At 43.1% G+C, this 71,503-nt stretch overlaps 2 protein-coding genes and 1 long non-coding RNA gene across 4 annotated transcripts; all 3 read left to right on the forward strand.

Annotated features, from left to right (window-relative positions):
- The first annotated feature begins 4,472 nt into the window (after positions 1-4,472).
- On the forward strand, positions 4,473-10,288 carry LOC103093910 (zinc finger protein 260-like). Of its 2 annotated transcripts, XM_007490592.3 has the most exons (4): positions 4,473-4,736; positions 5,818-5,944; positions 6,451-6,549; positions 7,754-10,288. In XM_007490592.3, exons 1-4 carry the CDS (start codon positions 4,677-4,679, stop codon positions 9,745-9,747), a joined length of 2,280 nt encoding a protein of 759 aa, XP_007490654.1. In that variant the 5' UTR covers positions 4,473-4,676; the 3' UTR covers positions 9,748-10,288. The 2 variants fall into 2 exon arrangements, with proteins under 2 accessions (XP_007490654.1, XP_056676358.1); XM_056820380.1 differs by lacking the exon at positions 7,754-10,288 and having other exon boundaries at positions 4,516-4,736; positions 6,451-6,692.
- Positions 10,289-31,385: 21,097 nt separating this feature from the next.
- Positions 31,386-53,654, forward strand: LOC100618945 (zinc finger protein 90 homolog). The gene is made up of 4 exons (XM_056820864.1): positions 31,386-31,560; positions 33,053-33,179; positions 33,685-33,783; positions 53,587-53,654. The coding sequence occupies exons 1-4, from the start codon at positions 31,501-31,503 to the stop codon at positions 53,652-53,654; spliced, it is 354 nt and encodes a 117-aa protein (XP_056676842.1). The 5' UTR covers positions 31,386-31,500.
- A 1,006-nt stretch (positions 53,655-54,660) lies between these two features.
- Positions 54,661-60,603, forward strand: LOC130457884 (uncharacterized). The gene is made up of 2 exons (XR_008917135.1): positions 54,661-55,201; positions 58,365-60,603. It is a non-coding gene; the product is annotated as an uncharacterized LOC130457884 (long non-coding RNA).
- Positions 60,604-71,503: the final 10,900 nt, after the last annotated feature.

Below are 71,503 nucleotides of genomic sequence, written 5' to 3' on the forward strand. Positions count from 1 at the left end.
TTTAATATAATCAAAATTATTCATTTTATATCTTATAATGTTCTCTGCCTTTTGCTTAGTCTTAAATTCTTCCCTTCTCCATAACTCTGACAAGACAAACTATTCTATTTTTACCTAATTTGCTAATAATATCACTTTATGTTTAAGTCATATACCCATTTTGTACTTATCTTGGTATAGGGTGTGAGATGTTGATCTAAACCTAATTTTTTCTATACCATTTTCTAATTTTTCCTAGCAGTTTTTGTCAAATACTGAGTTCTTATCCACAAATCTGGGATCTTAGGGTTTATCAAAAGCCAGATTTCTTAGGTTATTTATCCCTAAACTATTCCAGTGATCCATCCTTCTATCTCTTAGCAAGTACCACATAATTTTGATGATCACTGCTTTATAATACAGTTTGGGATCTGGTACTACTAGGCCCTCATCTTTTACATTTTTTTCCTTAGTATTGATCTTTTATTCTTCTGGATGATCCTTGATATTATTTTTTCTAGTTCTATAAAACAGTTTTTTGGTGGTTTCATAGGTATGGCACTGAATACATGAATTAATTTTGGTAGTGTGTAATTAGAATCTGTTACTCTAAAAACTATGATTCCCAGTGCTCTACTCACTTCTTGTCATTACATGCTGAGGTAGACAGGATATAAATTGGGTGTAGTTCTGCCTCTCAGACTCTCTTTCCTTCCTATTGTACTAGTGGGGAAATCAAGAAGGAACCAAAGTTTTGACAGATACTTGAGAGAGTGGGAAGAGATAAAAGATAACACCAATTTTCCCTTCCTCCAGGCAATGGAGGAAGACAATGACAATGTCTTGACAATGGAGTGAGATCTAACTAGAAAGGAAGGGTAAGAGGAAATCCCCTTCAGTCTCTTTCTTCTTTGATTGATGCATTTTGTAATTCTCCTTCTAGTACATTTAAGATGATTGAGTCTTCATTAAAGCAAAAATAACTATTTATTGGATAATGAGTTAGGATATAAACAAAGATAGAGGAAACAGGAAGTTCCTGACTATTTCCCTCCTATAGCTGGTTTCAGGAGGGTTTGAAGCACACTGGCTTAATGTCTTTGTGGGCTCAAGATCTTGGTACTTCTTGTCTCTAAGATATGGTTTGAATCTTCTGTAGGATAGGCTCTTTTCTTCCCCTAAGTGAAAAAGTCTCTATCCCACTAATATAACAGATGAATGGCCTGAATCTTCTATTGCTCAGCAAAGGATTTAGTGGATATTGTTTGTCTGTTCAGTAAGGATTTTTTTCCTTCCCTCTTCAAGCCAAGAAGAGAAGAACTCAGCAGTTTCCCAACTGCTCCTTCTTCAACTTAGCTAGAATGTTCCATTCCCATCCCCCAGTGGCAGCAGAGTTCCATCTCACCTTTTCCTGAGATAGCTCTTCCAAATCCAGTCTTTTTCATTCATTTTAACATTTCTTTCTACCACACTGTCCTAGCTTTGGTGGAACAGGGATTTTTAATCAGGGAGAAAAACTTCATCACATGGTTCTGTTTTATCAGATAATAAACTTTATAAAAACAATATTTGAAGTATTGGACATTAATTTAAATCATACAGTAGTTTTGTCATCTTTATTATAGTAGCTCCTCCTACTTGTGAGCAATTACTTTTTCCAATTTTTAGATCTAGTTTTATATGGGTGAAAAATGTTTTGGAATTATTTTAATATAATTCCTGTTTGTCTTGTCAGATACATTCTCAATATTTTATATGATCTAGAGTGATTTTAAATGGAGTTTCTCTTTCTAACTCTTGCTGCTGAGTTTTTTTGAAATATATAGAAATATTGATGATTTGTGTGAGTTTATTCTGTATACTGAAACTTTGTAAAAGTTATTATTTCCACTAGATTTCAGTTGATTCTCTAGGATTCTCTAAGTATATCTTCTGTAAAGAGAGATAGTTTAGTTGCCTACTTTAATTCCTTCAATTTGTTTTTCTTCTCTAATTGCTACCACTAGCATTCTAGTACAATATTAAATAATAGTGATGATAATGGGCATCCTTGATTCACTCCTGATCTTATTGGGAAGGCTTCTAATTTATCCCCATTGCAGATAATACTTGCTGATGTTTTTAAATAAGTACTACTTATTTTGAGGTAAGGCCCTTTTATTCCTATGCTTTTTAGTGTTTTTCGATAGGGATGAGTGTTAATTTTTCAAAGACTTTTTCTGCATCTATTGAGATAATCATATGATTTCTGTTGGTTTGGTTATTGATGTTGTCAATTATGTGGATGGTTTTCCTAATATTAAACCATCTTTGCATTCCTGGGATATAAATCCCACCTGTTCCCGGTGAATAATCCTTGTGTTAAATCTTATTTTGTACTGAATATTTTAATTTGGTGGTCGCCAGGGATTTAATTTCTAAATCCCAAAATGAATTACTAAAGTAAATGGAATTTATGGTATTTTATTTACAATAGAGGGACATTTCTTTACAACTTTTTGAGGAATTCCTGAAAAGTTTTCCACTCTTAGACATAGTTGAGGGAGAAGGAGAAACGTGTACAATTTATCCAATTCCAGACTCTATTCCAAATGGGTTATGAACGTCATCTTCTACAGATGTAGGCTTTCTTAAATTAGCAACACCAGTTAAAGTAAAGACTAAAGGGCGTCCTCTACCTTATATTCCCCAATACTCTCTAAGTTAAGAAGCAGTAGAGGGTATAAGACCAATTATATAATCATTGTTAGAGCAATGCATTATAGTCCCATGTATTTCAGAATTTAATACCTCTATGCTACCAATTAAAAAACCAAAAGTCGATGAAGTGGAAAACCATGTCACAGATTTGTCCAAGGTTTAAGGGCTCTAAATGATTATGTTATAAAATCTAACCCAATAGTACGATCCCCAGCTACAATTATCTCCTCCATACCCAGTCATGCACGCTATTTCACGGTGGTAGAGTTATGTTCTGTTTTCCTTTTTATCCTCATACATAAGGACTCCCAAAAGATTTTTGCTTTCCCTGACAGGGAAGAAGTTTTTGTTGGAGCCGTTTGCCCCACAGGCACTGGGAAAGTCCATTTCTCTTTTGACAAATCCTAAATAATGATCTAGAAAGTATCTGTTTTAAAGACTGTGAATTAGTACATTTCATAGTTGACATTCTTTTAGCTTCTCCAAATTAAAGAATTTGTTTTAGAGAGAGCAAATGTCTTTACTGTGAATTGTATAAGCGAGGGCTTGAGATCTCCGAAACCAAGCTGCAATGGTGTCTACCAAGAGTTGAAGACCTACGATTCATTCTATCTAGAGGTTCTAAGAGTATTTCCCCAAAACTTAGAGCAGACTTCCAAAAACTTAGTGCCCCAAGAGCCAAAAGCCAGGTAAGAGCCATACTTTGGACAATGGGTTTCTGTAGACAATGGATGACAGTCACAGAGGAGGCCCACAGGGCTGGTCTTGTGCCCCCACCAGAGTTGGGTGGTCTCTGGCTGTACCCGGGTTCTTTCTATTCCTTCTCAGAGGAGAAAACTTCTGCAGGACCTTCTCCAAGTGTGTGAAGTGTTTGTTTTCATGAGCTGGAAATCATTTGCCTTTGAGGGAAGATTAAAGTTGTTCATTTGATAAAGTTGCCTCAAAAGAAGTCTGTACATTTCATGTTATTCTTAACTAGCTATTCCAAAGGATTCGCCTTTCTTAAGTAGAAAATTCAATTAAAGATGAGACTCTGTCAAGGCATCCTGGTCTGATGGCTCCCAGCACTAAAGGCCCTGGAAGGGCTTCTCTCCCTGGAGGATTCTTCCTTTGCTGGCTTCAGGCCCTGGGGCTGCTGCTCTGAATTCCTCTCTGCTGTCTCTGGGTCTCAGGAGGGGAGAACACACAGGCCTGGGCAGGGCACGGCCTGCCCTCCCCTGTGATGGGGGTGTTGGGGGCCCCCCAAGGCCCTTCCCTGGACTCCAGCCTCTTCTTCCAGGCTTTGGGCCCGACCAGGCTGAGCTGAGAGGGAGCCTGAAAGGGAGGCCCAAAGGGGGAGGCAGCAGGGGGGGTCCAGCACCCTCTGGGGGCCCTCCGAGGCCTGCCAGCCCCCAGGAGCCCAGGAGGAGCTCTTTCCTGCAGGCATCCCCCAGGCCCAGCCCCCAGAAGCCTGGCTCTGCCCTCCCCCAGCAGGGGCTCCAGGAGAGAGCATTCTGCTCCAGCTCTGAGGCCAGGAGACAGCTGGGAGGAGGCGGGAATTCCCTGAGGGGTGGATGACAAGCAGGGAGGGGCAGCCCCAAAGCCAGGGTCCCTCCTAACAAAGGCTTCTGGGAAGGGACGGGGTGGGGAAGGAAGGGGTGGGGCCTGGGCGTACGGGAGAGACGTCGCGGGCGGAGCCTAACAGAGAGGCGGGGCTCAGGCAAGGAGGCGGTATCTGGGAGGGCCTTTGCAGGAGCGGAATGGAGGCGGGGCAAAGCGGGAATGGGTGGGGCCTAAAGCCAGGTGAGGTTGAGCTACTGTCTGGGGCTGAGAGGAGGTGCACGCAGTGGGCGGGCTCCAGGTCTGATCAGGGGCGGGGCCTAGGCTGGGGCGGGCTTTCAGGGTTTTAAACTTGGCTTCCTCCATCCCGCCCTCTCCTGCTCCTGGGTTCCTGCGCATACTGTACCGTCCCGGAGGAGGTGAGGCGTCTGTCCTTCAGGGATCCCCCCAGACCTGGCATGGAGAGTTTGGAGGAGTGCGGAGAGGACGCCGCGCTGGAGCCCTTCAGGACCCCCCAGGTAAGCAGCAGCGGCTTCTCCTGATGGGGAGGCTCAGGCAGCGGGTGTAGACACTCCTCTCCTGACATGGAGCCTCAGGCCCAGGTGTAGACACTCCCCTCTCTCCAGGGCTCCAAAGTCACTTGTTTCCCTTCTTGAATTCAAACCCTTCCCAGAAACCCCGTCCTGGGGCTCCTGCTGGGCCTCTTCTGCAGGAAAACCTGCTGCTCCTTCCTGGTTGGCCGCTTCTCCCCCCTGTGGATGGCAGGTTCCGGCTCCGGCCCGGCTCCCTCCCGTCGTCCTGGGCCGAGAAGTCGGGTCTGTTTTGGGCCCAGCATGTGCCCAGGCCCAGTTGGGAGGCTTCAGGCCAGGCTGGGGAAGCCAGAATGACGAGGCCCAGAGGGAGGAGGACGTCCAGGAAGCAGGAGCAGCTGATCTCGAGGCCGGGTTCTGGGTTCTGGGGTCTGGGCTCCACTGCGGGCCCGGCTGGGATGGCCCACCGTCAGCAGGCATCGAGGCCTTGAAGGTCAGAATCAGGCCCGAGTGCAGGACACAGACAAAAAGGGCTCCTGAGCAGATGCAGAGGACACACTTCCAGGCAGGATGGGGATGCCCCATGGCAGCTCCAGCCCAGTCTGGCTCCAGCCAATGTCCTAAAATGGCGCCTGACCCCGTGTCCCCCACAGCCTGTCTGTGGACGGGCCTGGAGTGAGGGAGGGGACCAGCTCTGACCCTGTCTGTGTGACCATGAACAATCCCCCCCCCACCTTTCTGAGCTTCAGTTTGCTCCTCTGTATGTAAATGGGGAGATGCATGGCATCTCCCCATTAGACTGGGGGCTCCTTGAGGCCAGGCTCTGTGTTGGCCCTTCTTTGTATGCCCACGGCTTGGCCCAGAGCCTGGCACAGGACGGACTTTCCCTCAGTGCTGGCTGACTGGTCAGTGGCTGTTATGTGTCCTGACTCAGAATCCAGGACAGCCTGAGGGTGGGAGCCCAGGCTGGGGTCCGAATCAGCCCTTGTCCTTCCTGCCCACTTCCCTTCCCCTCCCAGGGCCCTCTGGGCTGTAGTCCCGGGCTGAGCCCATTTATATATTCCTTCAGGCCTCTGTGACGTTCAAGGATGTGGCCGTGGACTTCACCTGGGAGGAGTGGAGGCTCCTGGACCCTCCCCAGAAGGAGCTGTTCTGGGAGGTGATGCTGGAGAACTACAGGAACCTGGTCTGCCTGGGTGAGGAGGGCTCCTCTGGGCCTTGGGATCTGCCCATGGAAGGGGATCTACTTCCTTCTTCTAGGCCCTGTCTAGGGTGCAGCTGGAATTCTCTGGCTTGTAATGGCCTGAGCACTTCTTATGCTAACCAGTCCAAAAGCCAGGCTGCCCCGGCTGTGAAAGGCTCTTGTTTTGTTTGTGGAGCAATGAAGGGCTTTACTATGTGGTCCCAGCCCAGCTCTGCTCCCTCAGGCCATGGGGGCCTTCTCAAAGCTCAGGGGAAGTACTTGAAGTCAACCAAACTCCCAATAACTCAGTATTGAATGGATCAAATGAACCCTTTGTCTTTCAGAACCCCTCTCCATTCCTTGTTCCAGTCCTGTGTCTTCCCAGGAAAACAAACCAGAGCAGCCTTGAGATGTTTTCTCTAAGCATCTCCATGACACCCAGGCTCCTTTACTAGCTTGTTCCTAAGGGCATGAGAGATCATCCTCCCTCTTCATCTCTTTGCCCTTTCCCATGACTAGGCCTTGCTGATTCAAACAAGGATGTGAGGATCTCTGAGCTGGAGTCAGGGGAACCACATTGGATTCCAACTGGTGGTGTCCTAAGAAGCTGCTGGCCAGGTGAGTGAGGGAGTGGATGAGTGCCTGACCCTGGTGAGGACACAACAACCCATACACAGCTCTGCTGGTCATTCATCTCTCAGCCCCGAGAAAATGGGCTCCTGGGTGATCCCCTCAGTGACCTTCTGGGCCAAGAACTCCTCTCCCTGCCACAGATCTCACATAGAATTCCTTCCTGCCCCCTCCACTTTGAATGATTTTGCCTCAAAAGGTATGGATACAAATGACCAGGTTCTGCTGGTACCTTCATAGTAAGGAAAAGAAATTCCACTATGGGTGGAGATCTTGGTTGTCTTAATCTTTTTTGGAAAGCAAAATGGAATTCTTCAGTGTCAGAGCTACACATGAATTCTTTTCCTTAGACCCCCTAATCATATTCTCATGACTCCTTCCTGTGGTCTAATTCAGGTGAAGATTTTGCCAGGTGTGTGTGTTCTTTTACAGCCCTTCCTTGTTGGCTTTGAGAGTTTTTCCTGACTCGGCCCTTCCTTGGGCTCTTCTTTTTATATCTTTACCTTGTGTCTTAAATTGTTGCTAAGTACTGCTTCTGAGACACTCTTGTGTGCCTATGTCTTTGTCTATGATGAATATCAATACTAGATGTATACATAAACATGTATAGACATATATATTCCAGAGAATATATATTCCAGGTTATGTTGTTCATATATAGTATAGGGCAGCCAGCAATCATCCCCACGTACAATGATTCTGAGGTCCCTGTATCAGCTTTCCCCCCTTCAGCTAATTTAATATTATTGACTTATTTCAAAGGATAAGCTTGGTGAATTCAAAGAAATTGTTTCTAAGTATTGCTTCTGAGACACCCTTGTGTGCCTATGTCTTTGTTTATAATGGATAGCAATAGTATATATATATACACATAAACATGTGCAGACACATATATTACAGGTTATGTGGTTCATATATAGTGTAGGACAGCCAACAGTCATCCCCACCTGCAATGATTCTGAGGTCCCTGCATCAGTTTTCCCACCTTCAGCTAATTTAATATTATTGACCCATATCAAAGAATAAGCTTGGTGAATTCAAAGAAATTTTAGAAGACACATGAACTGATTTCCATTCATATGACAACAACAACAAGGACAGTGTTTATAGCAGCCTGATTATTGGGGAAAGTGAAGCCTAGACAAAAGCTGATTCATCCAAGGAAAAGCTCTGTTCATATTCTTTCTTTCAGGTTGGGAATTGAGGCCTCAGACCAAGGAGTCAGCTCCCAAGATGAGTATTTCTGTGAAAGTATTAACCCAGGAAAAGTCCTTGGAGGATGATCCAAGAATCTGCAAGATGGAGAAAGCCTGGGATTGTGATGGCAGGTTGAAGAAAAAGCAGAGAATGGAGGGGAAACCTTCTAGAGGAATAAAAATAATCCAAGCAGAATCTCCCAGTGAGGCTGGAAGCTCTGAATATGGTAAATACAGTCAGATCCCTAGCCCAGAGCCAGGCCTTTTTCCACAACAGGGAGCATCTGTAGTTATGCAGGGCCAGAAAGGAGATAACCAGAGAGGGAGTTCCACCATGTATTTGAACCAAGGACAATGTGATCAAATCCATTCCAGGAAGAAATGTCCTAATAAGGTTACAAAATGTCAGAAAGTGCTGGGTCCTGATTTGGGCTGCATTAAAAAATGTGGAATTCTTTCTGAAGAGAAAGTTCATGAAAGGGAGAATTCATTCCCTCGTATTAATGAATGTGGTCCACACCAGACAACCGATAGGGGAAAAAAGTGTAATGAATTAACTAAACATAGGAAGACAGGTCGTGCTAAACAATACTCTCTTCATCAGAGTAGAGAGAGATGGTACAAATGCAATGAATGTGGAAAGACCTTCCAGCAAAAGGGGCAACTTAAAGCACATTACAGAACTCATACTGGAGAGAAACCTTTTAAATGCAGTCAATGTAGTAGGGCTTTCTGGCAAAAGACAGATCTTATCCGACATGTTAGGATTCATACTGGAGAGAAACCTTTTAAATGCAGTGAATGTGGTAGGGCTTTCTGCCTAAAGACAGATCTTATCCGACATTTTAGGATTCATACTGGAGAGAAACCTTTTAAATGCAGTGACTGTGGGAAAGCCTTTTCTAGAAGCACAAGCCTAACTTTACATCAGAGATCTCATACTGGAGAGAAACCATATGCATGCAATGAATGTGGGAAGACTTTCCTGTCAAGCTCTCACCTTTCAGAACACAGGAGGAGAACTCATGAAGGATTAAGACTTCATGAATGCAACGTGTGTGGGAAAACATTCTCTCGGAAGTATAATCTTACTAATCACAGTAGAATTCATACTGGAGAGAAACCCTATGAATGCAGTGAATGTGGAAAGGCCTTCCAGCAAAAGTGGGCTCTTAAAGCACATTATAGAATTCATACTGGAGAGAAACCCTATGAATGCAGTGAATGTGGAAAGACCTTCCTCCTAAAACCAAGTCTTACGTTCCACTTCAGAATTCATACTGGAGAGAAACCTTTCAAATGCAGTGAATGTGGAAAGGCCTTTTACAGTAAGTCAGACCTTGCCAGGCATAGCAGGATTCATGCTGGAGAGAAACCCTATGAATGCAGTGAATGTGGAAAGGCCTTTTCCAGTAAGTCATATGTTACCCACCATAGCAGGATTCATACTGGAGAGAAACCCTATGAATGCAGTGAATGTGGAAAGGCCTTTTCCAGTAAGTCATATGTTACCCACCATAGCAGGATTCATACTGGAGAGAAACCCTATGAATGCAGTGAATGTGGAAAGGCTTTTTCCATGGCTGGAAAACTAAAACGACATCAGAGTACTCATACTGGAGAGAAACCCTTTGAATGCAATGAATGTAGGAAGACATTCCGAAGAAATTCTCACCTTTTAAGTCATCAGAGGAGAATTCATGGAGGAATTAAACTTCATGAATGCAATGTATGTGGGAAAGCATTCTATGGGAAGTTTGAACTTACTATTCACAGTAGAATACATACTGGAGAGAAACCCTATGAATGCAGAGAATGTGGAAAGGCCTTTTCCACTAAGTCAGGTCTTACCAACCATAGCAGGATTCATACTGGAGAGAAACCTTTTCAAAGCAATGTTTGTGGGGAAAGTTTTCTCTGGAGAAGCTTACTGACCCTACACCAGACAATTCACAGTGGAGAGATGAGAGAGACTAGCTCTACCAAATAATTGAAAGGACCCCAGGACAGGTTGGGGGAGATGAGAAAATAGGTTTGGGGTTCAGGATGGCCAGAGATAAGCTGGTAGCTAATCAAGGCAAAGTTTATTGATTATGCTTTCCATTATATAGAGAGTCTGAAACAGGCTAAGGTCTTGGGTGAGCTTTTTACATTCTCAGTGGAAGGTAATGGTTTACAAGTTTGGTACAAAGGGTTTGGTTAACTTCATTGAATGTAGACAGTTTTCTATAGGCTGATAAATCAATGTCAATATGTAACTACCTAACTGAGATGGCCAGAGAATGCTTGCATCAGTAGTTTTTGGAAGAAAATGCTGTTACAGCAGGAGGTGTGGAAAAGGAGGGGTTTGAAGCCTCAGTCTACATGTCTAACTTTAGCTGAGCTATGGTTTCAGTTTTACTGAGGGTCTGCTTCGTCCAGAGCTTGCTCTTAGGGTCTCAGACTTTTTCTCTTTTTACCTAAATTAGATAGGAGGATAAACTGAATAAATGCTTGATTTCATTTTTGCTTTCTGAGGTGGAAGCAGGGTATTTGTCATTTGTCTTTATTGCTTTCTTTCTCTCTGTCTGTCTCTCACTTTATATATTTTATACTCTTCTATTTCATTCCTTCCTGACCCAGTCCCTTTTTTTCAGCCTGGAATGCCTCTAGGACATCAAGGGGAACAATAATCAAAGGAAAGATTGAGAGTATCCAAGCAAAGGAAGATACGATTCCCCAGATCCTCAATACAATCCAGAAACCTGAAACTTTATCAGGGCCATTCCACTGTCCTCTACACCCATCCAGGGGTTATTCCACTTCATATAATGACTCTGTCCATTCCCATGGTGACACTATATGGAATATCCTTCAATTGACACCATCATGTCTTAGGAGATACGTTTCTGAGCTACAGTTCTTTGGGCCAGAACCAGCATTCCCTCTCATACAACAAAGCTCACTCTCCCACAACAGTTGCAGGGGCAGAAAGCAGCCTCTGGAACGAGGTCTTGCAGAGAGAATTGCTCTTGATATATCTAAAGGACAATCAAAGAGTTCAGACAGGAAAGATGAGGCCCAGTGGAAAGGGCAGCCACCACCACTAGCAGGGACAGCAAAAGGCCCTCATTCAGAAATACGTAGAATCAGAAGACAAAGATTTCTGGTCCAAAGGAAAGCAGAGAAATCTGAGCTCAAAGGGAAGAAGAATGCTGAGACCTCAGGGCCAAGGAGAGCAGACAGCTTCTTTGTTTGGAACTTACCTACACTGGGTGGTTCCTGGTAGTCCCCACTGCCCTCTACCTGTGTTGTCTCTGAACTCCTGAAATCACAGATATCCTCAAGTAGGACCCAAGGCCAGGACCTCAGGACTGTGATATTGAAATCACTTTAAAAGACTGATATATGTTAATTTTAGGTCGCCAAGGAATTCACTTATGTAATTCCTAAATGAAACACTCAAGTCAGCTGCCAAATGTAATGGTGTTTTAATTACAAACAGGAGGAATTAAGTTATTTTTTGGGGGAGGGGTGGAGAGAGAGAAAATGGGAGAGAAGGAAATTAGTTTAAGTCAGACCTACTCTGGCTCAGGCTGAGCTAAAGCAGGCTTTAAGGCCTTGGGTTAGCCAAGGCAGGGAAAGGGATCAGATCTGATCACTCACATGACCAATCTGAAGGAAATCAGTCTGCAGGTTCCTCCAACTCCAAGCACCAGCCTCCAACTGAACTCTAGCCCTCCTCCCAGGAAGTCCCAAGAATTCCAGAGGCTGTTTTCTACCTCACTTCCTGTGTCTCACATGTGCCAATTGTGGCTCTAGCTTGACCTAGGACTGCCCAGAGGTTTGTCCTTTTTTTGCACATGTCTGTTAAGGGCCATATTCTCAAATAGTAAATCTTGAGTCAATCTTGAGTTTGCTGCAGTCTTCCTAACCTTGTTACACTGAGTAGGATGGAGAATGCCGTTTCCAAGACCTGATTCTGTTATTCCAAGTATCTCTATTGTTATTGATCAGGAAATAGCTAAATTTAATCTTCTAAAGAATGGTCTGAATAGGGTGGAGTAGTTTTGAAATTCCCAGGACCCTGCCTGCCTCTCCAAGCCCTGCCCTCTATTATCTGGAATGCCACTGCCAGTAGAATGAGCCCTCTTCAGCCTAGACTCTTCCCAGGCATCTAAACCACCCCAACACTTGATATTGTACTTGGGCAGTCACCTACAAGGCTGATCACTCTGAGAACTTCCCCCTCACTCTCCTTCCTTCTTCCCTTAGTCCCTCCCATACTCTTTAAGTATCCGGGCAACACTAGGCTCTTTCTAGTTCCTCACAGGAGACTCTCCATCTCCTGACCTTATTCTGGGATTCCTCTCCCTCCTCCCCAGCTTTCATTACTTTCCACACTAGTCTCTGCCTCCTCAGTGCTGGATTCCTTCAGGTCTGAACGAAAAATTCATCTTCTTCAAGAAACCTTTATTGACCCACCTTTTGTTTGACTTCCTACAATTTATCTTGTACATATTGAAAGGAAAATTGTTTTATGGTCTTTATATTACTGATCATGAAACAAGGGATCACCCAGAATTCTTCAGAGAAGTAACTGCAGGGACAAATTGTAAGTTAGACTCGGTTATTCCATTAATCGTGTACAAGATATCAAGTATAATACAATGCCGGCCACAGTATCGAGAGGGATGCAGTTTGGTGGTTTGTGGGGTTTTCCTTAATGGACTTCCCTGACCAGCAGGGTCCCACAAGGTGTAATGGTAGAAATTTTAGGCTTCTGGGATAGGTTATGAGCACTGTAATGGTTAAAAATGTGGCTACAGGATTTGTGTAATATTAAACAATGGCCGCCAAGGAATTTACTTATGAAATTCCTAAAATGAAACACTCAAGTCAGAATGAAGTTTATGGAGGTTTAATCACACTGGGAGTAGGGAAAGGAGGGGGAGAGAAGGAGAGAAGAGAAAAGGGAAAGGGGCTACTCAACCTCTGACCAAGGCAGAGGGAGTTTTAGGCCCAAAGGGCCAAGGTGGAAAGAATCAGTCCTTAACTCACGTGAGTGATCTGAAGGAAAGCTGTCTGCGGGCGTCCTCCCTGTCCAAGCTCCTAACACCAACTCCCCGTCTTGCTCTCTCCACAGGAAGTGAGCGAATTCCAGAGGCTGTTCCCTACCTCACTTCCTGTGTCTCACAAATGCCAATGGTTGGCTCTAGCTTGGCTTAGGACAGCCCAGGTGGGCAGTTAGTTATTTCTGATTTGTCATTGACTAGCACATGCCCGTGTAGTGTGGGTGTGCACAATTTTTGGGTGCTAGACCAAGATGGAGACTTTTAAAATTCACAATCCCCCCTGATGATGATTGGGAGACTAGTCTCCCCAATTGATCACTAAACATAAGCATACTGCACCCCAAAAATTTCTAACTATAAGTATACAAAAATTTTTTCCACTAAGAGGAAAATTATAATAGTTGTAAATATGGGGAAATAGAGGAGAGAGAAAGACAGCAAACCAATGTTTTGCTGGGAGCATTGACAAAAGCCAATTAGGGGGCAGTCCCCTTTGGCATAAGCGTGTACATTCAAAAAATGTTCAATCAACCACACCCCAAGGTTCATTCTGGATCTTCCTGTAGTGAAAAGGTTTAGATATCTTTCTGCAAACAGTTCATTCTCTGGATTCAGTTAGTTAGCAAGCTTCTTCTCTGAAGATTTCTCTCTCGAACAAAATTTAAATCTTGGATTTGATGAAATACAATCCCCCCTGAAGAAAGTGTTGAAAAAACACTGAGTCCAGCTGAGGATTCAAGTTTTAGTTGTGGGGGTGTGTGAGTTAATCCAAAAGAAAAACAAAACAAAATGAAAATAACTCAAAATCAAAAGAAAAAAAGGGAAAAAATTAAGGGAAAAATATAGACCCTATATATATATATATATATATATATATATATATATATATATACATATATTTATATTAAAGAAGAATTCAAAATCAGTATCAAAAATCAAAAAATCTATGTATACAAAATTTGAGAAAGCAAGAATAAAAAAAAATTTTTTTTTTCCTCCACAGGCCCCTGTATTAGGGTCCAGTTAAGTAATTTCTAATCCCACAAGTCTGTAGGACAGAATGCAGCATATTTTACTTCCCCATTTGCAGCCAAGGCTACAGGAAGTTGCCATACTATAGGAGAGAAAAAAGAGGACCAGATTCTTATTTTATATCTAGGGAAGTGTCATCCCCTCGTCTGATTTTACCTTCGTTCTCAGGAATGGATGGAGCCAGGATGGTAGCCAACCTTTGGTACTTGTCTATAGGTACTTTCACGAAGAGTGTGGATACAGGGAAGGCCTACATGTTAACCTCTGTCAAGTGTCGCAACCCCGAGTCTCACACTAGGTTCAAGTCCTTAGTATTGGCTTAGAAATGCATTAATTCTACCTGGATTGGTCTTTGATTTTTAGACCTGTGAGCTCTTTTGGCATTATCCAGGTTATCTCTGTGCTCCTTTTTTGATCTCATGCCTAGAATCAGACACAAACATTAATCATAGTCCCACAACAATTATCAATAAATGGCAGGTTCCCATAGTCTAAAGCTGTTTGGGTGTGTATTAATAATAACAGCAAGTATATATATTTAAACTAATATTGTAGAATAAAAATTAATATTGATCATATGTACCTTAAGTACATAGAAATGAGAAAAAGGGAAAAAATAAAATGATGTAAAAATAATAATAATAATAAAATAAGGAAAAGAGAAAAAAGGAAAAAAGGAAAAATTAAATTTAGGAATTCAATGTGTCAAAAGCAGAATAAAACAGTTCCACTTGTCAATGGGTAGTTATCTCCAATGCATGTATAGGATACAGTCAATCAGTCTCAACAGAAGATGCTCTCTTTACATGAGAACAGTGAATCCAAGAGTCCTTTTCTCCAACCTTTATAGATGTTGGAGTAGTTAACAATATTTGGAATGGTCCTTCCCAGGAAGGCTGGGTTGCTCCTGTACGCTGGAAGTTCTTTATATACACGTTGTCTCCTGGGTTCAGGTCGTGAAGTGAAAAGTCTAGTGGTCCAGCTTGTACTGCAGCTCTGGATTCATGTAGCTGATGCAGTTTGTGCTGTAATTCCTGTATATAGGAAGCAATAGTAGTATCTCCCCCTAATAGATATGTATAAGCCAGGGAGAAAGGCTTAGCCTGTATAGGCGGATGTCCAAAAAGCATCTCAAATGGTGAAATATGTAAGTCTCCTCTAGGCCTACTTCTAAGATGAAATAGGGCCAAAGGGAGAATTTCAGGCCATTTTAAATGGGTCTCAGTGCATAATTTGCCAATCATAGTTTTAAGTTCTTTGTTCATCCTCTCAACTTGGCCTGAACTCTGGGGATGATATGGAACATGGAATTTTGGAGTTATCCCCAAGCAAGAATATATCTGGTTTAGAACAGAATCAGTAAAATGACTCCCCCTATCGGAATCAATACGTGCTGGTAGGCCAAAGCGAGGAATAATTTCTTTTAAAAGCACCTTAGCAACAAAAGCTGCTGTGGCTCGGGCTGTAGGAAATGCTTCCGGCCATCTGGTCAGTTGGTCTACTATGACCAAACAAAATTTATATTGTCCAGCCTTTGGCATCGTTATAAAATCTATCTGCAGGTGCTCAAAAGGTGTGTAAGCCAGAGGACTTCCACCAAAGGCTTTGCCACAAAAGGCATGTTGGTTATATGCCTGGCAGGTACAGCAGGATGAACACACTTTAGAGGCTATGGTAGTTATACCAGGGGCTATCCATACTCTCTTAACAGAGTCCACGATGCCCTGGGTACCAAAGTGGCCATTATTATGAACAGATTGGCAAATTTGGTGATAGAAACTTCTAGGGAGCAGGGGTTTTCCTTCAGATGACACCCAGACTCCATTGATCTGTTTTGCTTTGAATTTCTGTTTCCATTTTTCCACTTCCTTCTCATCATAGGAAAGTGATAAATTTGAGTCATCAGTAGTTGTTAATATTAAAAGTAATTCAGGCCCTTCTATGGCTGCTAGCTTTGCAGCAGCATCTGCTCGGTCATTTCCCCTAGAGACAGGGTCGGTGCCACCTGTATGGGCTGAGCAATGAACTACATCTAGGGCTTCAGGCAGCTGAAGAGCAGAAAGGACTTCATTAATAATTTCAGCATTAGCTATGGATTTTCCAGCTGAGGTTAAAAATCCTCTCTGGAGCCATAGCATCCCGACTGAGTGACAAATGCCAAAAGCATATCTAGAATCCGTATAAATTGTTGCCTTTTTATCCTTGGCAATTATACAGGCATGTTTCAGAGCTATGAGTTCTGCTCCTTGAGCGCTAATGTTAGAGGGCAATGAGGCTGACCACTCAGTGGCAAATTCTGAGACTACGGCAGCTCCACTATAGCGTATACCATCCCTCATGAAAGAAGAACCATCAGTAAATAAGATCAGGTCTGAGTTCTTTAAGGGAGTGTCCAAGAGATCATCTCGAGGCTTTTCTGCCATGGACACTAGTGTTTCACAACTGTGTAATGGTTCTCCTGAAGTTGGTAAGTCTGGAAGCAGGGTGGCAGGATTAAGCGTTGAACAGCGTTTCAAAGTAATGTTTTCATTATTTAGCAAGGTTATTTCATATCTTGTAATTCGCTGATCAGAAAATGCCTGTGTTCTCTGTCTTAGCAATAATGCTTCTACCTCATGTGGACACATAATTGTCAATGGGCATCCTAATACTAGATCAACGTTTTTTGTCACTAGTAAAGCAGTAGCAGCCACTCCTCTAAGGCATGGTGGTGCTCCTGAAGCTATTGGGTCCAGCTGGGCTGAATAATAAGCAACTGGACGCTGAGAAGGCCCCAGAGTCTGAGTTAAAACGCCTGAGGCTACTCCTCTTTGCTCATGTACATACAAAGTAAATGGCTTGTTGTAATTTGGGATGCCTAGAGCAGGAGCAGATAGGATAGCCTTTTTTAGCTCTGATAGAGCTGACATGTGTTCAGGCTCTAATTTGAGGGGTTCAGGGACTACATCCCTTGTTAGTGCTATAAGAGGTTTAGTAATTTCCCCATAGCAAGAAATCCATTGTCTGCAAAACCCTGTTGCTCCCAGAATTGCTCTTAACTGTTTTTTAGTAGTAGGAGCACTCAATTTTTGAATATTCTCAATTCGCTTGGGAAAAATACAGCGGGCACCAGCTGTCAGAATGAACCCCAAATATTCTACTTTGGGGAGACACCACTGAACTTTATCCTTCGAGATCTTATGACCTCTTTTGTGCAATTCCAAAAGAAGGTGTTTACTATCTTCCTGACATGCTTCTGTATCCACGGAAGCCAAGAGTAGGTCATCTACATATTTTATTAATTTGCTGTTTTTAAATTTTATATTATCTGTATCTTGTCCCAAAATTTGTGCAAATAAGGTCGGACTTTCTACATAACCCTGGGGCAGACGACTCCAGGAATATTGTATGCCATTCCAAGTGAAAGCAAAAATATGCCTCGAGTTCTCATGTATGGGTATAGAGAAGAAGGCTGAGCACATGTCTACTACTGTAAAGTATGTAGCTGTGCTAAGAATAGAAGAAATAATAGTATTGATATTGGGAACTATGGAGTGTCTCTTTATAACGTGATTGTTCACAGCCCTCAAATCCTGTACGAATCTATAGAGGTGTTTGCCATCGGGCCCCCTTTTTGGTTTTTTAACGGGGAGGATGGGTGTGTTGTATTCAGATTTACAAGGGAAAATTATTCCTTGGTCAATTAAAGAATTTATTATTGGGTAATGCCCTCCATTGCCTCCTTGGAAAGAGGATACTGAGGAATGCAAGGAGGTGGGCTGGATTTAGTTTTTATTTGCACGGGAGTAGCTGATTTAAGTAAGCCTACATCAGTAGAAGATGTGGCCCAAAGAGACTCTGGTATATCTGTAGGTATTTCAAAGGTGGAAGGCTCCTTTGCCTCCTGGCTCTCTGAGAGAAATACAGGGAGTAAATTTAAGGTTTCCTCGGGCACTTCTAAAGAGAGGGAGCCATCTGGGGCGCACATTATTGTGGCTTGTAATTTGCATAGTAAATCTCTCCCCAGCAAATTTGTGGGGGATCCAGGCATTAAAAGAAAAGAGTGTTTAACAGTTAGGGGTCCCACACGTACCATGCGAGGAGAAAGTTTTGGGACCTTTAATGGTTTTCCTGAAACACCTACTACATTTAAAGAGCCAATAGAATCACATTTCTCATCTGGTTTGCTTACTAGAACTGACCTAGATGCTCCAGTGTCTAGAAGACAGTCATAGTATGAATTTCCTACCTTTAAAGTGACATGAGGTTCCTTACTGTTCTGGGGGGAATATATAGGGATTACTGGCATTAAAATATCAGGGTCTGGAAAATCAAAGGTCTCATTCTTTGATTCCAAGGCCCTCACCCCCCCTTCACACCTTCATAAAGATGCTTGGGCAGTTTTTTGGGACCCTCCACGCTGTTGGGGTTGTTCACCCTGAGTGTAGCGTGGTCGAGCTCCATTTCTTATATATTGTTGTTGGGCATTTTTGGGGGTAGTATCATTTTCTGTATTTTGAGCACCGTCATTTTGATTGGCATTGTGGTTCCTATAGTTATTATTCCTAAAGGTGTTATTATTTCTTGTTTCCCGTAGCCTGCTCCTACAGACTATCATTGCATGGCCTCTCTTCCCACAGAAGAGGCATATTAAGGGGTTTGTTAATGATCTATCTGTGGATTCCTGCAAAGGGGCCATGGTCTCTCCCTTACTTTTCAATTGTTCCTTTAAAATTTCAATTTCTTTTTCTAAGTCTGACACTGATTTATTGTGTGTCTCAGGTTTTTTTGTACGATTCTTATAGGCATATGCTGCTACTTTCCTCAGTTCTTCAAGGTTCATAGACTCCCAGTTGGGACAGCTGGTTTCAAAGTAGTCTTTTACTGCTGAACAAGAATTCCTAACGAATTGTCTGCGTATATGTTTAATGTCTTTTTCTCTGGACAAATCAAGGTCCATATATGTACTTCCTACGTCAATAAGTCTGTCCATAAAGTGGGAGGGGGTCTCATCAATTTCCTGTCAGGATTGTTCAAATTTTTCCCATGCATCAGGGCTATCAGAGCAGTCTCTCATGGCTTTTAATAATGCTTCTCTGGCCAGGAACAGTTTTGTGTAATCCTGTATAATATTGGGGTTCCAGTGTGGATCTACAGTTGGCCAGTGATGAGCTCCTCTACCACTTTTCTTATTAGCTAGAGAGATGACATTATTTTTCTCTCTCTTTGTCAGAAATGTATCTAACAAATTCTCCACATCCAACCAAGAAGGGTCAAAGTTTCTGAATATATTTTCTAATTTTTCTATAACCAACATTGGTTCTGACTCAAATGATTGAACATTGTGCTTGAATTTTTCTAAATCATCAGGTTTAAAAGGTGTATAGTGTCTTACAGACACCAAGTTCCCTTCTTTATTAAAGGTGGGTACTTCCCTCAATGGAAATAAACTTCTGTCTAAACTATCTGGTGTTACTGTTTCTAGGCTACTTGCTCCATTTTCAATGTTAGGATTATTGGCTGTTGGAGCATGGGGGTTGGAGATTAGAGCATGAGTGGAGGGAAGGGCAGGGGGAAGGGCTGGGACAGGAACAGGGGGTGGGGCTGGAGCATGAGCATGGGTGGGGGGAAGGGCAGAGAGAGGGGCTGGGGCAGGAACAGGGGGTGGGGCTAGAGCATGAGCATGGGTAGGGGGAAGGGCAGGGGGAGGATCCGGGGCTGAGGAGGCAGGGTAAGAGGCATGAATGGAAGGAGGAACCAGGGTGGGAGGGGCAAGAATGGCAGGGGGAGGGGCTGGGTGGTCAGGATGGGGAGGAGCTGGTTGGTGTGAAGGAGCTTCTATTTGAGCCAAATCGTTTTGGGCAGGGTTGGTCAGGGAATCTGATAATGATGGGGGACGGAGAGTTAAATCACTCCTATTGTGGGATGTTTTTAACTCCCTATCAATGTTTTGCAGGAAGGTTCTTATCTCTCTCCATTTTTCCTCCCTAATTTCTTCCAGGGAAGTTTTTACCTCTCCCCATCTTCCCTCCCTAATTTCAGCCAGGGAAGTTTTTATCTCTCCCCATGTTTTCTCCCTACCTTCATCCCGTTCCACCAATTGTTGATAAATAAGAGTAATTTCTTTTTTAATTTGTTCAATACAAGCATTTTGGTCCCGAATTCTTTGATCAGTGATAGTATTCAATTCTTTATGTTGCTGATCAATAAATGTGTGCAGTTCTGTAATTCTCTGATCAGTTATAATATTCTGTTCCCTAATTCTTTGGGTAATATTATTCTGTTCCCTAATTTGCTCCCCAATAAAAGTGTGGAGTTCCCTAATACGTTGATCAGTGATATTATATTGCTCATTAATTTGTAGATCAATAAAAGTGTGTAATTCCTTAATTTGTTTAGTAATAGAAGGAACAAGGGAGTTTTCTCTCTTAGAGGTTAGGTATATTATTGTAAGTACAACAATTACAATCCCAAGGAAGATGAATGTAAGGGTCACGAAGAGGTTTATAGTTTCTGAAAAATACCATCCTAGAGGAACACCTACTAAAAATCCAATGTACTTGGTCATTAAACTTATAAGCCAATTTCGAAGCAAAGCAGACAGTGGTTGTAGCCACATTTTTCTTCTTTGAGTCAATTACTAGGTTGCCTGTAACTTTTTTTTTTACTTTTTTTTTTTACAGTAGGTGGCTCCCTAGTCTACAACCCTATACAGGCTAAGGACCTATTGTGTTGTAAATTCTCCTTATTAAGCTTCTGGGAGGGGTTACCAAAACCCTCATGCAGGAAGGTAGAAGCTATGAAAGGGCTGATTAGGAGTGAATAGACCATAAACAAAAGGTAGAGCTAAACCTCCTTCTTTTACAAAGTGTGTATATGGGAGGGTCCCAGCATTCTTCCTTAGCCCTCAGGCTAAAACCACTAGGACCATGTGCTATCTTCCTTGAGCAAAGCCCACTTAAATTTTTAAGACTAGAAAGGCCAGGAAACAGAAAAAAATGGGTTTTAAGTTAGCTCCCTAGCTGTATTCAGCTGGTTTTTTTTTTTTTTTGCTTTTTTGCGGGCTAGGAGCTCCTAGGAGCTCCTTCTCCTGAGGTTCCTCATTGCTAATCAGTTGATTAGGTAAGCCTGGCCTGCCTCTCAATCTACTGAGCCACCTCCTTAAAGTAAAAGGAGACGGAAATGAGAGACAAAGAGGAGAAGGAAAAAAAATCCTGTTGACCCCAATTTAACTTAAGGAGAAAAGGGAAGATAGAAAAAAAGGTGTTTTATACTCACCTGTTCTGGCAGCTGTGTCTTTAAGCCAAGGTATTTGGTAAAAGGACTGACGGAGTGAGTAATAAGTGGGGTGAAAAGGCAAGAAAATTCAGGAAATTTATTGAGGTTCTAGAAACCTTCGAAGCACTAAAGCAGGGCCAAGAGCCAGAGGGGGTAGCCGGGGTGGGACTTCTCCCAGGTGATTAGTAAGGAGATCAGAAGCCTGATATAGTTCTTTGTCCCTTCGTGGTCGCCAACTGTAATGGTAGAAATTTTAGGCTTCTGGGATAGGTTATGAGCACTGTAATGGTTAAAAATGTGGCTACAGGATTTATGTAATATTAAACAATGGCCGCCAAGGAATTTACTTATGAAATTCCTAAAATGAAACACTCAAGTCAGAATGAAGTTTATGGAGGTTTAATCACACTGGGAGTAGGGAAAGGAGGGGGAGAGAAGGAGAGAAGAGAAAAGGGAAAGGAGCTACTCAACCTCTGACCAAGGCAGAGGGAGTTTTAGGCCCAAAGGGCCAAGGTGGAAAGAATCAGTCCTTAACTCATGTGAGTGATCTGAAGGAAAGCTGTCTGCGGGCGTCCTCCCTGTCCAAGCTCCTAACACCAACTCCCCGTCTTGCTCTCTCCACAGGAAGTGAGCGAATTCCAGAGGCTGTTCCCTACCTCACTTCCTGTGTCTCACAAATGCCAATGGTTGGCTCTAGCTTGGCTTAGGACAGCCCAGGTGGGCAGTTAGTTATTTCTGATTTGTCATTGACTAGCACATGCCCGTGTAGTGTGGGTGTGCACAATTTTTGGGTGCTAGACCAAGATGGAGACTTTTAAAATTCACAAAGGGAAGGGGCTCACCTTTGTGATGGGACCCGAGGAGAGGTAGGAACCGAGAACCAGGGTGGAGAATGAGAGACAGAGACAAATCAGTGTTTGAATAGGCAGGCAAACCTATGATACTCCCCTTGATAGGAAAGTATGAGTACAAAGGAACATAAGGTGGAGGAGGAGATTAAGGTAGGAAATGCAGGCCAAGATGGGTTACAGCCTCAGGGAAGGAGAAGGTCTAGAGAGGGAGAGAGAGACAGTCATTCCTAGAGGAGATTGAAGATCCAAGAGAGAGAGAGAGATTCAAGGTCTCTGCCTCTGTATTTATTGCCTTCCTCTGATTAGGGAAGTATTCTCAAGCACGTAGTAACCACGTTACAAAGCATGGACAATAAGGATTGGATAGTGGGGTGAGAGTAACACCTTTTTGGGTGTGTAGATTATAAATTCCCAGCAAGTGCTCTGAACATGTTACTGAGCTTGTCTTAGACAACAGGCCGCGTGGTCAGGTCAAGGTTACCTTCACAAACCTTATCAGTAAAACCTTATGCTTGGAGACACAGTCACCATACAGTCATTTATGATTCATAGATGTGAATATGCTTGGCATGCTACATGGTTTATCAGCGTATTACAGCAATGAATGATACTGAAGACTTTCTGTGGGAAGAATAAAAGCTTTAGGTCTGTGCAGTTATCTAGGGAAGCTGAGAGCCAAGCAGAGCAGCTGGGCTCACTGGGACTGGGGAGTCTACAGCTGCCCTGAGGAGATCCCAGGAAAACAAACTGGGCATGTTCAGGTCCTGTTGGATCCTTTGAAGATTGAGTCCAACTAGAAGCTGCCCAAACCATTGTGGCCCAGAAAGGTTCCTGTGACCCAAGTGGTAGGAAAGTTCTGGAGGATTCAGGAAATTCTCTCCTCTGAAGCTGGTCCTGAAGTTGGAACTTTGAGTCAAAGGCTCCAAACCTTTGTTACCAAACACATTGCGTGTTCCTTAACATCCTCTGTACCTTCTGCCTTGCTAATGACCTGCTGCTTATCTGTCAGAAACCCACAGAACACAGTGCTGGACGCCTCTATGGGACCTTTGCTGGGTGGGGTGACATCTCCAGCTGTCATTGACCACAATTAGGTTTGGATCTTCAGGTCAGAATTATGGCCGGGACATTTCTTTATAGTTTGTCAATGTGAGATTGAGGAAAGGATTCAGGATTCTGAGATCCCTCAGGAAGAAGTTCTGGAGATGCTCAACAGCTTTTCTTTTAGGGAGCTCTTTGTTTTCTGACTCCCCATTAAAGACCCACGTTGAGCTGAGCTGTGCCCCATCTCACGAGGGTGATGTTTCTTGTGGGCTATTTTGTGTGGTCTGGTCTTGTCAGGGTGTAGTGTGGTTACTGTCCTTTTCTTTACAATTTCTAGTGAGCCAAGAGCACAGTCACAGAGAGAGGCCCACAGGGCTGATCTTGTGCCCCCACCAGAGTTGGGTGGTCTCTGGCTGTACCCGGGTTCTTTCTATTCCTTCTCAGAGGAGAAAACTTCTGCAGGACCTTCTCCAAGTGTGTCAAGTGTTTGTTTTCATGAGCTGGAAATCATTTGCCTTTGAGGGAAGATTAAAGTTGTTCATTTGATAACGTTGCCTCAAAAGAAGTCTAAATTTCATGTCATTCTTAACTAGCTATTCCAAAGGATTTGCCTTTCTTGAGTAGAAAATTAAATTTGTTTTAACCACAGGCTACATGGATATAAATACTTTCAAATGTTTAGAAACGATAAGCTAGCTTTATGATCCAGTTCTGTTAGAAATCTGTTGTATATACATTTCTAAATAATTTCTGTTAAAGAACAGGAAAGAAACCTTAAGTGAATCTCTGCTACTGAGCTGTGAAACTTGTAATAAATTTGAGACACAAAACAACTGTTTGGATAAAATACCTCACATAAAGTGATTAAATCCGGGGCAGAATGCGTTGAAATGCCCTCCCACAGGGCCTAAAAATCACAAAACTGCATCATCTTTTTCAAGTTCTTCCTTCCACATACCAAAAGGCAGAGCCCACGTTCAGTTCTTCAGTCTAACTTAAAGAAATTGTCCTCAAAATAGTCCCCCTCCCACCCGAAAAAAAGGAGAGAAGATTGCAGCAGATGATCAAGTTCAGTGATTTTGTCCAAAAGAACCGTTTTGGTGAAAAGCTGCTGCTTTTGTTCTGTGTCCTGAAGAGGAGCTTAAGAGACAGGAATAGCAGGAGAAAGGAATCGCAGTGGTGGTGCCGGCTTAACCAATGAGAGGGAATGAAGGGAATGCGCTCATTTACTATAGTTTTTGTGCTTGGTACCAGTGAGGGAGGCCTGAGCAGGAATCTGCCAGGCCTTGGAAGTTAATATGTTAAGGGCCCAGCAGCAGTAGGTCCCAGATAAGAACTTGGGGGCCATAAATGCTGGCAAACATTCCAACAATGGGATGTACCAGATAGGGATTGGGGGGCCATGAATGCTGGAGGGTATATTAATCCCAGCATCCACAAAGCCCATAGGAACTCTCTTGGCGGAGCTCCCCAGTGTGGTGTGCACCAGTTCAATAAACCACCCTCTTGCTAATTGCATTGTCTATTGGTCTTCCGTGGTGGTGGGCGAAAACCCGGACCCTAACACCAGCATGGTTGAGTACATCTCTCTGATTCATTACTCTTGGCATCTTTCTGGTCTGATTAGCCAAAACATTAGAATGAATAAGCACAGAAAGAATACCTGCAGGCCACATTTAGAAAAAGACTAGAAACAAGACAAACATAGCAATATATTAAAATATATTAGAAATGAAAAAACACCCAGAGAACAATTCCGATAGCCAGGGCAGAAATGCTTGATTTCTCCATTTCTAACTGGTGTTTATTTCAAAATTAGAATGTGTGTTTGTCCTTTGGAAGTAACATGTTAGATCCTGTCGGTCACCCCCCCATTCCCCAGCTCCTCCCACTGAGGCCCTCCTGTGGCCAGGGGGGAAGGGCTGTCAGCAGGGCATGTGGGGGAGAAGCTCAGGGCCTGCCCTGGAGCTGCCTTTGCTGTGAGGACAGAACAAGGTGCTGGATGTGCTCAGCAGCACCTGCCCCGCCCCAGGCCCTCCCCCACTTCTCACTGTCTAATAAGGCCCAAAGGCCTGGCAAGGCTGACCCCCTGCCTGACCCAGGAAGCAGCCCATGGCGGGTCCTCAGGCCTGGAGGAGGAGCCTGGCTGGAGCCCTTCTCAGCTGACCTTCCAGCCCTGCCTGCAAGCAGTGAGGGCGCCCCTGGAGGTCTGGCAGGGACCCAGCTCTGAGTTCTGCTGGATTCCGGCCTGGCCCGGGAGGGGCTGCACTCACCTGGGAGGGGGGCCTCGGGGTCCCGGGGGCCATTCCTCTGGCTGCGGGCTCTCTGCAGGGCCACCCTGGGGTCCTTCAGGGGGTGGCAGCCCGAGGGGGAGAGACTTCCTCTGGGTGCACCTGGGGGGCAGGGAGCGGCGCGGGCTCCCGAGGGCTCCCAGGCTCTTCCCTGGCCTCAGGGGGGCACATGGAGCCTTAGGCTGGAGAGGGCTTGGGACTGGCCACGAGGAAGCCCCGCCCCGTCTGCCGCCACTCAGAAGCTGCACCCGGTGGATTGAATGGGAGGGGTGGAGAGGGATCCGGCACCAGGCGGGGGTACGGAAGAGCCTGCTGGCATTTCTTCAGTGCCCGAGATCTGGGCTCCTCCTGGGGTATGTGGGCCCGGGCACCCCCTACCCTGCTGCGCCTTGACCAGGCTCACTCTGGCGGCTTCTCCCCTTGGCCTGTTGTGACCTGTATGGCCCGCTGGGGGAAAGGCCCCGACTAGCTCCTCCCCGCAGCTGCCTCCTAGCTCCGTGCCCTTCTGTCCCATAGCGGAAGGCAAAGCCCATCCATGGCTCCGGGTTCCGTGTTTGAGCCTTTTCTGGGGTGCTTTAGAGTGAGGGACAGACTGGGAGACACATACTGAAAAGCCCCTCCCCCACCATTTTTAAAGGGACCCCGGTCTCTGGGCCCGCCTCTCCTGTTGCACATGCGCACAAGCTCAGAAACCCGGAATTGGCCCACCCGCGTCTCCCTAGGAGCTCCGTACACTCTCCGCTGTCCAGGCGGGGAGGACGCACCTGCGCACTGATGCCGTCACCTCGCCTTCCCCCTTCCACTCCGAAAAGGTTCAAAAGTCACAGCTGTGAGCCTTCCAGGAGCTGAGACTGCCAACGTGAGATTGCCAGAAAGCGTTGATACCATTCTTTGTGGCACGTCAGAACCCCGGCATTCTGGGAAATGGAGGCTGGCCTGGGCTGCTGGGCTTAGAGCGCAGGTGAGGGGGAGGGGGTTGTGTTGCCGCCTTCTCCTCCCCCACCCCTGCCCTGATTCTGCTATAGCCTGGTAGCTGCCTCAGGTGAGAGCCTGGCACACGGCACGCGCGGAACAAGCGTCTACTGATTGGTTCATTGACTGATGGATCGATGGATCTGTGCTCCCCACGGCCTGGGGAGGTGGGGCTGGGATCCCCGCTTAGGGAACACACGCTGCCAGACCCTGCCCTTTACAGTCCAGCACACCGCCCCAGCCGGCCAGATGCTGCTACACATGCGCACAGGCTCTCGCCCACACTCCCAGGGTCCTTCCCAGCCCCAGCACTTCGGGAGCAGAGAGTCTCAGCTGCCAGAGTAAGGAGCCCCGGCCTGACCCCGGCCACCCAAGGTCCAAGAAGCGCAGCAGAGACCCTTCTAGGAGCTGAGACCACTCAAGAGAGATTCCCAGCATGCCCTGAGACTACCAACGGAAGGAAAAGGGAAGGCTGGGGAGGAGTCGGGGAACCGGCATTCTGGGAAATGGAGTCTCCCACTGTAGAGAGCCAAGACTTTCATGATGTCATGACAGGGGCATTCTGGGAAATGGAGTCGTCCTACTTGGGCCCCTTGGTGTAGAGGGCTGGTGGGGGACGTGTATATCGGAATTGTACCCCATCCTGGGGGCTGCAGCCCTTTTCTCCCACCCCCATTTTGTCTTCCTGCCCTGCCGGCTGCTTTCTTCTTAGCCCAGAATCTGCCTCAGGATGCAGCCTGGCACACAGCAGGTGCCTAATAAGTGTCTCTTGACTGGCTGATCAATCCATGGGTCTCTGCTCCCCAAGGCCTGCGGAGGGGGCCTAGGATCCCCCCTGCTGATGGCATGGGCATCGTAGCCCCAAACTCAGGCAAAGTGTAAGCAGGGCAGTCCTGGGCTCCTTTCTGTGAGAGCATCTGACAACTCCTGAGAGGACTCTCCTCCTTGGACCCTCCTTTAGATTTGAGATGGGCAGAGAGAAGCACCTCCAGGCTGCACCTCGCCTCCGTCAGACTGTGTCTCAGATATCCATCTGCCCCCTAAACTATGTAATAATTAAAATAGTGGAAGACAAACTGTGGCCAATAAAAGAGTGGTTGGTTAAAATTGTGACCAAAGAAAAATATGGTTTCAAGACATTGTCTTGTTTTAAATCAAATATAAGGTGGTCGCCAGGGGAAAATTTCCAATTATTCAATATACCCAAGTCAGTTGGGTTTTATAGAGATTTTGATTAATACAAATGAGGAATTAAAGAAAGGGAGAGAGAGAAAGAAAAGGAAATCATGAGAAAAAAGATAGGTTGGCCCAGGCCAGCCCAGGCCCAAGCCCTAAAGAGAGAGATCAGTCAGTCTTTTATCCACTTACCACAAGATTTGTCCAAGCAAGGATTCTAGTGTTCAGAGAGACACCAGTTCAGCTTTGGCCAGCTGCCATTGAAAGGGAACTGGGCCGACTAGGCCCACGAACCCAACATAGATAAGCACCCCCTCTAAACCCACACACCCTGAGTGATGGACACCTTGACCTCCCCACCCCACATGATAACCACCTTGATCCCTCCACCTTGTGTGATAACCACATGGACCCTTGGTAAGCTCCAAGGGTATATAAGCCTGCCTTAAATTTGCTTTGGGGAGGACCTGCCTTGGGCTCCTCCCCACGCGTGTGTAACTGTGTTACAATAAACCACCTCTCTGTGCGGATTGCAGCGTCTGTTCCGTTCCTTTGGCCCCTAAACGGACCCTAACACCATCTCCAGAGAGAGTTCCTCTGAGACTCCCTGGGACTGTCCTGAGACTCAACTTTTCATCTCCTTTTAAAGGGAATTTTCTCCTATGTCACCTCCCCTAAGTTCTCACGTCTACCAATCACAATAGAAGTTTTCCAAAGGACAGACCATTCTTAATTCACACCTGAGTAGACTAAACTTTTGATTAAGTTCACACCAGAAAACCTCTGAGTAAGTTCTCACTTCTTTGCTCCTTGTAAGTGCACAAGTTGCCTGACCTTTATAGGTACTTAGCACCCTTTTGTATTAGATCTAAAAATAGGCACAGCTTAAGAACTTTTGCCTTACTATAAGTATGGGTTTAAGTATTTTTCATTGTTCAGCCAGGAGTTTCTTCCCCTAAAGTATGCTTAAGTAGGGGTGGAGTAGAGGTCTCACATTCCTGATTTAAGTTCCTTCATTTTTTAAAATAGGGAATGGTCTTAATCAAATCTTATGAAGTAGGGTCTGAGAATTTTTAAGATTCACAACTATGAGGATGACCCTGATGTCTCCAGGCAGAGCCCTGAGTGTTTACCTCCCTGGGGTCATCATGACGGCATCCCGTCTACACTGTAGTAGAGTCTCAAATCCCCAGAACTGATGTCCTCCACCGGACAGCTTTTCCATCCATGCTGTCCTCCCCAGGAGCGGCTCCCCCTCTGGATGTCCACCCTGCTACCCTCCTGGCCATTCCCAACATTACTTTCTAAATTAATAAATTTCTCCTTTTGTTTTTAAGCTAAGTTTCGGGTCTTGCATTTTTGGGAAAGATATCCCTCCTAAACCCCAGGGGTTCAACTTTAGTACCCACAACACTGACAGAAAAGGAAACTGAGGCACAGGGCAGCAGCTGACAACCCAGGACCAGAACCAGACCCCCCTCCCACAGATTGCCCTCTTTCAGAAATCTCTCTGAACATCCTTCTGCTCCTTCTGCTTTCGGGGACCACAGAGGCTCCCCAGAGGAAGGGCAAACCCTCTCCCCAGGTGGAAGAATGGGGTGACTCGGGGCTTCCCTCCTGGGCCTGGAACCCCCAAGATCTGTGCCCAATGGTGGCCTCAGAAACTGCCCAGCAGGGGAAGCCTGGCCAAGGCACTTTCCCAGCATTTACCTCAGTTTTACCCATTGTGAAAACCAGAGAATAAGAGCCTAGGGGATGTAGGGAAGGTGGTCCAGAGAGGATCTGGGGGGAAGCAGATGCTTCCTCATGATCTTCTGGGCCTCTGGGATTCCTTTGCCCTTAGGTCCTGGACTCCAAACCCAAAACGTCTGACCTGGAGGATCATCCCTTGATTTTCCCATGGATTTGTCTCCTTCAGCCCCTACCCCAGTCCACAAGGCCCAAAGACACTTCAGAGGCCTGGGGGAAGCCCAGGAACACCCTCCTGCCCTTTGGGAGGCCACAGAAGGCATCAGCCGCCGCTGAGCCCAGGCTCTGAGCCCTGATGGACAGAGGACAGTCTGGGGGTGTCTGTGTGGCTGTCTGCAGGGCTGCTGGACTCAGGTTGTTCAGGCCAGGCTGCCTCTTCCCCCATCTTTGGGACTTTCTGGGTAGAGGCTGGGAGGCTTTGCCCTCTGCTCCTACAGCCCATTGGACAAGGGAGAAAACTGAGGCAAGCAGGCTGAAGTGACTTGTCCAGGGTCCTGCAGGGGGAGATCTCAGGCCTCCCTGACTCCAGGCCCTGAGCTCTAACAGACACTGAGGGGCTAAAGTGCCTCAGGCAAAGTCCACCCTTGTCCACAACTCCAGGGTATCCCCAGGGGTGGCAAATGATCAGTCAACAAAAATAACAAACCGAAGACAGCTTAATCATAACAGCCATGGGATTGCTTTGCATCTTGACAGCTGCTCCCCCATTCCCAGGCTTGATTTTTATTTTTATACCCATTTTCTTGGCATGCAGATTGCATTCCCTAACACACATGCTGAAAGAGAGATAATTGGAAAAGTGATACATGAACCTTTAACAAATCACTTGAGTAACATTCTATATTTTTGTATTGGGATCACGGACAGAACAAGATAAATGATTTCATCTCAGGTGGCTTACTAGGGAGTTTCCCACTGACAAGTTACTGGTTTGTGAAATGGAGTCACTGAGGTAGACTGAAGCTTGATGTACTTGTACTTACTGTATGGGCCTCTGTGATTGATGTGTGCCGGCTTCATGAGAAAGGTTTGGGCTTGGCCTGTAGCTGCGGTTTTGCTGGGAATTATGTACCTGAGTAAAAGTTAACCCATGATAGTCTTCTTGGGATTGGGTTTGAGGCTCTGATCTTTTTGGTGATGTTTTGGGGAGTTGGGGTGCAGGCACTTTGCTCCTGCATTATTTCTTTTGAGACTAGAGGGATAATAATCCTGTCAATGTCATGTAAGGGGCGTTGATGAAAGAGGTCATGTACTGGGTGGGCAATCACATCTGGCCAAGGACCACTCTGTGGCCTCCCCAGCTACCACTCGAGACTCTGTCTGATGGCTCCCAGCACTAAAAGGCCTGGAAGGGCTTCTCTCCCTGGAGGATTCTTCCTTTGCTGGCCTCAGGCCTGGGGCTGCTGCTCTGAATTCCTCTCTGCTGTCTCTGGGGCTCAAGAGGGGAGAACACATAGGTCTGGGCTGGGCATGGCCTGCCCTCCCCTGGGATGGGGGTGTTGGGGGACCCCTAGGGCCTTCCCAGGACTCCAGCCTCTCCTTCCAGGCTTTGGGCCTGTCTAGGCTGAGCTGGGAGGCAGCCCTAAAGGGAGGCCCAGAGGAGGCCTCTAGGGAGGTGGCTGGACCTGCCTTCAGGGGAGGCAGCAGTGGGGGGGTCCAGCACCCTCTGGGGGGCCCTCCGAGGCCTGCCAGCCCACAGGAGCCCAGGAGGAGCTCTTTCCTGCAGGCATCCCCCAGGCCCGGCCCCCAGAAGCCTGGCTCTGCCCTCCCCCAGCAGGGGCTCCAGGATAGAGCATTCTGCTCCAGCTCAGCCCCGGAGACAGCTGGGAGGAGGGCGGGAATTCCCTGAGGGGTGGATGACAAGCAGGGAGGGGCAGCCCCAAAGCCAGGGTTCCTCCTAACAAAGGCTTCCGGGAAGGGACTCATTGGTGCAGGAAGGGGTGGGGCCTGGGCGTAGGGGAGGGACGTCGCGGCCGGAGCCTAACAGAGGGGCGGGACTCGGTCAAGGAGGCGGTGTCTGGGAGGGCCTTTGCAGGAGCAGAATGGAGGCGGGGCAGAGCGGGAATGGGTGGGGCCTAAAGCAAGGTGGGGTTGAGCTTCTGGCTCGGGCTGAGAGGAGGTGCACGCAGTGGGCGGGGCGGGCTCCAGCGAGGGGTGTGGCCTGATCAGGGGCGGGGCTTTCAGGGTTTTAAACTTGGCTTTTCCATTTCCCTTTCCTTCCCCCATTCCTCCCTCTCCTGCTCCTGGGCTCCTGCGCAGCTTGTCCTGTTCTGGAGGAGGTGAGGCGCCTGTTGTTCTGGGACCCCCCAGACCTGGCATGGAGAGCCTGGAGGAGTGCGGAGAGGACGCCGCGCTGGAGCCCTGCAGGACCCCCCAGGTAAGCAGCAGCGGCTTCTCCTGATAGGGAGGCTCAGGCCCAGGTGTAGACACTCCCCTCTCCTGATGGGGAGGCTCAGGCCCAGGTGTAGACACTCCTCTCTCCCCTAACATGGAGGCTCAGGCCCAGGTGTAGACACTCCCCTCTCTCCAAGGCTCCAAAGTCACTTTCGTTTCCCTTTTTGAACTCAAACCCTTCCCTGAAGCCCCGTCCTGGGGCTCCTGCTGGGCCTCCTCTTCAGGACAACCTGCAGCTCCTTCCTGGTTGGCTTCTTCTCCCCTGTGGACGGCAGGTTCCGCCTCCCCCCCCCCCTCTCCCGTCCTCCTGGGCCGAGAAGTCGGGTCACTTTTGGGCCCAGCACGTGCCCAGGCCCAGTTGGGAGGCTTCAGGCCAGGCTGGGGAAGCTGGAATGGCGAGGCCCAGAGGAAGGAGGACGTCCAGGAAGCAGGAGCAGCTGGTCTCGAGGCCGGGTTCTGGGTTCTGGACTCCACCGAGGGCCAGGCTAGGACAGCCCACTGTCAGCTGGCATCGAGGCCTTGAAGGCCAGAATCAGGCCCGAGTGCAGGACACAGACAAGAAGGGCTCCTGAGCAGATGCAGAGGACACACTTCCAGGCAGGACGGGATACCCCATGGCTGCTCCAGCCCAGGCTGGCTCCAGCCATTGTCCTAAAATGGCGCCTGACCCTGTGTCCCCCCCAGCCTGGGTTCTGCTCTCTCGACAGCCCAACAGAGACTCCTTTGGACCTTCACAGGCCTCCACAGCCTGGCTGCCTCCCCATGGCCAGGCCTCCATCACCTCCTCCTCCTGTATTCTTCCAGACAGCCTGAGGCCTTGGTGGAGGCCCTCCATCACCCCCATGTCCCGTCTCTTGGTGTCCCCATCCGGTTCCTCAGTGCCTGGCATGTGCTTGGCCCCTCACAAGTGCCTGTTGCTGATTCTGCTGCCTTTGGGAGATGTCCAAAGGGGAAGCTGAGCTGTTGAGTGGGAGGCAGCATGGCCTGCTGGGAAGGGCTGTGGAGGGGCCTGGAGTCAGGGAGGGGACCAGCTCTGACCCTGTCTGACCCTGACCATGAACAATCCCTCCCCCCTTCTGAGCCTCAGTTTGCTCATCTGTAAATAGGGACAAGAGAGGACTTGCCTTCCCGAGGGGGTGGTGAGAGAAGTGTTGGCCAGACCTTGGCTGTCACCAGTCATGTGCATGGCGTCTCCCCATTAGACTGGGGGCTCCTTGAGGCCAGGCTCTGTGTTGGCCCTTCTTTGTATGCCCACGGCTTGACCCAGAGCCTGGCACAGGACAGACTCTCCCTCAGTGCTGGCTGACTGGTCAGTGGCTGTTATGTGTATCCTGACTCAGAATCTAGGCCAGCCTGAGGGTGGGAGCCCAGGCTGGGGTCAGAATCAGCCCTTGTCCTTCCTGCCCACTTCCCTTCCCCTCCCAGGGCCCTCTGGGCTGTGGTCCCGGGCTGAGCCCATTTATATGTTGTTTCAGGCCTCTGTGACGTTCAAGGATGTGGCCGTGGACTTCACCTGGGAGGAGTGGAGGCTCCTGGACCCTCCCCAGAAGGAGCTGTTCTGGGAGGTGATGCTGGAGAACTACAGGAACCTGGTCTGCCTGGGTGAGGAGGGCTCCTCTGGGCCTTGGGATCTGCCCATGGAAGGGGATGTGCTTCCTTCTCTTGGGCCCTGTCCAGGGTGCAGCTGGGATTCTCTGGCCTGTAATGGCCTAAGCACTTCTTATGCTAACCAGGCCAAAAGCCAGGCTGCCCCTGCTGTGAAAGGCTCTTGTTATGTTTGTCTAGCGATGAAGGGCTTTACTGTGTGGTCCCAGCCCAGCTCTGCTCCCTCAGGCCACAGGGGCCTTCTCAAGGCTCAGGGGAAGTACTTGAAGTCAGCCAAGCTCCCAATACCTCAGTATTGAATGGATCAAATGAACCCTTCGTCTTGCAGAACCCCCCTCCATTCCTTGTTCCAGTCCTGTGTCTTCCCAGGAAAACAAACCAGAGCAGCCTTGAGATGTTTTCTCTATGCACCTCCATGGCACCCTGGCTCTTTACTAGCTTGTTCCTAAGGGCATGAGATATCATCCTCCCTCTTCATCTCTTTGCCCTTTCCCGTGACTAGGCCTTGCTGATTCAAACAAGGATGTGAGGATCTCTGAGCTAGAGTCAGAGGAACCACATTGGATTCCAACTGGTGGTGTCCTAAGAAGCGGCTGGCCAGGTGAGTGAGGGAGTGGCTGAGTGCCTGACCCTGGTGAGGACACAACAACCCATGCACAGCTCTGCTGGTCATTCATCTCTCAGCCCAGAGAGAATAGGCTCCTGGGTGATCCCCTCAGTGACCTTCTGGGCCAGGAACTCCTCTCCCTGCCACAGATCCCAAAGAGAATTCCTTCCTGCCCCCTCCACTTTGAATGATTTTGCCTGAAAAGGTATGGATAGAAATGACCAGGTTCTGCTGGTACCTTCATAGTATCAAATAGAAAAAACGCAGAAGTATTAAATAGTCAAAATCAGTCTTTAATCAAAGGGAAAAAGGGGTTAACACTACTGAGTTACTACAACAAAGCTGTTCCCCGAGACTGCACAGAGTCTGGATGCCCTGGTCACTGAACCCTGGGAGTGCCACCAACTCAGGATGGACTCCAAGGAACAAAACAATTTGAGGAACCTATATACCACACTAGATGACTTGGGGGGTTTAGGATTAGAAGGACAGTAGATTGACTTTACAATGCACACAAAAGAGAAAGACTCAGACCAGGGCTGGGCCACCTTGGTAATGGACCTTAGCCTAGGAGGAGAAACCATAGGGACAAAAGAGATACTTAATATTGGATGGGATTAGGTGTTCCCAGCCAAACTACCAGGAAGTCCATTGTCTGGTGAAGTGAGACCCTCCCTCGGGGGAAACCTCTCCTGTGAGAAGGTCAAAACCTGGGGTTTCTACCTTTAAACTAAGTAAACTGGGAATTCTATATTTCCATGTTGACAATAATATGGGAAAGAAATTCCATTATGGGTGGAGCTCTGGGTTGTCTTAATCTTTTCTGGAAAGCAAAATGGAATTCTTCAGTGTCAGAGCTACACATGAATTTTTTTCCTTAGACCCCCTGATCATATTCTCATGACTCCTTCCAGAGGTCTAATTCAGGTAAAGATTTTGCCAGGATTGTGTGTTCTTTTACAGCCCTTCCTAGTTGGCCTTGAGAGTTTTTCCTGACCTGGCCCTTCCTTGGGCTCTTCTTTTTAAATCTTTACCTTGTGTCTTAAATTGTTGCTAAGTATTGCTTCTGAGGCAGTCTTGTGTGTCCATATCTTTGTCTATAATGGATATCAATAGTATATGTATACATAAACATGTACAGACACATATATTACATGTTATGTTGTTCATATATAGTGTAGGGCAGCCAGCAGTCATCCCCACTTGCAATGATTCTGAGGTCCCTGCATCAGTTTTCCCATCTTCAGCTAATTTAATATTATTGACCCATATCAAAGGATAAGCTTGGTGAATGCAAAGAAATTTTAGAAGACATGTAAACTGATTTCCATTTACATGAAAACAACAAGGACAGTGTTTGTAGCAGCCTGATTATTGGGGAAAGTGACGCCTAGACAAAAGCTGATTCATCCAAGGAAAAGCTGTGTTCATATTCTTTCTTTCAGGTTGGGAATCCAGGCCTCAGACCAAAGAGTCAGCTCCCAAGATGAATATTTCTGTGAAAGTCTTATCCCAGGAAAAGTTCTTGGAGGATGATCCAAGGATCTTCAAGATGGAGAAAGCCTGGGAGTATGATGGCAGATTGAAGAAAAAGCAGAGCATGGAGGGGAAACCTTCTAGAGGAATAAAAATAATCCAAGCAGAATCTCCCAATGAGGCTGGAGGCTCTGAATATGGTAAATACAGTCAGACCTCTAGCCCAGAGCCAGGCCTTTTTCCACAACAGGGAGCATCTGTAGTTATGCAGGGCCAGAAAGAAGATAACCAGAGAGGGAGTTCCACCATGTATTTGAACCAAGGACAATGTTATCAAATCCATTCCAGGAAGAAATGTCCTAATAAGGTTAACAAATGTCAGACAGTGCTGGGTCATGATTTGGGCTGCATAAAAAAACGTGGAATTCTTTCTGAAGAGAAAGTTCCTGAAAGGGGGAATTCTTTCCCCGGAAATGATGAATTTGGTCCACACCAGACAACTGATAGGGGGAAAAAGTGTAATGAATTATCTAAAAGGAGGAAGATAGGTCGTACTAAACTTTACTCTCATCGTCAGAATAGAGAGAGACGGTACAAATGCAATGAATGTGGAAAGGCCTTCCAGGAAAAGGGGGATCTTAAAAAACATTACAGAATTCATACTGGAGAGAAACCTTTTAAATGCAGTGAATGTGGTAGGGCTTTCTGCCAAAAGACAGGTCTTATCCAACATTTTAGGATTCATACTGGAGAGAAACCTTTTAAATGCAGTGACTGTGGGAAAGCCTTTTCTAGAAGCACAAGCCTAACTTTACATCAGAGATCTCATACTGGAGAGAAACCATATGAATGCAATGAATGTGGGAAGGCATACCGGTCAAACTCTCACCTTTCAGAACATAGGAGGAAAACTCATAAAGGAACAGGATTTCAAGAATGTAACGTATGTGGGAAAACATTCTCTGGGAAGTATAATCTTACTACTCACAGTAGAATTCATACTGGAGAGAAACCCTATGAATGCAGTGAATGTGGGAAGACCTTCCGCCTGAAGTCAAGTCTTACATGTCACTTCAGAATTCATACTGGAGAGAAACCTTTTAAATGCAGTGACTGTGGGAAAGCCTTTTCTAGAAGCACAAACCTAACTATACATCAGAGATCTCATACTGGAGAGAAACCGTATGCATGCAATGAATGTGGGAAGACATTCCGGTCAAGCTCTAACCTTTCAGAACACCGGAGAACTCATGAAGGAACAGGACTTCATGAATGCAACGTGTGTGGGAAAACATTCTCTCGGAAGTATGACCTTACTAATCACAGTAGAATTCATACTGGAGAGAAACCCTATGAATGCAGTGAATGTGGAAAGGCCTTTCGCCTGAAGGCAGGTCTTACATTTCACTTCAGAAATCATACTGGAGGGAAACCCTATGAATGCAGTGACTGTGGAAAGACCTTCAGACTGAAGTCAAGTCTTACATCTCACTTCACAAATCATACTGGAGAGAAACCTTTTCAATGCAATGACTGTGGGAAGACATTCCGGTCAAGTTCTCACCTTTCAAGACACAGGAGAACTCATGTAGGAACATGACTTCATGAATGCAATATATGTGAGACAGTATTCTCTAGGAAGTATGATCTTAGTAATCACAGTAGAATTCATACTGGAGAGAAACCCTATGAATGCAGAGAATGTGGAAAGGCCTTTTCCAGTAAATCATATCTTACCAATCATAGCAAGATTCATGCTGGAAGGAAACCTTTTCAATGCAATGTTTGTGGGGAAAGTTTTCTCTGGAGAAGCTGACTGACCCTACACCAGACAATTCATACTGGAGAGATGAGAGAGACTAGCTCTACCAAGTAATTGAAGGGACCCCAGGACAGGGTGGGAGAGATGAGAAAATAGGTTTGGGGTTCAGGATGGCCAGAGATAAGCTGGTAGCTAATCAAGGCAAAGTTTATTGATTATGCTTTCCATTATATAGAGAGTCTGAAACAGGCTAAGGTTTTGAGTGAGCTTTTTACATTCTCTGTGGAAGGTAATGATTTACAAGTTTGGTACAAAGGATTTGGTTAACTTCATTGAATGTAGACAGTTTTCTATAGGCTGATAAATCAATGTCAATATGTAACTACCTAACTGAGACTGCCAGAGAATGCTTGCATCAGCAGTTTTTGAAAGAACATGTAGTTACAGCAGGAGGGGTTTGAAGCCTCAGTCTACATGTGTAACTTTAGCTGAGCTATGGCTTCAGTTTTACTGAGGGTCTGCTTGCTCTAGAACTTTGCTCTTATGGTCTCTGGTTTTTTGCCTCCTACATCTCCTCCCTTTTTACCTAAATTAGGCAGGAGGATGAATTGAATAAATGCTTGATTTCATTTTTGCTTTCTGAGGTAGAAGCAGGGTATCGACATTTGGGTCTGAATACCAGGGACCAGGAGTATGTACTGAAAGAATGACAAGGAATAGGGTTTTGGAGGGGGAATGATATCAGTTACAGATGCAATGGATGGGGATCCTTGGAAGAGTTGGACTGGGGTAAAACAAAGGGTGAGGCAGCCACTTATTAACATAAAATTGGGAAAATGTTTAATGGAAAAGTGGCTTAGTTAAGATTCATCAGTCTTGGGGAGAATTGTTTTGACATATGAACTGTTCTTTTGGCTTATCCCCAAGTCATGGGTTCTGTGGCTTGGGTCCTCAGGGTGGTCATTTGTGTTCTTCATACTCCATTGTTCACAAAGGTCCTCTTTCACATATGTCTGTTGCTTCTGGCTTGATGACTTGGTGTGGATCCAGTATTAGGAAAAACCTCAACCCCAATGTTATATAGTTCTATTAAAAACTGATAGTTCTGGGATGGGTGATGTTCCTTTCAAATGCGGTATGGTTGGTGTAGATTTACTATGGTATTCCCTTTTTGTTCTGAACAATTTGCTTAGTCTTTGTTTACTCTAAAAAGAATCATTTTTCTAGCTTTGTTAGTGAATTGGAAGAGAACCAACATCATCCTCATACATAATTTTTTTTCAACACTGTCATAACCCATTTACTTTAAACTTTTAGTTCATAGTACAAGTCATAAAACACATTTTCAGTTTTTGTAGACTCATGCTTGCACATAGTATGTGTTTTGGTAAAACTCAATACATAACAATTTAGTCAAAATCATTTTCTTTTTTAAGTAGTTATACCTATGACATGTTAATTAGAGATTAATCAGAGTCTTGGTGACCTAATGTCATTGTTAAAATAGTTTTTGAGTCTGGTTTGTTTAAAAATTTGGAGATGTTCAGTGCACAATTTGCATTTGGTGTAAAGATACATTCTAGATTTTCCCCATTAAATGTACAATCTTTCTGCTATTTCCATATAGGTGTTGAGTAGTTTACTCAACTGCTAATGTTTATTTAAATTTCTTTTTTACTGATATGTGCCATTTTTAAAATATCTGTTTACTTGTGGCTTTGGTTACAGTATTATTTTTTTATACCAGATCAAAATTTTATGAAGCTGCTAATTAGCACCTTGGGTTTTAATTTTCCATTTGCTGTGAAGACAGTTAATAAGTTTGGGGTGTGGGGGGCAGCTGGGAAGCTCAGTGGATTGAGAGCCAGGCCTAGAGACGGGAGGTCCTGGGTTCAAATCTGGCCTCAGAAACTTCCCAGCTGTGTGACCCTGAACAAGTCACTTGACCCCCATTGCCTAGCCCTTACTACTCTTCTGCCTTGGAACCAATACACAGTATTGATTCCAAGATGTGTGACAAGGAAATCACTTTTAAAAGACTGATATATATTAATTTAAGGTCGCCAAGGAATTCAGCTATGTAATTCCTAAATGAAAACTCAAGTCAGCCGTCAACCTTTTATAGAGTTTAATTACAGACAGGAGGAAGAAAGGAATTAGAGATAGAGAGAGGGAGAGAGAAAGGGGAGAGAAGGGAATAGGGCTTAAATACCCCTTCTGTTTAGGCTGGGCCAAAAGGCCCAAGCCCTTAGATAGCTGGGGCAAAGAAAAGAGATCAGTCCCTATTACTCACGTGACCAAAATGGAGAAACAGTCTCAGAGGCCCACACCTTCAGCTTCCTTCAGAGCAAGCTTCTCAGAGCACCTCTCCAAACACCCAGAGCCAAAACTCTCCAACCACACCCCCGGTCCTCAGACCCCTCTCTCTTTAAGGAAACCATCCAAGTTCCCTCCCCTCAGTTCTCACATCTACCAATCACTGTCCATCATTTTCCCTGTGCCAATGGTGGCTCTAGCTTAACCCAGGACCGCCCAGAGGTCTGGGCTTTGCACATGTCTGTTGGAGGTCATATTCTCAAATAATTAAATTTTTATCTATGCTGCAGCCCTTCCTAAATCCTGTTAGGACCGAGTGGGGGTGGAAATTGTATTTTCCAAGACCTGATTCTGTCATTCCAAGTATCTATTGTATCAATTCTAAAATCAATCATGACTCAAAGAAATTCCTGTTCTGTGCTTAAGCATAGGTCAAAGCCCTTTCCATTGTTCAGCAAAAGGTTTCTGTCCTAAAGTAATCTTAAGAAGGGAGGAGAAGGAACCTCCCATGCCAATGGGGTTCACATTCCAATAGACTATCAGTAAGAAATTTTCCAAGTATGAAATTTCCCAATGGTGAAATTTCCAACATTTATAAGTCTAAGAAATTTTGAGGTTTACAATCCCCCCTGATGATCATTGGGAGACGAGTCTCCCCATTGATCATTTAACATAATCATTTTGTAGTTCTAAATTCACTTCTAACTAAAGACATACACAATATTCAATTTTCTAAGAGAAATTAGAATAGTGAGAGAGGAAATAGAAAAGAAAAGCAAAACCAATGTTTGCTAGGCGCATTGACAGAAAGCCAAATTAGGGGCAGTCCCTTTTGGCATAAATGTGTACAGTTACAATAAATGTTCAATCAAAAGTTCAGCCCAATCAATCACATCCAAAGTTCATTCTTGATCTTCTTGATGAAGTGTAGGTTTTCGGCATCTTTCTGCAACAGTTCATTCTCTGGATATAAAAGTTTCAAGCTTCTTTCTTGAAGATCTTTTCTCAAACAGAATCAAAATCTTTGAATTTTTTTATAAAAGTAAAATCTTAAACAAAATTCTTGGATTTTTATAAAAATACAATCTCAAACAAAAAAAATTCAAAAATTCTTAGATTTTAAATTAAAATACAATCCCCCCTGAAGTAAGTATTTAAAAAAAAAAAATATATATATATATATATATATATCAAGTTTAGCTCAGAATGTAATGTGCATTTATGGGGGTGTATATGTCAATTATCAAAAGAATAGAAAAATAATAAAAAACATAAAGAAAAATTCAAAATGGGCCTTGTATAGGTCCAGTTTAAAGTAATTTCTATCCCACAAGTATGTAGGACAGAATGCAGTAATATTTCACTTAGCCATTTGTAGCCAAGACTACAGGAAGTTGCCATAATATAAGAAGAAAAGAATTAGAATTCTATTTTGATGGGGAAATGTCATTCCCTTGTCTGATTTTTTTTCCTCAGGGATATAGGGAGCCAGCATGATAGTGAAGCTTTGTACTTGTTTGAGTGCTTTGAAAAGAGTGTAGATACAAGGAAGTCCTACGACTTAAACATAAGTTAAGCGTCGCAACCTCGAGTCTCACTTTAATATTTCTTGTGTGCTCTATTGGCACTATTCAGATTTTAGTCTGTGCTCCTTGTTTTTATCCCTTTTCCTGGAATCAGACACAAACATTAATCACAGTCCTATAATATTTTATCAATAAATGGCAGGTTCCCATAGTTTAAAGCTTTTAGGCATATATTGATATTATAGCAAGAGTATATATATTAACTTGTATTACTGCAGGGAAAAATAATATTAATATTAATTATGTGTACCTTCAGTACAAAAAATGAGAAAAAAATCAAATATTCTGATAAAAAAAATAAAAGAAATAAGAAAAATAAGAAAAAAAATCAGTAATTCAATATATTCTTGAAAAACAGCATCCATTTGTCTATGGATTATTATCTCCAATTCATATGATAAAATAGAGTCACAATTCATATGATAGGATAGAGTCAATCAGGCTCAGCAGAAGATGCTTTCTTCACATGTGAGCAGTGAATCCAAGAGTCTCTTTCTCCAATCTTTATAGATGTTGGAGTAGTTAATAATATTTGGAATGGTCCTTCCCATGAAGGTTGAGTTGCTCCAGTTCGCTTGAAATTCTTGATATAAACTTTATCTCCTGGGTTCAGGTCATGAAGTGAAAAGTCTAATGGTCCGGCTTGTACTGCAGCTCTGGATTCATGAAGTTCACGTAGTTTGTGCTGTAACTCCTGTATATAGGAAGCAATAGTAATATCTCCCCCTAATAGCGATGTATAAGCCAGGGAGAAAGGCTTAGCCTGTATAGGCGGATGTCCAAAAAGCATCTCAAATGGTGAAATATGTAAGTCTCCTCTAGGCCTGCTTCTAAGATAAAATAGGGGCAGAGGGAGAATTTCAGGCCATTTTAAATGGGTCTCAGTGCATAATTTGCCAATCATAGTCTTAAGTTCTTTATTCATCCTCTCCACTTGGCCTGAGCTCTGGGGGTGATATGGAACATGGAATTTTGGAGTTATCCCCAAGCAAGAATATATTTGATTTAAGACAGAATCAGTAAAATGACTCCCTCTATCAGAGTCAATACGTGCCAAAATGAGGAATAATTTCCTTTAAAAGTATCTTTGCAACAAAATCTGCTGTGGCTCAGGTCGTAGGAAATGCTTCTGGCCATCTGGTTAGTTGATCTACAATTACTGGACAAAATTTATAACGTCCAGCCTTTGGCATCGTTATGAAATCTATCTGTAGATGTTCAAAAGGTGTGTAAGCCAGAGGACGTCCCCCAAAGGCTTTTCCACGATATGCATGTTGGTTATATGCCTGGCAGGTAGGGCAGGATGAACACACTTTAGAGGCTATGGTAGTTATACCAGGGGCTATCCATACTCTCTTAACAGAGTCCATGATGCCCTGGGTACCAAAGTGGCCATTATTATGAACAGATTGGCAAATTTGATTATAGAAACTTCTAGGGAGCAGGGGTTTTCCTTCAGATGACACCCATACTCCATTAATTTGTTTTGCTTTAAATTTTTGTTTCCATTTTTCCACTTCCTTTTCATTATAGGAAAGTGATAAATTTAAATTATCAGTGGTTGTTAATGTTAAAATTAATCCAGGTCCTTCTATGGCTGCTAGTTTTGCAGCTGCATCTGCTCGGTCATTTCCTCTAGAGACAGGGTCAGAGCCACCTGTATGGGCAGAGCAGTGAACTACACCTAGGGCTTTAGGCAGTTTGAGAGCAGAAAGAACTTCATTAATAATTTCTGCATTAGCTATGGATTTTCCAGCTGAGGTTAAAAATCCTCTTTGGAGCCATAGCATCCCGACTGAGTGACAAATGCCAAAAGCATATCTAGAATCCGTATAAATTGTTGCCTTTTTATCCTTGGCAATTATACAAGCTTGTTTTAGAGCTATGAGTTCTGCTCCTTGAGCGCTAATGTTAGAAGGTTGTGAAGCTGACCATTCAGTGGCAAATTCTGAGACTACGGCAGCTCCAGTGTAACGTATGCCATCCCTCATAAAAGAGGAACCATCGGTAAATAAAATCAGATCTGCATTGTCTAAGGGAGTGTCCAAGAGATTATCGCGAGGCTTTTCTGCCATGGACACTAATGTTTCACAGTTATGTAATGGTTCTCCTGAAGTAGGTAAATCTGGAAGCAAGGTGGCAGGGTTAAGAGTTGAACAGCGTTTCAAGGTAATATTTTCACTATTTAATAAGGTTATTTCATACCTTGTAATTCTCTGATCCGAGAATGCCTGTGTTCTATGTTTTATCAATAATGCTTCAATCTCATGTGGGCACATTATTGTTAATGGACATCCCAATACTAAATCAATGGTTTTTGTTACTAGTAAGGCTGTAGCAGCTACTCCTCTAAGGCATGGTGGTGCTCCTGGTGCTACTGGGTCTAGTTGGGCAGAATAATAAGCAATTGGGCGCTGAGAAGGTCCCAAAGTCTGAGTTAACACACCAGAGGCTACTCCTCTTCGCTCATGCACATATAAAGTAAAGGGCTTGTTGTAATCTGGGATGCCTAGAGCAGGGGCAGACATGATAGCCTTTTTTAGATCTGATAGAGCTGACAAGTGTTCAGGCTCTAATTTGAGGGGTTCAGGAACCGAATCCTTTGTTAATGCTATAAGGGGTTTAGTGATTTCCCCATAGCAAGGAATCCATTGTCTACAAAACCCTGTTGCTCCTAAAATTGCTCTCAGCTGTTTCTTAGTGGTAGGAGCACTCAATTTTTGAATGTTCTCAATTCGTTTTGGAGAAATATAACGAGCACCCGCAGTCAAGATGAATCCCAAATATTCTACTTTTTGGAGACACCATTGAACTTTATCCTTAGAGATTTTATGTCCTCTTTTGTGCAATTCCAAAAGAAGGTGTTTGCTATCTTCTTGACATGTTTTTGCATCTGTTGAAGCCAAGAGTAGATCATCTACATATTTGATTAATTTGCTATTTTTAAATGTTATATTGTCTGTGTCTTGGCTCAAAATTTGCTCAAATAAGCTCGGACTTTCGACATAACCCTGTGGCAGCCGACACCAGGTATATTGTGATCCCTTCCAGGTGAAAGCAAAAATATGCCTGGAGTTCTCATGTATCGGTATGGAAAAGAAAGCTGAACACAAGTCTACTACTGTAAAGTATGTAGCTGTGCTAGGAATAGATGAAATAATAGTATGTATGTTAGAAACTAAGGAGTGTCTCTTTATAACGTGATTATTCACTGCCCTTAGATCCTGTACGAATCTATAGATGTGCTTGCCATCGGGCCCTTTTTTTGGTTTTTTAATTGGCAGGATGGGCGTGTTGTATTCAGATTTGCAAGGGATTATTATTCCCTGTTCTATTAATGAGTTAATAACTGGTGTAATACCCTCAATTGCCTCCTTTGAGAGGGGATACTGAGGGATAGAAGGAGGTGGGCTAGATTTAGTTTTTACCTGCACAGGAACAGCAGATTTAAGTAAGCCTACATCAGAAGAAGATGTGGCCCAAAGAGACTCTGGTATCTCTTTAGGTATTTCAAAAATGGAAGGCTCTTTTGCCTCCTGGTTTTCCGAGAGAAGTACAGGGAGTAAATTTAAAGATTCCTCTGGTACTTCTAATGATAATGAGCCATCTGGGGAGCAGGTTATTGTGGCTCTGAGTTTGCATAGAAGGTCCCTCCCCAGTAAATTTAAAGGGGAGTCAGGCATCAAAAGGAAGGAGTGTTGTACCTCTAGGGGTCCTATAGACACCATTCTAGGAGGAAGTCTTTTAACTCTTTGGGTTATTCCTGATACTCCCATTACATTCTCTGAGCCAATAGAATAACATTGTAAATCAGGTGTTCTCTTTAATACAGACCAGGAAGCTCCGGTGTCTAATAGACAATCATAATAGGTGTTACCCACCTTTAAGGTAACATGGGGTTCATTAGTATGGGGAGGGCAGTGGATAGGGACAACGGGTAGTAGGACATCAGGGTCCGGGAAATCAAAGGTTGTATCCTCTGATTCCTGTGCCCCAGCCCCCCCCCGGACACCATCATTGTGTTTGGGATATTCCTTGGGCACCCCCCTGAAGGGCACCTCTCTGAGGGTCATTAGTACCTCGAGTATTTTTTGGACGAGCGCCATTTCTCATATATTGTTGTTGTTCATTATCATTATAATTTTCTTCAATTTGAGCATTGTCATTAATTTCCCAATTCCTATTTCTATAATTCTGGTTTCTAAAGTTCTTATTTCTATATTCATTATAGTTATTTCCATAGTCATTATCATAATTTCTAAAGTTATTATTTCTAAAACTATTATTAAACTGTGTATTCCTTCCAAACATCTTAAGAAAGGTTCTACATTCCATCATTTTGTGGCCCTTCTTCTCACAGAAGTGGCAAGTAATGGATTGATAATTGGATTTCTGGAGAGGGGCAATTGTCGTTGGTTCATTATCATGCCCACTTTCTAATTTAGTCATCCTATCTATTAAATATCTCATTTTTTTCTTCATTTCCTCCATGTCATCATTATTTTCTTCCTCCTTTTCCTTGTTTCCCTTTAAAACATATATAGCTGTTTTTTGCAATTCTTCAAGGTCGATATCTGACCATCTTGGGCATTGTGTTCTAAAATAATTCTTAATTGCTTTGCAAGAGCTATTTACAAAGATTCTTTTAACTTGTCTTAAACTACTCTCTTTAGTTAAGTCCCAATCTAAGTATCTGTCCCCAAACTCGATAATTCTATCCATAAATCTGGAGGGTGTTTCTTCTTCCTTTTGCTTAATTTTTTCCAGTTCTATCCACTTATCTGTACTGTCTGCACATTCCTTCATTGCCGTGAGGATGGCCTCTCTACAACGGTATAGTTGTAGATAATCCTCAGGATTGTTATAGTCCCATTCGGGATCCTGAGATGGCCAATGTGCTGCATTACACCCCCAGGTTTTGTTGACATGAGCAATTATTTTATTTTTTTCACGTTCACTTAAAAAAGCCTGTAGTAAGTTCTCGACGTCCTTGTAAGACGGATTATACTGAAAAAATATGTCTCCCATCTTTTTTGTTACTAGAAAAGGATCTTGTTCATATGTGGGGATATTTCGTGTAAATTCATTGATTTCTTGGGGAGTAAACGGTATCCTATGTCTTAAAGTCACCACATCCCCATTCCGTCCTATTTTAGGTACTTCTCTTAGAGGAAATAGGCCTCTAGTTGAATTTTGTACTGTGGGTCAGTTTGACAAGGACAGGTTTCTCTAGGAGGACAAGATCTCCTTTGCATTGGAATTTGGTTTTCTGTAGGAGAGGGAACATGAGAAACTGGGATTGCAGGGGAAGGGTTTTGGGGATTAAATTCAGACAAGATTTGCACTACACGAGAGAAGCAGTCTGTTAACTGGGCTATAGGGAAGGTGTTTTCCGTCTCTATTTCAGGGAAGGAAATTTCCTCATTCAAAGGTTCAGAAACAGGTCTGTTTCTGGTAGAGTGGTTGTTTGCCAATTGATCCTGTAAGAAACTTTTTAGATCTTCTAATTGGGCTTGCATTTTATCCTCAATTTTTCCTATTTTATCCTCCATATTTCCCATTTTATCCTCAATATTTCCTATTTTATCCTCAATATTTCCTATTTTATCCTCAATTTTTTCTATTTTATCCTCAATTTTTTTATTTTAGCATCTCTAAATATAGTATTGAGGAGTACAAAAATGACAGTACCTATTAATATAAAAATTTGGAGGTATCCTGCATTCCTCAATGCCCCTAATTCTTCAGCTGCTATATAATTGTCAAAGAATGTAGTACTCATTTTTTTTATATATATTTTGTAATTTCACAAAACACGTGGGGAGCAAGGCAAAGCCACAAACTTTCCACAAGGTTTTTTTTTTTCTAATCCAGGAAGTTGTTCCTTAAGGGAAAGGATATTTAGAAACAGCTCTTCCAGCCAGGACTTTAGAGTCCTGTTGCTGAGATTTAAAACAGCTGTTTTCTGTCTATCAAAGTCACACAGCTGGGAAGTATCCGAGGTCCGATTTGAACCCAGGACCTTCTGTCTCTAGGCCTGGCTCTCAATCCGCTGAGCTACCCAGCTGTCCCTTAAGATTAAAGGGAAGAAAAAGGAAAAAAAACTGCTGATTCCAATTTAACTTAAGGAGAAAAGAGAAGAGAGAAAAAGTTTTTTATACTCACGTGTTCTAGCAGCTGTGTCTTTAAGCCAAGTTTTTTGTTTAAAAAAAAAAAAGGGACTAAGTGGTGAGACGGTATAGTAAAAAGGCAAGGAATTTCAGAAGTTTATTGAGAGGATTCTTTAGACTCCCGTGTGGTCAGCCACAATGTGACAAGGAAATCACTTTTAAAAGACTGATATATATTAATTTAAGGTCGCCAAGGAATTCAGCTATGTAATTCCTAAATGAAAACTCAAGTCAGCCGTCAACCTTTTATAGAGTTTAATTACAGACAGGAGGAAGAAAGGAATTAGAGATAGAGAGAGAGAGGGAGAGAGAAAGGGGAGAGAAGGGAATAGGGCTTAAATACCCCCTCTGTTTAGGCTGGGCCAAAAGGCCCAAGCCCTTAGATAGCTGGGGCAAAGAAAAGAGATCAGTCCCTATTACTCACGTGACCAAAATGGAGAAACAGTCTCAGAGGCCCACACCTTCAGCTTCCTTCAGAGCAAGCTTCTCAGAGCACCTCTCCAAACACCCAGAGCCAAAACTCTCCAACCACACCCCCGGTCCTCAGACCCCTCTCTCTTTAAGGAAACCATCCAAGTTCCCTCCCCTCAGTTCTCACATCTACCAATCACTGTCCATCATTTTCCCTGTGCCAATGGTGGCTCTAGCTTAACCCAGGACCGCCCAGAGGTCTGGGCTTTGCACATGTCTGTTGGAGGTCATATTCTCAAATAATTAAATTTTTATCTATGCTGCAGCCCTTCCTAAATCCTGTTAGGACCGAGTGGGGGTGGAAATTGTATTTTCCAAGAACTGGTTCTGTCATTCCAAGTATCTCTATTGTATCAATTCTAAAATCAATCATGACTCAAAGAAATTCCGGTTCTATGCTTAAACATAGGTCAAAGTCCTTTCCATTGTTCAGCAAAAGGTTTCTGTCCTAAAGTAATCTTAAGAAGGGAGGAGAAGGAACCTCCCATGCCAATGGGGTTCACATTCCAATAGACTATCAGTAAGAAATTTTCCAAGTATGAAATTTCCCAATGGTGAAATTTCCAACATTTATAAGTCTAAGAAATTTTGAGGTTTACAGATGGAAGGTAAGGGTTTTTTAAAAAATAATTTGTAGGAAATTCTGAGCCTTTAGCCATATTATCTAAAAGTTGTCCTGCTGGTGGAGGAATGGGGGAGGCAAAGAGGGAGGAAGGGAATATTGACAGCCTGATCTGTAGTTATCAATCACTATTCAAATAGGCCCTTATTACAGTTAAATTTTGCTGAACTTCGAAATCAAGCCTTTACTGTGATCTCCAGTCTGGAAGGCTGGCATGCAATTTCAATAGCTTCTTTGTAATGTCAAAGACTACACTCAGCATCAGAGTGAGAGGTTGCCAGTGTTCTGAAGGAAGAAGGACTTTCAGAGGAGCTTCTGGTCTGGGCACTGGCTTTGCCACTGTGTTGGTATCCGTTCCTTTATCTTGTTGTTGATGGCCAATATGATGCTAATATTTCTGTCATGACACCTGTTAGATTGACACGCCGCAACCCCCATTCCTACTTTCCTGAATAAAGGCAGTTCAGCTGAGTCACTCTGGAACCTCTGACAGGCTGACGAGATGATGCCATGCTTATGTCTAGTCTTTGTGATTCTTGTTTCTCTGACTCTTCCATGTCTCATTCTCTCTAACCTATAAGCTTACCCTGTTATTTTCCAGCTGCCAGACTTCTTCCATCCACACAAGAATTTGATGTCTGAGCTGAACTCTACAAAAATCAAAATGAGTATGTGATTTAAATATAAAGTGATATAAGTAAATTAGGGGACCACAAAATGCTTACCAGTTATATCTGTGGAGAAGAGGAGAATGAAGATCATTGCAATATCTAAAATGGATAATTTTGGTTATTGTTATTTTGATAAGTTTTTGTACAAACAGATCCAATGCAACCAAGATTAGAAGGGAAATATCAAACTGGGAGGAAAATTATAATTTCTTGATGAATGCCTCAATTCTCAAATATATGAAGAACTAAGTAAAATTTATAAGAATCCAAGTCATTCCCCAGTTGATAAATGGTCAAAGGTTATGAATAGGCAGTTTTCAGATTAAAAAATGAAAGCTATCAATAATAATTGGAAAAAATGTTTTAAATTCTGCTTGATTTGAGAAAAGCAAATTAAAACAACTCTGAAGTACCACCTCGCACCTATCAGATTGACCAATATCACAGTAAAGAGCAATGATAAATGTTGGAGGGGATGTGTGCAAAATTGTGACACTAATACATTGCTGTTGTAGTTGTGAGCTGATCCACCATTCTCTAGGACAAATTTGAATTATGCCCCCTGAAAAATGGAAACTTTTTGATCCAGTCATACCACTAATAGGTTCATATGCCAAAAAGATAACATGGGTTTGTACCAAGTACTTATAGCTGCTCCTTCTGTGGTGGCAAAGAATTGGAAACTAAAGAGATGTCCCTCAAATGTGAAATGATTGAACAAAGTGGTATGGGATGGTGATGGAATACTATTGAGGTATAAGGAATGATGAACAGGATGGCTTTAGAAAGAGCTAAGTGAAATGATGCAGAGTGAAATCAGCAGAACCAGGAAAACATATCCAGTAATTCCAATATTATGGAACAATCAAATGTGATAGACCTTGGTACTAACCACAAAACAATGATCCAGGACAATTCTGAGGGACTTCTGAAAAAGAATGTTCTCCATCTCCAAAGAAAGAACTATTGGAGCACAAATGAAGATGAAAATATGGCTTATCACTTGTTTATTTGGGTATATGATTTGGGGAGTTTGGTTTTATAGAACTGTTCACTTATAAGAATAATATGGAGATGTTCAACTTCAGTACCCCACAACACTGACAGAAAAGGAAACTGAGGCAGAGTACAGCAGCTGACAAACCAGGCCCCCTTCCCACAGGTTCCCCTCTTTCAGGAATCCCTCAGAGATAGTGTAGTCCAGAATGGGAACACAGCTCCATTTACTATAGCACCAATTAAGAATCTCAGTCAGCAATTTCTCACACCTGATGATTGAAAAGTAATAGCTGAATCTTCACTCAGTGGTGGGGATTATTTAACTTGGAAATTAAAATTTCAGGATTTTTGTCAGGAACAGGCTTTTGCGAACAGATGAGCTGGATTAGATATTCCATATGAGCAGCTAGTGGGGTAAGGAGAGTTTGAACTTCTTGAGAGGCAAATCGCATGCACTGAGCAGATCTATGACCAGATCGCCCTTAGGGCGAAAAGAGGGCGGCAAACTGCCAAAGAAGGACAAGGTAGCAAGTTCTCATAGGGACATTATGCATTAACAAAATGAGAGTTTTGCAGATTTTGTGGATAGATTGTCGCTCGTGATAAAAAGGCAGATTCCTCATGAGGGAGCGGCAGAGGTTCTATTAAAGGACCTGGTCTATAGAAATTCAAATGCAGATTCAAGAAAGGGATTAGCTCCCATTAAAGCTACTGGTACTTTAACAGATTTTTTAAGAGCTTGTCAGGACATAGGCAGCTTTGAACATCAATCTGTTTTAGCGGCACAGATCAGAGGGCTTAAGGGTCAGTGTTTCTCATGTGTCCAGGCAGATCATTTTCTAAATGCTTGTCCGAATTCAAGGGCTAAGAAATCCCAGAAATATGCCCTAGATGCAAAAGAGGCAGACACTGGGCTTCTAAATGCAGATACAATTCCCCGCAGAATCATACCTATAAACAGCCTACACACATGGCAGAAAACTAGATCACGGGCTCCCCTCAAGCCCAGGAAAAAATCGAGGCATTAAGCAGACAAACGCTGCCTCTTAGAGTCGGCTGTGAATCCTTATCCAAAATTACTACACTGGAGTATCCCCATCGAAGCAGATTCAGATTTAGTAGGTAACATGCAAAGGGGAGTCTTTCTGATTCCTACAGACTGCTTCTTCTGTGTCTCGAGGATATATGTTAGGTAAACCTGATTTCTTTGATAAAGGGCTAGATATCCTGCCCCAAGTCATTGAAAACCAGGATACAGACAAATTGCATCTCTTAGCTAGAGCCAGCTCAACATTTGACATCACAAAGGGAATGGAAATTGCCTCCTTGCTTTTATTAGCCAAGGCGCCTTGCCTTGAAAAAAGCATCGAGGAAAAACACCAGTTTGAATCGCAGACCCAGAGTTTGTATTGGACTCAAAAAATCACTAAGGATTGGCTAATCATGTCTCTTTATGTAGAAGACAGGAGTATAACAGGCATTTTAGATTCTGGAGCAGATGTGTCAGTAATTGCTACTAATGATTGGCCAGGATCTTGGGCAGTGCTTACACCGCACCAAAAGTTCATTGGCATTGGGACACCGGAAAATGTGCTATAGTCTGCTAGAGACTTATCATGGTCTGATGATGAAGGCACAAGGGAGTATTTAGACCTTGCCAATCTCTTGGGGGCAGAGAAGTCATGGCTGATATGAACATAACACTAACTACATCCAGTCAGACACAGTCGGCATTTGTGGGTTCTCTAAGTGACTCCACAGCCAAATGTGCCGATCCAATGGCATGGATTGACTCGAAGTTGATACGAAAAGCTAGTACATTTAGATGAAATAATACAAGAGCAATTACGCTTCGGTCATGTTCGCGAATCAATACCAATCTTCCTGGTACCCAAAAAGTCAGGGAAATGGAGGTTAGTTCATGATTTAAGGAAGGTAAAGGAGCAAATGATTGACATGGGCACCCGCCAACCAGGCCTCCCTTCCCCTAGCCCCATTCCCATGCATTGGAACTTAATAGTAATAGATTTGAAGGATTGTTTTTTCAATATTCAGCTCTCCCCACAGGACTGCCATAGATTTGCTTTCTCAGTCCCATCTATAAATTTTAATAGTCCATTCAAAAGATTCGAATGGTTCATACTCCCAATGGGAATGAAAGTAAGTTCGTGTTTGTGTCAAACATTTGTGACACAAGCACTTGAAAAGTCAGAAAAAAATATGAAAATCTATATAGTTGTCAGTACTTAGACGATATTGATACAAGTTGATATAGCGGGTCCTAGACTTGCTATTGAGGCAGGTCCCATTCAAAATACACAATGGAAGATAGTGGCTGCCACCCAGTCAATACATAAACTTAAGGTCAATATAATGAACTCAGGTATTGATTTTGAAGATGCCACTCGCATCAAGGTCACTGCGTGTGTATTTGCTCCTTATGTAATGTTAGTGGGCAATAGTCTTAACATCTCCATAAATCAGGAAGGGCTATATGAGATTCGATGCATGAATGGTCACCTACATCAATGTATAGATTCTACACATGATGATACATATATAGCTGTTATGTACCAACCACCATTGGTGTGGTTACAAGTGAATCTTAGAGACATGGGCATCGACTCCTACTGTACATATTGTGCAGAAAGCATTTACTATCATTATGCATCGCTCCAATCAGATGGTATTAGCACTCATAGGTGCAGTAGTGTCCATCATTGCTATGATAATGGCACTGACCACAGCAACTGTTGCATTAACTACCTCTATTCAGAACCAAGAGTTTATACAGGAAATTGTATCTAATTCATCTGAATTATGGCATTGACTTAGCTTTTAAAGATGAACTGGAAACTTTGAAAGATGCTGTATTTTGTTTCGGGAAAGAGGTTGAAGCTTTACACACTAGAATTACTTATCCATGTCATTTTAATCAAACTGGCTATTGAATTACACCCTTACCATATGATAATGTTTCATATGGATGGCAAACTGTAGTAGAGCACATTAAAGGTGTTTTAGTTAGTAGTAGTCTCTCAGTGACCGAGAATGACAATTGTCTTTAAAGGTGTTTAGGGACCTCATAACAGCACATTGGATATTATACGGCTACAACAAGAAATTAATAAATTAGACCAAATTGTATACAAACAGGAAGCTGTAAAAATTGCATCCAAATGGGAAGCAACTTTAGCTTCCATAGATCCTAGAAATTAGTTTGGCAGAATTAACTTAACTAGCATTGGCTCTATCATAATCTTCATAATTTTGATTCTTGGTTTAATAATACTTTGCAGAAAAGGTTATATAAATAGGGCTTATATCAGAAATATGCAGCCAGAAGTGGCCCTATCTTGTCATTCTCACACTTTATTACATGACAATGTTGAACTACAATCAATCAGAATGTAATGTACAAGAAAGTGATAAATAATGCTTTTTAAGACTTGAATTGATGATTGCGCGCTAATATATTTGGTATGCTATATAAAAAAAGAGAGAGAGAAAGGATGTTTAAGGATATCATTATGCTATTCTTATTTTAATCGAGCAATTTTGATTTGATGCTCTTTTACTTTATTTTCACTGAATATTTTTGATTATTCAATGTTGTTTTCCCTTTCATACATTTCGGTGATATTTGAAGTACATTGCAAGTATTATTAATGCTCTGATCCTGAGCAATGTAGGTGCACTTTTTGTCTTTGTATGTACCCGACAGTATGGGACTATAAGAACATGAGAGCATTTGTTAAATTGCAGGTGACTATCCTGGTAGATTATGTCTGATTGCATGAAAAGGGAATGCAATGGATACCTCACACTTGGCCAGACAGCCGAAGCCACACACAGACGTATATTCCACATGAGATGGATATATGTTGGCTGCTAAGGGTGGAGGTACTAGGACGTGGTGTTTTGACACCCTCATTCACAGGTCGCCCTGCTATCAAACTGCCAACCATATATCTATGTGGCAGGCATCTTGGCTTGTATATCCCAAAAATGCATGATCAATCAGTATAAGGGAGAGAAAAGAAATTCCCCTTCATCTCCAGATATAGTCATCTTTTTCTTTTTCTATGAAAGATCTGGCAACTTCTTATAATCCTGACTGTATGTGGGCAATAAAATCTGTTAATGCACCTGTCCTATGAACTATGAGACTACTATCACATTCATTTAGGATCATTAGAGTGAAGATTATTTTCTTATTACTTTTATCATTATTTTTTATCTTTAATGAGACTTTTATCTTTGATTTTGGTTACTAGATATGAAAATCATTTGTATTTTTACAAAATTATTAATAAGTTGAGAGAAAATTTTACTTTTGTTGACAATTAAACTTAATTTTTACATTTAATTTTTTACAATATGATTTGGATTTCAGTGTTTAATCATTTGAATTATCATTTGATTATACTACATGCTTTTTGTTTTTATTTCAGTTACAATTCTTTGTTATATTTTTATATCACACACCCTTGATTTTATTTTTTAAACAAAAAGGGGGATATGTAGCATTCCAAGCATATTCACATCTAAGAAATATAAATGATGTATGGATATTGTGTCATCAGACACATGATTAAACTCTGAAATTTATGGGCGGACTCTTGACCTAGCCATTCTACCTTTGTTCAGGGAAAACTCATTAACATTTGGCGTGGAGTCAAATTCATTTACAAGAGCGTGGGTTGAAGTCAACATGTCCAGAAGGTGTCATCATTGCCATTCCATCTAATGTGAATTAACTATGCTTTGTTACATATTCATTGAGCACCTCCCAATCCACACTGAAATAAATATGGGAAGTGGTCTGCTGATTCTCCTCTTGGATTTTACATTCTCACACTTGATACTCTTTTGTCAGAGACCATATTCGGGGAAAACTTGACCTGAAACAAGATTTAAGATCCTAGGGAAACTTACCAAACAAGTTACCTCCCAGGCGTCGCCAAGACCAACAGCCACAAAACATAACAATAACCATTCTTCATGTTCCCTCCTGGTACAAGCAGTCTTTAGTCACCACCACCACCCCCCCTTTACCTCAAGCATATATATTCTACCTTACACCTGCAATAAACGGAGCCTTGACACTACCAGATTGACTCTGTCTCTCTATTACGTGCTTGGTCTCCCCCTCTCTCCCCCTATGGGTTCTTTTTAGGTGGCTGCTCCCCGAACCCCACCGTTGAAGTCCGGCAGGCCCGGATAGATGGCGCCTCAACGTGTTGGGATTTGAGTAAGACAGCTTACCGGACGACCGAGAAACAGATTCCGCGGACAAAGTAAACGGTAGAGGCTGAACGGACAGCCTTGAGATAAGGGTAAGTCGTCCCATCCCCCATAGGCATAAGAAGTTGAGAGTAATTACCCCAGAGTGACTGTATGTGACTGTGTGTAATAATTGTGTGACTGAGATGGGGAAGACACTCTCAAAAGAAACTTTATTTGTTAAAGAATTAAAAAATAGTCTCAGGGAGAGAGGTATTAGGGTAAAAAAGAAAAATTTATTTAAGTTCTTCTGCTTCATAGAGGAACAATGCCCCTGGCTCATTCTACATGGCCCGGGAATTCACCCCCTTACTTGGAACAAAGTGGGTAAAGAATTGAATAGCCTAATAAAATCAGGCCAAGAGATCTCCGATGAATATTTTTCTTACTACGGACTAATCCGTGATATTCTTAAAGAAGCCGACACCAATAAACAGGTGTCCCACCTCCTTAGCTTAGCTGAAGAGGCTATCTTAGACCATAAAACAAAAATTGAGAAGGAGGAAATACCACCAGAAAAAGACAAACGCCCTCCTTCCCTCTTAGATGAACCAATTGAAAATTCCTCCCTTAGGGAACCCCTTGTCCCTTCCAAACCCCACCTTTATCCTGTTCTATATACAAACCCCGAATCAGAGAATATACTTAAACCCAATTATCAGACAGAGCCAGAAGAAGAGGCCGCCCGCTATCAGGACAGTAATCGCCTGGAAAACAGGCCCCCCCTGCAGTATAAAAACAAATCTTTCCAGCACGATCTCTGTGGCAGCCTCACTCCTCCTATTTTTTCCGTACTTCCTGGTTCTGAGAATCTTAAAGAGGCCACAAAACAACTCAGCCAGCAAGTTACTGAACTTAAAAATTTCCTAGGACTTCAAAAGGAGGTGCATACATTAACTAACCAATTACATGAGCTGCAAATAGATATTTTTCGGCCTCTGATCCCTAAGTCCAAGCCAACTCGATTAAAAGATAAGACCACTCTTGCCTTCCCGGTTGTTACTAGGCAACAACAAGCTACTCAGATTCTACCCGAGGACATCTCCCTCCCCCCTTCTGCCAAATCCTCTGACTCTGAAGGAGCAGAAGAAAATGATACAGAGGGGAAAAATCCTAGAGGGGCTGATATTTCAACCCCACCACAATTCGGTAACCCGATCTATAAAAAGTTAAAATTCAAACACATTAAAGACCTCCATTCAGCTGTTAAAAATTATGGCCTTAACGCTCCTTTTACACTCTCCATTCTGGAGGGGCTTGGAGGAGAAGGACACATGCTCCCCTCCGAATGGTCCAAAGTAGTACAGTCCGTCCTCTCCAGGGGACAATTTTTAATTTGGAAGGCAGAATTCCTTGAAAGGGCAGAAAATCAGGCTAAACTTAACTTGAAAAATGCCCAGACAGCTACTTGGACGGTTGACAAAATCGTCGGCCGTGACCGCTTTGCATCAGAAAGCCAGCAAATGAGATTAACCCCTGGCTTGCTCATGCAAACTGCACAAGCGGCTATGGCTGCTTGGCGGGCAGTTCCTGCCGCTGGGTCAGTCACAGCACCCCTCTCAAAAATTCTCCAGGGACCCAATGAGCCATACGCTCAATTTGTTGCAAAACTTTTAGAAACCGCTGAAAGGGTCTTGGGCCAAGATGGAGCAGATAACCCGATGGTGAGACATTTGGCAATCGAAAATGCTAATTCTGCCTGTAAGGCTGCCCTAAGAGGAAAAGCAAGAGATCTTGATCTAGATGGAATGATCCGCTTATGCAATGATATTGATGCTTATGATCACAAAATAAACAAGTCCATCTCCCTAGCCATAGGGGCAGCCATCCAGGCTTCTCGCCCCAACACCCCCGCAATTGCTTTAAATGTGGACAACTTGGTCATTTTGCACGTCAATGCCCTTCTGGACAAAATCCTAGGCAGGCACCCGCACCAATAATAGCCCCTCCCAAACCACCGCCTAGCATTTGCCCAAAGTGTAGGAAGGGCCGGCACTGGGCCCGAGACTGCCGATCCAGAACCACCTTTAATGGGCAGATATTTCCCCCGGTTCAGGGAAACGGGGTGCGGGGCTCCTTCGGGAGCCCCTGTCCAGCTCCCTTACCCGAGCCACAGCAGGTAGCGCAGGCTTGGACCTCTGTGCCTCCACCACCAGAATACTGACACCAGAGGAGGGCCCAATAATCCTCCCTACTGGTAAATTCGGACCACCACCCCCTGGTATGTTTTTCTTGGTCATAGGTAGAGCACTCACCACCCTGCAAGGTGTTGTAGTACATCCCACCCTTGTCGATAATGATTACACAGGAGAAATAAAAATCATCATAGAATCTCCACATGGCCCTGTTACCATCCCTGCAGGCAAACGCCTAGCCCAAGCACTCCCCCTCCCTATGATTGGCAATTTTCCAGCGGTAGCCCACACACGGGGCCCCTCCTCCCCAGGCTCCTCCAATATTTACTGGGTGCAGCAACTTACTGAGTCCCGACCCACACTCCAGTTGAAAATCGAAGGGAAAACCTTCACTGGATTACTAGATACAGGAGCGGATTCTACTGTTATTTCTCAGGCCCACTGGCCCCGCTCCTGGCCCCTTCAACCTTCATCTACCCATCTATCAGGAATAGGCCAAGTCCAAGACACCCTTCAGAGTTCTAAGATCCTTACTTGGCAAGATACTGAGGGCAATAGAGGTACCACACGCCCATATGTAGTTGCAGGGCTTCCTGTCAATCTCTGGGGCAGAGACATCCTAGCCCAAATGAGACTTCTCATGGTTAGCCCTAGTGACCCTGTCACCACCATGATGTTAAAATCTGGATACCTTCCAGGAAAGGGCCTTGGAAAAAGGGAACAAGGCCTCCCCCACCCCATTTCCTTTCGACCTCATAAAGACAGGGAAGGTCTGGGGTTGCAAAGTTTTTGTTCTTAACTTCCTCACCCTGGATGAGGAAGGGCGCTCTGCTGCTGATCGCCACTGGCACCCACACACCACATCTGATCTGGCAAAAGTTCTTTGGCGAGACCCACTTACAGGCCTTTGGCAAGGCCCTGACCCTGTCCTCACTTGGGGAAAAGGCTCAGCTTGTATCTTTGATGCCAAAGCAAACAACGCCCGCTGGGTCCCGTCACGATTAATCAAAACCACGAATATCCCCTCCCTTTAATCACCTTCCAGGGACCATCCCTGAGAAAATCTTCTGTTCTCTTTCAGCTACTTCACAACGGAACAGATGGCGACAGTTCTGACAGTAACCCTCATCTCTATCCTGCTACCAGCCACCAGATCAGGAAGTCCACACATCCCCGTTCATCAAGTATGGGAGATTGTCAATCCAGTGAACCAAGCCGTTCTTGCCTCTGTCTCCAGTTCCCAGTGGCCGCGCCTTACATGGTTCCCCCAACTGACCATCGACCTTTGTGTCCTCGGTATCCCATACCAGTCATCAATGCACTATTGCGCCCCAAATGTGCCCGGTCTCCCGATTAAGGACTATTGGACCCAATATACCCAGTACCCTCTATACGGCTGCCCTGGGTTCAGCCAGCCAGACCACTGTGGGGGCCAGTCATATGGATTCTGTGCCACATGGGGCTGTGTGACTTTTGGCACTGCTCATTGGATCACCAACAAAGACTTGATTACCATCGCCCGAAATCCCTCCCGCCCTCAGACCTGCTCCTTTAATCCCCCCAATTGTAATCCCCTTATTATCAAATTCACCAACAAGGGCAAAACGGATCCCCGTTGGACAGAAGGACTCACCTGGGGACTGCGCCTTTATAAAAGGGGCCCCGATGATGTCTTTCTCTTCACACTCCGACTGCGCGTGACCCCTATTACCAACTCTATGGGTCCTAATTTTGTTCTCACTGACCAACACAGCCCTTCATATCAGTTCCCCCAGCCCCCCCGACCCCTCTCCCCCACCCAATTCCCCTCCCTTACACTCCCACCTACCCCTATTCCCAAAATACCTCCTGGTACCACTGATAGACTCCTCAAACTCATTGAGAGCTCCTATTTGGTTTTGAATGCTACCGCCCCAAACCTTACAATCAGTTGTTGGCTATGTCTCCACTCGCAGCCCCCATACTATGAAGGAATCGCCTTTACCGATCACCCTTATAACACCTCTGCCCCTTCCCCTCGATGCGCCCGGTTCCCCCACCACTTCACCCTTGCCAAAGTCTCCGGAAAAGGCCTTTGCATAGGTCACCCCCCTTCCTCTCACTCCCATCTTTGTAATGTTACCCTTCCTATCTCCCACTCCCCTTATTATCTAGAGGCTCCCAATAACACCTTTTGGGCCTGCAACACCGGCCTCACCCCCTGCATTTCCCTTCAGGTTTTTAATACCTCCTCAGAATTCTGTGTACTTATACAATTATGGCCCAGAATTACTTATCACACAGACACTGCTTTAGAAAAAATTTTGTCTCCGTCCCCTCGGGTTAAACGGGAACCCCTCTCTACTATTGCCATTATTCTAGGTATTGGTGGTCTTGCTGCCGGCATTGGTACCGGCACCACCGCTTACCTACAGACCCAACACCTCACAACTTTACATGCTGATATGACAACTGACATTGAGATCCTAGAAAAGTCTGTCTCTGCTTTAGCAAAATCCCTATCCTCCCTCTCAGAAGTTGTACTGCAGAACAGACGTGGCCTCGACCTACTTTTTTTAAAAGAAGGGGGATTATGTGTAGCCATTAAAGAAGAATGTTGCTTTTATGCTGACCACACAGGCATGGTCAGAAAATCAATGGCAAAATTAAGAGAACGCCTAGCCCTTAGAAAAAAGAAGGCCGAGGCCCAAGAAGGATGGTACAACAATCTTTTAAGAAAAACCCCTTGGCTCTCTACTCTAATTCCCACAATAATAGCTCCCTTTATTATCATTCTCCTAATACTCACCTTTGGCCCTTGGGCTTTCCAACGCCTGACTGGATTTATTAAATCAAACATTGACTCAGCCCTTACTAAGTTCCCTACGGTCCAATACCATCGTATCGAAATAACAGATACTGACCGACCACACATCCCTACTGATCGTCTCCAATTTACTAGCAGGGCGGTAACCCAATGACGGGAATAGCACAGGTCCTTGACCCTTGATGGTCAAGCAACTCCCCCTGTGTAGCCTAAGACAGGGGCCGTCGCTGCGGTCCTGACTTAAAACCTTCCCTCTATAAAAAAGAAAGGGGGAATTGTCAGAGACCATATTCGGGGACAACTTGACCTGAAACAAGATTTAAGATCCTAGGGAAACCGAACAAACAAGTTACCTCCCAGGCGTCGCCAAGACCAACAGCCACAAAACATAACAATAACCATTCTTCATGTTCCCTCCTGGTACAAGCAGTCTTTAGTCACCACCACCACCCCCCCTTTACCTCAAGCATATATATTCTACCTTACACCTGCAATAAACGGAGCCTTGACACTACCAGATTGACTCTGTCTCTCTATTGCGTGCTTGGTCTCCCCCTCTCTCCCCCTATGGGTTCTTTTTAGGTGGCTGCTCCCCGAACCCCACCGTTGAAGTCCGGCAGGCCCGGATACTCTTTTCCTCTTTTCTATCTAGGAAGTCTTGCTTCCACGTGTTCCATTATTCCTCACATTTTCCTTTAATTATTTTCCTAAGGAGAATGTCATCAGGGACCAACGCCATCCCATACTAAAATTGGCTTGTCTGTGTCTCTTTATTTATCACCCATTTTCTCAGACTCATTGCTCCTTCTCGAGCCCAAACTCACTAAGGAATACTTTTATGTAGCAGCCACCGGACATTTGTTATAAAGGTTGTGACGAAAAACCCTCAAAAATTTCTGTGAAATCTCTTTCCTTTCTCTCTTTATTACTTGCTGTATCAGTCAGTCTTTTCAAACATTGCTAACTCAGCTTCAAAACACAGTTGCAAGATCAGGTGAGTAAAAAACATTTTGATTTCTCCTTAAATTAAATAGAACACATCTGTTTTAAATCTTAGCAACAGGGCCCTAAGGTCCTGGCTAGGACAGCTGTTTCTAAATCTCCTTCCTTTAGGGAACAACTGCCTAGATTAGAATTTTTTTTTAAACCCTTACCTTCTGTCTTGGAGTCAATACTATGTATTGGCTCCAAGGCAGAAGAGTGGTAAGGGCTAGGCAATGGGGGTCAAGTGACTTGCTCAGGGTCACACAGCTAGGAAGTGGCTGAGGCCAGATTTGAACCTAGGCTAGATTAGAATTAAGGGAAATCTGGAGAGAGCTTTTGGCCTTCTCCTGCTTCCCACGTGATTACTTTAGAAATATGTGGATACAGCCAGTTCACAACATACTTAACAACTGGCTATTCAGCTCCATGACCAACCTTATAAAATTCACATTCATTGCCTCTCTGAGATTTCTCATACCATGGGGCTTATGGCAAAGTATAATCAACATGGTACTCCCCCTTGGGATTTTGATTGTTATAGCTGTAATATTGTATTTCCTTACAAAACCCACTTCTCAGTCAAACCAACCAAGTGTTCCTTCTACTACTCAACAAAATACAGAACTAAATTCTCGGCTTGAGCTTATGGAGGAAAGTTTGGGGGAAATCATAGCTTTTATGAGGAACATTAAAAGAGAGTTAAGAATATTATCAGGATCTCTGGACATTAACCTTCCTAGCCAACCCACTGCTCCTTCTGCGAACTCTGCCTTAGAACCCCCTGCTCTTAATCAACCCACCCCTCCCCCTTCCCCATTGGCCTCATAAAACCCTACTTCTAACCAACCCACTCCTCCCCCTGCCCATGCTTCCAATCCTACACCCTCTACTCTAAGTTCACACCCCACTGTTGTTTCCAACCCTTCCACCTCCACCCTAAGTTCACACCTCACCCATACTGACCATCCTAATGCCTCACACCCTACTCATTCCTCCAACCCTAACACCTCTGTAACTTTTCCCCCAGTTACTAGAACTTCTTCCTTTGCCACTCCCTCCCACCCTGCCCAATTCGATTCCCAGATCCTTCCTACCTCTGATCTTTCTGGCACTGTGGGACAACAACAAACCCTCTCCTTCAGTGTGCCCAACCCTTCTCTTTCTCATACCTACCACATTGAGAATGGATTAAGAAGCCTAGAAACAGGAGTACCGAATAATCCAGATAGGTTATTTCCTTTAAGCAAAGAACCCACTTTTAATAAAAATGGAAACTTGGTATCTGTAAGACATCATACATCTTTTAGCCCTGAGGTTTTAAATAAATTTAAGGAAGATCTTCCATCATTTGAAGACAAACCAATATTAATTATAAAAAAATTAGAGAACATATTCAGAGCTTTTGGCCCCACTTGGATGGATGTTGAGAATTTCTTAGAGACATTTTTAACAAAAAGAGAAAAAAATAATATTGTCTTTCTGGCTAATCAAAAACGAGGTAGAAAAGGACATTATTGTCCAACTGAAGATCCACATTGGAACCCCAATGTTGAACTAGATCACACAAAACTAAACCAGGCCAGAGAAGCATTATTGACAGCCATGAGAGCTTGCTCTGATAGACCTGAAAAATGGTCAAAATTTGAAAGAACCTAACAAGAAATTGATGAAACCCTCCCAGTTTATGGACAGACTTATTGACGTAGGGAATACATATATGGACCTTGATTTATCCAGAGAAAGGGACATTAGGCAAATACATAGGCAATTTGTTGAAAATTATTGTTCAGTGGTAAAAGACTACTTTCAAACTAGCTGTCCTAATTGTGACTCTATGGACCTTGAAGAATTGAGGAGAGTAGCAACCTATGTTTATAAAGGTCATGTAAAAAAGACCTGAGGAACACAATACATCAGTGGAAGACTTAAAGAAAGAAATTGAAATGTTAAAGAGAATATTGGAAAATAAGGGAGAGACTATAGCCCTTTTGCAGGAATCCATGAATAAATCAGTAACCTGACACTTCTGTGAGAAGGGCCATAAAATGATAGAATGTAGAACTTTTCTCAAGATTATCAGAAGTAATAAGCAGTTTAATAACAACTTTAGAAATAATAACTATAGAGATGATGATAATAAATACAGAAACCAGAATTTTAGAAATTTTAAAAATTATAATAATGATTATGGAAATAACTATAATGACTATAGAAATAAGAACGTTAGAAACCAAAATTATAGAAATAGAAATTGGGAAAATAATGATGGTTAAAGCTTCCTCAGAGGGGAGAGAGAAGCTTTAAGGTAGGAAGATAGAGAAAGGATAGAAGTTTTAGATACCACGAGGGGGGATGATGGAGTCAAATTAGAGATATGAGGTGGCAGGAACGAGTCACAAACGCATGCCTTATTAAATGTCAATGAGCCACAGCCATGCTCCGATCAATGGACCCTTCCGAAGGCTTTTACCAGTCCAGAGATCCAGATTCAATACCACACAGGTCGGAGAGATGATAGAGAAAGATTAAAGATGGAGCCTGGCCAAAGGCCAGGCTCCAGCAAGGACAGGCATCAGTGTGAGAGAAAGGTGGAGCTGGCTGGCCCATATTTAATCTCTTTGATATGCAAATATACACAGTACATAGGGATGATTATCATTGGTTAATGACAAGGTATAGGTGTGGTTTCTCTTAACCAGGTGAGCACAAAGAAACCTGTGTTCCCGCCTAACCTGGGAGAAGCTGGGGTCAAGTGTCAGAGGCTTTCCCAGCCATGTGCAATACTGAGCATGCTCAAGACTGAGCATGCTCTCTTCTAAGACAATCTGTACATACCAAGTGTTTCCCTTGCCCATAGCTAGGGCTGGACTGCTACATCTCCCCCTTTTTGTTTGACATACAAATAAGTAGTGCAATATCAGAATGTAACAACATTACAGCATTAACAAATACAAACACTCTGGTGCATAATCATATTCTGATACAGAGATGAAAAACCAAACCAGATTGCATAACTTAGATATAACAATCAAGAGTGAACATCAGCATAAACTGATTTAGTGATCAATCTTAAAAATCCCAAACTTATCTTTCTATCTGCCTGTCTGCATATTAAAATCAATGTAACAGTCTTAGTAGCTATAAAAATGTTAAGAAAATAATTTCCATGCTACTAATCCTGGTCTAATGAGGTAGAATTCTATGGCTCACATGACAGGTGCAATAACCAAACACGCCACCTTTCACAGTCTGGACTATCAGAAGTTGTCAGCCTTTCCAACAGTTAGCAAAATACTATCTCTGGAGATGAAGGATAAGTACTTCCTTTCTCTCATACTGATACTGCATCTGGGGGATCTCTCCGTGCTCACTGCCAGATGCCTGCCACATAGGAAATTGGTTGGTAGCCCAATGCCAGGACATCCAGCGACTGAGGGTGTCAGTATGCCATGTCTCTGCATTTCCCAACCTCAAACATCCATTTCATATGGAAAGTGTATAATTGTGGCTGAGGCTGTCTGGTCCATAATGAAAGATTTCTTATGATTCCCCTTACATGCAATCAGACATCACTCTCCAGAATAGTCATCTGAAAATTAACAAATGCTGTCATAATTCTTTCAGTCTCATACTTCCCTATGGCTGAAACAGTTACAGACTTGCACCTCTGTAATTCTGGATCAGAGCATCAACAGTGCTTTCCTTGTACCTAAAATTCTGGCAATAAATGTGCAAAAGAAAAATCAAAGTTGAATACTTGAAAATGAATCAAAACTGTTCTCTCAAATGAACATACTGATATCTATAAGATTCCTCTCCCTTTTCTTTTTGTGTGTTGGGAGAGATCCCTTCAAAGAAAAACATCCTCTCTGAACAATTCTGGAGGACCATGTTATCACCTATCAAATGATCTTAGAAAATGATCCTGGGAACCTGATCCCAAAATTAATACAAAATTCTAGAGTCTTGGCTCACTGGCTATGTGGTATCTTTGAAACTGAGCCAATGTGTAATATCAGAACTTATATTCCAAATGATTTCTAATTCCTGATCTAAATAGATAAAAATTCACCTTGTATATGAACATAATTTTGCACCATTACAGGCCTTGCAAAAACATTAATACAACAATCACTGTGCAATTTTTAACAAATACCAATATTCCCATACACTTTACATTCTGCTTTGTAGCTTAAATAACCATGATGATGATAATGAAGTAATATTTCAAGTTCTGACTGCATATTCCTTATGTCATTCTTATTTAAACCTCTGCTTGTATAGATAAATCCATCAATATGATAACCAAGCATATAACATTACCAATATTTGCAAAATTCATTCTGCCAAATCAATGTTTGGGTAAATAGAAGCTTAAGTTGTTTTTCACATAGAAACAATTTCTACAGTTTCTTGTACCAATAGAATTGACATAGCTTTTTCATTCCTGGTTTTCAATGTATAATATTCAATGTGCTTTTTCTACAAGCTTATCTGTGCCTATTGTGTCATGTTTTCCATCCATACTCCAAAAAAGTAAAACTTAGATTATACTTTGCCCTTGTTCCATGCATTTGTGTAATAATTTGTTCCACCTAGGAGAGACAATGACTGGGCGTCCACAGAAATTGTAAAACAAAGAGTCCTCAGTGTGCTCCTGAGGTCTTACTTCCATATGCCAGAACGTCTTCCAGTATATGAAAGGGAAGCCAATAAACCCCGAATCCAGCGGCCGTCTGAATTCTGGGACTGTTGGGAGAGAGCAAGAAAGTTTTCCTATCAAGATATTACCCACAAAGACAGGGCATCAGGAGTAATGGTTAACAATGGTAGTAACACTTAACTACACCTATGTTAGTCAGACCATAATGTCCATCCTGGTATTGTCAGGAACAAAATCTTTGCCTGGATGTCAATGATCTTTTACAATAACTCAGGTTCCTGATTAAAGATTTCATAGTGTCTTTTCCCTGATCTCTCATCCTTTCTTGAGAGTAACATCAGTGTCATCTGTCCATTAGACATGTCTGTGCAACATTTTCTGCTTAGCACCTCATGTGTGTTGTCAGAGGTATCAGATCTATGCTATGAATGAAAGTTGTCTGTCTCCTACTACTCTTTGGAGAGTCATACCAAGGTCTGTACCCTTGTGGATAACAGCATTTCTTACAATACAAGTGGTAGATTCACAATGCATACAATATACATTCCTTTTGACAGTATCATATACAAAATACAGGGTATACATTAGTAGCTAAACAATTGTAGCTAATTCATCTCAATCCCATAGCAAAGTCTTTGGAGTGTGGGACATATCTGGTGTCTTGTACAGACACGAGTGTCTCTCAGTCCTTCTGCGTTAGCATACTTGATGTTGCTCTGGGTACCACATCTCAATGGATGTCAGCATGACAAGTGTCCATCAGGAGCCTGTGACAAGGAAATCACTTTAAAAGACTGATATATATTAATTTAAGGTCGCCAAGGAATTCAGCTATGTAATTCCTAAATGAAAACTTAAGTCAGCAGTCAATCTTTTATGGAGTTTAATTACAGACAGGAGGAAGAAAGGAATTAGAGATAGAGAGAGAGAGGGAGAGAGAAAGGGGAGAGAAGGGAATAGGGCTTATATACCCCTTCTCTTTTTAGGCTGGGCCAAAAGGCCCAAGCCCTTAGATAGCTGGGGCAAAGAAAAGAGATCAGTCCCTATTACTCACGTGACCAAAATGGAGAAACAGTCTCAGAGGCCCCCACCTTCAGCTTCCTTCAGAGCAAGCTTCTCAGAGCACATACCAACCACACCGACCAACTTCTCAACCACCACCCCGAGTCTTCCGACCACCCTATCCTTAAGGAAACCCTCCAAGTTGCCTCCCCTCAGTTCTCACATCTACCAATCACTGTCCATCAATTTCCCTGTGCCAATGGAGGCTCTAGCTTAACCCAGGACCGCCCAGAGGCTTTGCACATGTCTGTTGAAGGTCATATTTTCAAATAATTAAATCTTTGCTCCTTTGCTACAGCCCTTTCTAAATCCTGTTAAACTGAGTAGGATAGAGATTGGAATAATTAAATTTTGATTTAGGCTGCAGCCCTTACTCAATCCTGTTAGGACTGAATAGGGTGGAGATTGATTCCAAGTATCTCCATTGTATCAATTCTAAAATCAATCATGACTCAAAAAATTCCTGTTCTGTGCTTAAGCATAGGTCAAAGCCCTTTCCATTGTTCAGCAAAAGGTTTCTGTCCTAAAGTAATCTTAAGAAGGTAGGAGAAGGAACCTCCCATGCCAATGGGGTTCACATTCCAATAGTCAAGACCCACTATCAATAGGAAATTTTCCAAGTATGAAATTTCCCAATGGTGAAATTTCCAACATTTATAAGTCTAAGAAATTTTGAGGTTTACAATCCCCTCTGATGATCATTGGGAGACTAGTCTCCCCATTGATCATTTAACATAATCATTTTGTAGTTCTAAATTCACTTCTAACTAAAGACATACACAATATTCAATTTTCTAAGAGAAATTAGAATAGTGAGAGAGGAAATAGAAAAGAAAAGCAAAACCAATGTTTGCTAGGCGCATTGACAGAAAGCCAAATTAGGGGCAGTCCCTTTTGGCATAAATGTGTACAGTTACAATAAATGTTCAATCAAAAGTTCAGCCCAATCAATCACATCCAAAGTTCATTCTTGATCTTCTTGATGAAGTGTAGGTTTTCGGCATCTTTCTGCAACAGTTCATTCTCTGGATATAAAAGTTTCAAGCTTCTTTCTTGAAGATCTTTTCTCAAACAGAATCAAAATCTTTGAATTTTTTTATAAAAGTAAAATCTTAAACAAAATTCTTGGATTTTTATAAAAATACAATCTCAAACAAAAAAAAATTCAAAAATTCTTAGATTTTAAATTAAAATACAATCCCCCCTGAAGTAAGTATTTAATATATATATATATATATATATATGTATATATATATATATATATATATATATATATATATCAAGTTTTAGCTCAGAATGCAATGTTCAGTTATGGGGGTATATGAGACAATTATCAAAAGAAGAGAAAAATAATCAAAAATATAAGAAAAATTCAAAATAGGCCTTGTATAGGTCCAGTTTAAAGTAATTTCTATCCCACAAGTATGTAGGACAGAATGCAGTAATATTTCACTTAGCCATTTGTAGCCAAGACTACAGGAAGTTGCCATAATATAAGAAGGAAAGAATTAGAATTCTATTTTGATGGGGAAATGTCATTCCCTTGTCTGATTTTTTCCTCAGGGATATAGGGAGCCAGCATGATAGTCAAGCTTTGTACTTGTTTTAGTACTTCCAAAACAGTGTAGATACAAGGAAGTCCTACGACTTAAACATAAGTTAAGCATCGCAACCTCGAGTCTCACTTTAATTTTTCATGTGTGCTCTATTGGCACTATTCAGGTTTTGTCTGTGCTCCTTGTTTTTATCCCTTTTCCTGGAATCAGACACAAACATTAATCACAGTCCTATAATATTTTATCAATAAATGGCAGGTTCCCATAGTTTAAAGCTTTTAGGCATATATTGATATTATAGCAAGAGTATATATATTAACTTGTATTACTGCAGGGAAAAATAATATTAGTATTAATTATGTGTGCCTTCAGTACAAAAAATGAGAAAAAAAATCAAATATTCTGATAAAAAATAAAAGAAAAGAAATAAGAAAAAATAAGAAAAAAATCAGTAATTCAATATATTCTTGAAAAAAAAACAGCATCCATTTGTCTATGGATTATTATCTCCAATTCTTATGATAAGATAGAGTCACAATTCATATGATAGGATAGAGTCAATCAGTCTCAGCAGAAGATGCTTTCTTCACATGTGAGCAGTGAATCCAAGAGTCTCTTTCTCCAATCTTTATAGATGTTGGAGTAGTTAATAATATTTGGAATGGTCCTTCCCATGAAGGTTGAGTTGCTCCAGTTCGCTTGAAATTCTTGATATAAACTTTATCTCCTGGGTTCAGGTCATGAAGTGAAAAGTCTAATGGTCCGGCTTGTACTGCAGCTCCGGATTCATGAAGTTCACGTAGTTTGTGCTGTAACTCCTGTATATAGGAAGCAATAGTAATATCTCTCCCTAATAGCGATGTATAAGCCGGGGAGAAAGGCTTAGCCTGTATAGGCGGATGTCCAAAAAGCATCTCAAATGGTGAAATATGTAAGTCTCCTCTAGGCCTGCTTCTAAGATAAAATAGGGCCAGAGGGAGAATTTCAGGCCATTTTAAATGGGTCTCAGTGCATAATTTGCCAATCATAATCTTAAGTTCTTTATTCATCTTTCCTACTATTTGGAGAGGAGAAAAAAAACTGAAAAAGGTTAATTAATATCAACAAAATCAATACAATCTAAGAAGAATCATCTTTATTATACTGGGAAGTTCCCTGGGCACCCTCCTGAAGGGGACCTCTCTGAGGATCATTAGCACCTCGAGTATTTTTTGGACGAGCTCCATTTCTCATATATTGTTGTAGTTCATTATCATTATAATTTTCTTTAATTGGAACATTGTCATTAATTTCCCAATTCCTATTTCTATAATTCTGGTTTCTAAAGTTCTTATTTCTATATTCATTATAGTTATTTTCATAGTCATTATTATAATTTCTAGAATACTGGTTTCTATAACCATTATCATCATTTCTATAGTTATTATTTCTAAAACTATTATTAAACTGTGTATTCCTTCCAAACATCTTAAGAAAGGTTCTACATTCCATCATTTTGTGACCCTTCTTCCCACAGAAGTGGCAAGTAATGGATTGATAATTGGATTTCTGGAGAGGGGCAATTGTTGTTGGTTCATTATCATGCCCACTTTCTAATTTAGTCATCCTATTAAATATCACATTTTTTTTCTTTATTTCCTCTATGTCATCATTATTTTCTTCCTCCTTTTCCTTGTTTCCCTTTAAAACATATATAGCTGCTTTTCGCAATTCTTCAAGGTCCATATCTGACCATCTTGGGCATTGTGTTCTAAAATAATTCTTAATTGCTTTGCAAGAATTGTTTACAAAGATTCTTCTAACTTGTCTTAAACTACTCTCTTTAGTTAAGTCCCAATCTAAGTATCTGTCCCCAAACTCGATAATTCTATCCATAAATCTGGAGGGTATTTCTTCTTCCTTTTGCTTAATTTTTTCCAGTTCCATCCACTTATCTGTACTGTCTGCACATTCCTTCATGGCCGTGAGGATGGCCTCTCTACAACGGTATAGTTGTAGATAATCCTCAGGATTGTTATAGTCCCATTTGGGATCCTGAGATGGCCAATGTGCTGCATTACACCCCCGGGTTTTGTTGACATGAGCAATTATTTTATTTTTTTCACGTTCACTTAAAAAAGCCTGTAGTAAGTTCTCAACGTCCTTGTAAGACGGATTATACTGAAAAAATATGTCTCCCATCTTTTTTGTTACTAGAAAAGGATCTTGTTTATATGTAGTCAAGACCCACTATCAATAGGAAATTTTTCAAGTATGAAATTTCCCAATGGTGAAATTTCCAACATTTATAAGTCTAAGAAATTTTGAGGTTTACAAGCCTAATAGCAAATGTCTCTAATAGTGTAATGTCATTGTCCTGGAGTGATACTAGTCACCAGAGAAGTGTCCTTCCAACGTCTCTGGATTGTGGCCGGCATGCAGATAGCCGATGACAACAGCGTTCGTCTGCTTCTCTTCCTGGTCTGTGTCAGCTGGCATGAAGCATGACGTGGGTGACCAGATGTTTTCATTATCTGTGAACATACAAACAAGACCTCGACCCAATGTTATCATCCCCTTGGGTCCCTTACAGTCTTAATATCCTGATGATATTCAACCCAATTCAGGTATCTCACACAATGTGATCTTTATCATTACATTCAATACTGATTATTGCATAGCTTTAACTTATAATCCTTCTGGGGTGTAGAAGAGATAGATGATTAGTGATACCACATCCACCTCTTTCCTTATGAAAGTGGAACAGTCACAGCTAAACAACATTGACTTCTAGATAAGTCTGATTCTAATAAAGACATGGTGATGTTTGCAAATATAATGTACCCTTCAAGACAATAATCATCATTACATTTTGGATAGTAATAACATTTTGTGCTGCAAGTGGACAGCATTCCTTATACTGTCATAACATTCCCAATTGTACCCTTTGATAGTTGATAAAATTTGGCTAACATGGAACAATTCTAATACAATGATTGTCAGGTACACAGTGTATCAATACCATTCAAAATTTTCAGCCTTGTGATAAAGTTAGATCTTGTAACAAATACCCACTTTTTCATATAACAGAAGATCTGTCAGTGACTTAATGATATTCTTCTGCATGTAAATTGTTTTCCATACAAGTACATTTGTGTGGATAGTGTGTT

This window comes from Monodelphis domestica, chromosome 3 (genome assembly GCF_027887165.1).
Source record: "Monodelphis domestica isolate mMonDom1 chromosome 3, mMonDom1.pri, whole genome shotgun sequence".
Taxonomy (NCBI): Eukaryota; Metazoa; Chordata; class Mammalia; order Didelphimorphia; family Didelphidae; genus Monodelphis; species Monodelphis domestica.

Excerpts from the sequence above, each read along its gene's own strand:
- LOC103093910 (XM_007490592.3), top strand. The coding sequence starts at position 4,677 with ATGGAGAGTTTGGAGGAGTGCGGAGAGGACGCCGCGCTGGAGCCCTTC. Across the intron at positions 5,945-6,450 it reads CAGGAACCTGGTCTGCCTGG|GCCTTGCTGATTCAAACAAG; the intron begins GTGAGGAGGGCT and ends TCCCATGACTAG. Across the intron at positions 6,550-7,753 it reads CCTAAGAAGCTGCTGGCCAG|GTTGGGAATTGAGGCCTCAG; the intron begins GTGAGTGAGGGA and ends TCTTTCTTTCAG.
- LOC100618945 (XM_056820864.1), top strand. The coding sequence starts at position 31,501 with ATGGAGAGCCTGGAGGAGTGCGGAGAGGACGCCGCGCTGGAGCCCTGC. Across the intron at positions 31,561-33,052 it reads AGCCCTGCAGGACCCCCCAG|GCCTCTGTGACGTTCAAGGA; the intron begins GTAAGCAGCAGC and ends ATGTTGTTTCAG. Across the intron at positions 33,180-33,684 it reads CAGGAACCTGGTCTGCCTGG|GCCTTGCTGATTCAAACAAG; the intron begins GTGAGGAGGGCT and ends TCCCGTGACTAG.